At 41.9% G+C, this 72,089-nt stretch overlaps 1 long non-coding RNA gene across 1 annotated transcript; it reads right to left on the bottom strand.

Moving 5' to 3' along the window:
* Positions 1–24,912: 24,912 nt before the first annotated feature.
* LOC146816789 (uncharacterized) lies at positions 24,913–58,371 on the bottom strand. Its single transcript, XR_014962939.1, has 3 exons — positions 57,251–58,371; positions 26,614–26,757; positions 24,913–25,187 (listed from the first exon to the last, which is right to left on the bottom strand). It is a non-coding gene; the product is annotated as an uncharacterized LOC146816789 (long non-coding RNA).
* Between the last annotated feature and the right edge of the window lie 13,718 nt (positions 58,372–72,089).

The raw sequence follows: 72,089 nt of genomic DNA, 5'->3' as shown, positions 1-72,089 counted from the left end.
GCATTAGTGTAGCGACACCCCTCTTGGCCCGCTGGTGAAGAAATCAACCGCTGCCCAAGGGGAAGAGTTCTGACAGACTTTTAGTTTCAGGAAGATATTGGGTTTTATTTTTACCTTGATATGGAGAAAAAGAAAATCCTTTGTGCATTAGGGTTCATGTTGACAGTAGCCAATGTTGGGATAACCACATGGTTCGTGGAGGATGTAACTCCCGCTCGGAAGATTCTTGTCTTGACAACTCCGGTGCCTGAGGAGCACTATTTTTATACATTACCGTATCTAGAGTTGAAGCATCGACAATCTTACCTGAATAACACTTTCATCCAGATGCTGCATCATACCCACGTTGCTACGAATGCTACGAACTGTTGGATATGTGGGATGATGCCAGCTCATCAGAAGAAAGGAGGAACGCCATTTATACCACTTCCTTTCTCTCATAATGGCTCTTGTAGAGCATGGTATACTTTGCTTTTTGCCACTCGGAAACCGACAGTGGGACGATTGCTTTTTAGACTTAATAAAGAATGCCATCAAGACAAGAATGGGTATCCACAAGCGAATGGGACAATTTGGGAGTGGGAAGAGTACCGACCAGACAATGAATCCATTCCCTACATCTTTACGAACACAAGAGACACTGTGGGAAGAGATAAATTTGTGATTCAAGTAGCACAAGCTCAAGCGGACCTGTGTGTCCAGAGTGTGGGTTTCATCCCTGTTGGTGTCAGTGATTGCATTACTGTTTTGAATATTGATGGGTTGAACAATAGTACCTTTTTAGCCTCCCATAATACGTACTTTGTGTGTGGAAATAAAGGTTATTACCGTCTGCCGGCTGGGTGGTCTGGGGTATGCTATGTATCATTTCTATTACCTCCTGTATTCTTAGTACCCGCATCTTATCATAAGGATTTGAAATTATTAAATAATGTGACTGTAAATAGGTATAAACGTACTTTATCAATTGATGATATAGATCAGACTGACACCAGTCTGCAACAGTATATTGATTTTAACTTAGGACTGTTTTTCTTTGTTGGAGCTGCCCTGAACAGTAGGAAGATCCGAAGATTAACAAGAGTGGTAGAAGCTGTGACAAATCAGACTGCTGCTGCTCTTGGGAATCTTACGGAGGAATTACAGATCACTAGAATTGTTGCATTGCAGAATCATATGGTACTAGACGTTATGCTAGCTGACAGAGGAGGAGCATGTAAAATTATTGGAAGTAGCTGTTGTGTGTTTATTCCTGATCATACGCCATCAGTTTATAATGCCATCAATAAACTGCATAAAATTGCAGCTGAGATCCATACAGAAAACGGCACTTGGTCTTTTTCTGGATGGTTTTGGGCGTTAATTACCGCCTGGGGATGGAAGGTTCTAACTGGTCTCTGCATTATTGTAGCGGTTCTGTTTTCATGCTGTATTTGTATCCAATGTGGTCCCTTGCTCTGCTCATTATGTGTATCATTCTGTATCCCTGATAAGAAAGCTATTGCCGATGTTGCCCACCAAAAACGTTTAGCTAAAGAAGTTGAAGAAATGATGACAATTGACATATATGATGATTATCCTAACAAACCGGATGTCTTCAGTAAATGCTGAAAGGGTCGTCTGTTGTAAATTGAAACAACGATGTGATTAAGCATTTACTAAAGACATTAATTCCTCTGTTATAGATCGTGTTTTCTCTGTTATGTTGACCGAAGCTTGGACTCCATTTTGTATTGTCATGCTTTCACGTGTTCCCCACGAGAAGAGTCCAACCTCTGTGTTAGTTGCTCTTGTAATCTGCCCAGTAACAGTCTATAAATAGCTCCTTTGTCCATCTGGCGCATGCCCAGACTTGACCACATCTGTTATCAGTTAGCCTTGCTTGACCATGTTTTCGCGGGCTCAAGGAGTGCGTTAGCTCCGCCCACATATTGATTCAGTATCGAAAATGACCATAAATGGTAATGTTCTTCGTCTTCATGTTGTATCCACCCACTCATGAGCCCCTCTACTGTGTATAAAAGGGGACCATGTACGAAGGTTCTTTGTGCTACTCTATGCAATACTGAAGAGTGTTGTGTGGATTGTAGGACCACCCTTAAGGGTTAATAAATGCTGTCTTTGTACTTTGCAGTTTCCGTGCCAACTTCCTTATAGATTCCATTACAGGAGAGCGAACCCTTGTGTCCTGCGGGCCTAGCTGGGGCCTGTATTCATCAGTTTGAAGGGGAAAATTGATTTTCTTTTTTTTAAGTATGTGCTTATGTCAGGCAGGGGTGCAGGGAAAAATTAAATACATAGAGTAAAAATGATTTCTGGTGTCCCCTATAGACAATAAGAATAACTATAAGAGTCAAGAATCACAGGGTAACATGGGAAAGAAAATAATTAAACAGAACTGTACTGCAATCTTCCTCAAATATGTTAAACTTACATCTGGGAAAATGTAAAAAATGAACAAAAAGGTATAGGCCTGTTCTATCAATGCCTCTAGAAAATGGCTCTGTTCTAGCACTTTACAATATTAAGAAAATAATGCAGCTTAAAACAATGTGCAGATGTGTAGGCTTAAATTAAAAATAAAAATGTGTGTAAATGCAGAACATTGTATTTGGCAGTCATATTTACTTGTACTAGACCTGAATAGTTAAAAGCAATTTGCCTGACAAGATCACATGAATAAAGAAGGTTGAAGTCATGTAGAAATCTTTATTTTCTTGACCTTCCCATGGACATGTTTTTCATAATGAATAATAAATGCATATATGTTTTTCATCTAATTCTGCAAATGTTTCTACTCACACAATGTCCATTGCTACTAAATGAATACATTTGTTATTTACAAAAGATGAAGGTGAACATTCCCTCACGGGAAAATAGTTTTGAACAAGAGAACGACTCATGAAGTAGAGTATATGAAACCACTAGATGATAAGAAATAGTTGCAGCTTTCATATCTGTTATGTAGAGTTATTGTGTTCCTGTGAGAAGACAAAGAGAGATCCTCTTTCCACGAGAGCATCGAAAGATGATTGGCTGGCTGAAGAAAGATGACCCCATGGAATGCAGTTCCTAGAGTAGGTTACCACATCGTGTTTCCCCAGATTGCTTTCCATGCCATTCCCTTTACTTGAGAATCCTCTGACTTTCTTGGACCTCTCTTCATGAGAAGTCTGCATTGATAGATTACTGATTATTAGGCTGATCTCGATGCTAGAAATGTATGCTTATGTTATCACTCTCTCTCTCAAATTAGATCTCTTTATGGGTTCTCATTGACACCGTCTTGGCCCCTTTCCTAGAAATGGTATAATTATCTTTATGGACCACACTTAATGCATTTAATGATTATAAATGACTATTTTTGATTATTAACAACTTATGATCAATATAGCTGAATCTATATGCTGATTGAAATGAAGATGAAATACTAAAAGATTAAATTAATAAAACTCCTTTAACTCAAAGTAACTCTAATTTTTTGACTGAAGATAGGCTAGTGATTGTGATGATAATTTTTTGTGAAGTACAACTTCTGATTAAGCTCATCCAACGTCAAAGATATGTCGGCATAAATGACAGGGACTCCTCCCTGATGAGTTGGTATCTTCTCTCATAAATCAAAAGCTTAACTGAGTTCCCCGTTCACGCAATTTTGAAAATTCGGAAGGATTTACCATACTGGCTACGCAAAATGGCCGCAGTACATATGCTCAGAACAACAAGAAAAAAGGCATGGACAACAAGGAACACAAGGAGACCTATGGAAAACACACACTGGCTACACAAAATGGTTGCCCTGCCACATGGTCATCAAGGTCGAAATTATGAACAACAAAGAACGCATGGAGGCCCATGGCAAAAGCACACTAACTATGCCAAATGGCCTCCAGCCACACTGGTCACTGCAGCACGGAAGAGGGTATGTACAACAAAGAACGCATAGAGGCTTATGTCAAAATTACACTGGATACACAAATGGGCACCCTGAAATATGGCATGGAAAAGAAAACACACACACAAACTCTCTGACACTGGCCATTCATAAATTGGCACGCAAACATGGCCAATTGGCTAGCAAAGAAATAAGAGGATATGGTAAACAAAGAAGAAAACATTACCATCAACACTGCCAAAAACTAAAATTAAGTGAACTTAAAAAATTCCCTAACATCAAAAATGACACCACCAAAATATACTTTAAAATTTTGCAGAACTAATTTAGAAAACAAACAAAAACACATTTTGCATTTAATCCGAGGCCATACATAAATCAATGGATGATTTTAAAAAGCATATAGCACAGAAAAGGTATTTTCTAAAATACCTCCAATGTTTAGTGCAGGCAGGCTTTGGCTTATTAGCAGTCTAGGCCCACATTTCAAAATTCACAAACAGCACACAATAAAATAGAGAAAATGTACTTTAATACCAGACCCTGCCCTCCCAAAAAATTGGCAAATTAGAACAAAATATTCAAAATAATACCCCACTGCAACTCCAGGCCCACCACAATCAAATTAAAAAATGTAAGAAAAAGCTAAAAAAAAATCCTTGTGCATGCCTTTTATCAAACAACTAACAGATTCAAAAGTTCTTTAACATACTTGATTTCTACCCAAAAACTTGAAATCTGATGGTGCAGGTATATGGACATGGTAGTGGGAAGAGCTTCCATTACTTTGCTCCTACTCTGGTGAGTGAAGCTTGTATTTTCTGCTCCCACCACAGCAAGAGCTAAGTTCTATTCCCTGTCTGGAAGAGTGAGGGGAGGGTATGTACGCACTCTCCCAGGCAGGGAAGTACAGTGTCCCTGGGATGGGGTCCCCAGGACACTGCTTGGCCAAGCTCCGGAGGATGGGGTCCCTGAGGCCGTTCATAGTTTAAGGGATGGGGCTCCATGCCCTTCCCCCATCAACAAAGGAATGACCTGAGGGGAATTTCCCATTATTTTCAGTTGCAAGAGACTACTAGGCAGAGTTACCCTTTATTGTCTTCATTATTTTCTTTCTTGAACTCTTTTTTTTAGAATGCATTAGAAATAGTCATTCTGTGGAAGGTTTAATATTTAACAATGTAGAAATTAAGCTGCTAGTTAAAGTTGATGAAAGGTTGCCCTATGGGGCTGATTCACTAATGCCTTTGAGTATAGAAGGTACAATTTACAGTAGACTCCTCTATGTGCTCTTATACGCCTTTGCGAATCAGCCACAGACATCTAATACCTTATTATTAATCATACAAAGAGGGCAGAGTCATTTCTGTTTGCGCTAATTGTATTTGAATAGTCACAGAGTATTTCCTTTCTATTCTCTTTTTTAATGTTTTAGAGCAAATTCAGAAAGACATGTTGAAGTACGCAGAAGAGTACTACATGAATACTTACTCATGTACTCAAAAATACCTTTGTGAATAGGTACCAGTATGCACAACAGTAAAGCTCTGCCCATCCACTTCTTTGCAAGATAAAAATCATGTTATTCTTTCAGGTTACAAAACCAAGCTCAAATAGGGTCAAAATATTACCACATTGGGGTCTATTTTGACTTTTCTGTTATCTCAAGGGGGGGATATACCAAGGCTGGAGTTAGCAATACTGGGTGGTATCCCCCAATGACATTATGGGTATTACCAGTTATTTACTCCAGAACAGAGAATACCACACATTGTTTTCTTTTGCCCCACGGTGGGTGAAATCTTTCTAGGGATGGCAGGAGAGAAGATTTTTTTAGTTTACGGGGTGGAGCTTCTTCTGCTTCCTCATGCTGAAGGATGCAGGTGGTTGGGGCATGCACAGCAGCAGCCTACAGCCCCCTCAACCCTGCAGATAGCACCAGAACCTGTGACTACAGGACAATGATTATTGTGTCTATACTTTGAGCACCCAATTATTCCAGTCCCGGATACACACGAAAACTGAAAGAGTGGAATTCCCTCTGGGTATAGCATTCTTAACAACCTGTTTTGGACCTCTAGTAATTTATATAGGACGTTTGTTTAACTTATTTTGTTTTCAAGGAAACCTGATGAAGATAAAATATTTACAATAATTCATACAAAATTTGTAGAAAAGTTGATTATTGGTCACCACCATTTCAATCTTGGTGGGGCAGGGTTGTAGTAGGCTGATACCAGATGGACATATCAAATTGGAATATTTTAGGAAAACTCCTTATACTCAAATATAATTCAGATGCTTTAAAAAAGTTCATATTTATACTATCATCCATATTTACTAAAATAAGTACGTGAACATTAAAAATAGGTTGATAATTTGGAGAGTCTTCAAAAATTAAACTATATATCAGATTTCCTAATTAGCCAAACATTGTTTTCTGTTTTTCACATTCTACTGTCTACTATTAAAATATCTAGTAAGTCTCATCATAGATATATTTCTTTAAAAACAGCATTACAGCAAATTATTATTCTTTTAATTTCTAATATGTCTGCAGCCTTTTCTCGAACAATTCGGTCTCGTTTCACCTGGGGCTAATCTGATTTTTCAGCCTCCATAACTTATAAAGAAAACGCTTTGAGTAACCTGAATCAAAACATCTATCAAGAATTACCCAGTAAAACTATTGCCAATCGTGTCCCCTAGTGCCCCATTTTCTGGGTCCCCATTGGGGACTGGTGCGGTTGGGATATAGTCACTGTCAACATGCTCGGTTGTTAAAAGTATTGGCTGTTTACTGGCGTGGATTTCTGCTAGGTTATTTTGAAATGCACATTCCCTTTTCTCAAAAATGGGTCTAGACATTAGTCGTCGTCAAGGAAATACTGCAGAGCATGAATTAATATTGACAATCAGGGGTGCTCTGATGCCAGTCTTTGGAGCCAAGTTCAGTGAGATTTCAAAAGGTCAATCAAGGCATATAAGTCTTGTGGACCATCTTGAGACAGTCACTATAAAGAGCTCCCCTTCAGGTTCTCAGTGCCTCAAATGAAGGATTTGAAGGGTGGGAGTTTGAACAAGGCGGAGGCCACACGGAAGGTATTCCATTTCCTTCCATACACCAGACTGGCAAGAGCTAAGTGCCCATTAATACGTATGTCCTGAAGTATTGATGGTTCTCGGAACCTTGAGTTCAACAGGGAGTGCTGATATTGAATCTAAACCATTATTTGGGTGAATGCGGCTATTGTCAATATGACCTGCCTCGTTTTATGGACATGAGCAGTGGCCATAAACACCCATGTTTGAGGGGTGATGCCTTTCACTATCCTCATATTTGTCTGTTGGCATATATGTGTGAATTTGTGTCATAGCTAGTAGTGATAAGAAATAATACTGCCCATATTATTTACAGCATTGTTATTTGAATGTTAACTATTGTGTGGGAATAATCAAACACTTCAGGTTTGAACATGTTCTGGATGAGAACCAAAACAAAAAAAAAGTATTGAATATTGGTGTATGGTTGAATGAACACTGAATTAATAGTAGTTTTCACAACCAAGTGCATATAAAAATGTCATAATATTTAAACCCAAATATAACCCGTGTGAAATATCTCTGCTGCCGTGTAGTTCCTAGGAGTCCCCTACAACCTGCACATTTTGGATGACCTAAACTGAGGGCTTGGTGTCATTACTGCTTCCAGACACCCCCACAGGATATGTCAGCCATTAGACCAGCTAGCTCTACCTTGCCACTACCACCCTCCTGTATCTCACTGTGGTGTAGGTAGTCTCTGGCATCCACTGAACCTAACAACCATGATTCCTCCGGGATCATGGAAAACAGTACCGTACATTTCGCTCAGACACTCATGCTTGCGTTCTCTCAGAAAATACATAGGATGGCGATTACGATGTTTCAATAAGTATCTATTGGTCCAGCGACAGTCTTGTGTAAAACATATGTGCTACGACAATCAGGAGACAGACGCGTCTAGTGGTGATCATGATAGCACTAAGGATTGAAGAGTTTTTTTTGCCTCTGAAATACAGCAGAGAGAAAAAACACATTCCTTTTGAATTGTCCGACAATTTCCTACGTCAATCAAAAATAAATACTCTCCATTTGAAACTACCGGGGTCTTGAGTTTCTGGTATCCTGTACTTCAAACCCACGATCTGGGAACCATGGGGCATATCAACAACAACCGGTGATAATTATCGCTGAGCGCACTTAGCGCCAGGATAATTATCGCCGGCTAGCGCCGATTTTTATCGCTTCGATAGCGTGCTATTAGCAACGCTTATCTCATCAGCGATAAAAATCCTGGTGCTAACTGGCTAACGTGAGATTATCGCTGGAAACCCAGCGATAATCTCACGTTAGCTAGTTGATAAGGACTCACAAACTTAGCCATGATATCCTCCTTCCATAGGATATCATGGCTAAGTCAGTCCTGAAGCAGGTGTTAGGAAAGTAGCGATAACAGGTGTTATCGCTACTTTTCCTGACGATATGCTTCATAGCGTTAGGCTTGCTGATAGGAGAAATAGCGACATTTCTCCTGTCATGCCAGGTCAGGAACGCCCACTTTGCATCTCATTAGAGATGCAAAGCTGGGCATTAGAAATCCTGACGCTAAAGCAAGGTTTCAGACGTTAGCGTGACCTTGCTGATTAGGCGATGAAATTATCGCTGCTTTTCGGCCGAAAACGGCCGCAAAAGCGGCGATAATTTTTTATCGCCTGCTTGTTGATATGCCCCCAAGTTCTTCTTTTAGCACTTGAAACTCATGGCAGCAGACTGGTAAGTCCTACACTTATACTAAGAAGTTTGTGGGCTAAAAACTCAGTACGCCTTTGACCTTTGAAAAATTAAAAATATTTTAATACTCTGCAAACTAAATCCCACCATGGCCGGACTAAGAAAAGCAACAAGCCCTGGCAGATTGCTGCTCGACCGGTCCCGGGAGCCAGGGCGGGGGGGCAGTGCTGGTGAATAGCACCGCTCCCGCTTTAATTGTAGGGGGGCGATATTGCCACCTCCCAGTAACAAAACCGACTTCAACGGGCACAGAACTGCTCCCACCCCTCCGGCCCACCTGAAAATGCGCAGTGCTGCTAAGGCCATTCTGGCCCTGAATACTACACACAACATTTGAAATGTATACATGTTGGCAGGTGGAGAAAACTAGGAGAACACCTGATAAAAGGCCTTGCAAAGTACAGAGGCTGTAAATTAAGAAAAAAACACCAAGCTCAAATATTTTCCTAAATTTGGACTAGACCACAGAGGTCTGATGCACCTGTACATTGTGAACACAAACATGCCCTAACCCATTAAACCACATAGCTCTGAAACAAATATTTCATAGGCTATTACAATATAATCAAGCTACTGTCTTCGTTATAAGTCGTTGCCCTATAATCAGAAGTACAATACAAGCACCCCAACAATAATAACAATTTCTCTGGTATGATAACTTTCATAATGCTATAAATATCTGCACATATTCCTATGAAAGTCTAATGTCTACCTTGAAATCGGGTTGCTAGCAACCACAGAAGACCCAGACTCAAAGAATTGACTGTACTCTGGAGAGACAGCGACATCAAGCCCTGGGAGTGCTTGATTCAATGGAATACATTCTCCCTGATTCCTGGATTCCCTAGCCAGGGAGTGTAGAGCATTCCAATTTTAAAAATAGGGCCACCAGGTATGGAAGGGCTCACCACTGCTCCCCGGTGGCCTCACACATGGGCACCACAGCCAGCAACTTTCCATATCTTTTGTACAGGCCATAAGCAGATCTTTGCCCTATGGGCATTGCTGTGTGGGTTAAAGGTTTCCTGCATGTCTGTTCACTAACTATGGCCTGGACACACAACAGTGTACCTAATTGTGGCTGCAGGAGCAGATGCAGTGAGGTGCAAGCAACAGTGTTAGCTTTAGCGTGAGTTGCCTACGTCAGAGAGACGTCCTCTGTGAGAAAGTGCCTCGTTTTGCATCGCCACCCCCATGTTTTTTGTATTGGCTAGATGCCCTTGTATTTTTAACTCTGAACACTGGGACAATGCTGTCTGGAGCCTAGTGTTTGTATTGTGACTCTTAAACCATTGTAAGATCGGCTAACTATTGACTTATTTAACTACCCAGTAAGGCATTAGTATATGGTGCAGGAACTACTCTGATGGTATGGGAAAGTTGAATGTCGGCTGTGTACTTCAACCCTTCAAAGGGAGACAGACTTTGCCATCTTGGATTTGCCTTAGAAGAGTGCAATTGGAGATAGATTATAGTTAGGCAAACAGAATTTGCTGCAAAAGTGGAAATAGTTTTTTCCTCATTGGTTAAGGAGTGTCCATGGGTCACCCTTACCCACTGGTTAGTTAATCTTACGAAAGTGCACCTCACCCACAGCTCAGCAGAACACTTTTTGGACCTGTGAAAGACCAGGAGAGGACTGGACTTGATGTATGAGAGCTGTGTGGGCATTGTTCTCAGGAATAAGAAGCAGACTGCGAGGGTCATTTTGCCAATCGCCTGATTAGCAATGCAACAAGCTGCAAGAGGCCTTTTTCCTTGAGTGTCCAGCTAGCCAGTAACAACTAGAAGTGAACTGGACCCTGCCTGTGGCCTTTGCTGGAATGAGTCTTGTCCCCTCAGTTCCTGTGAGACATTTGTGACAAAGAGGAGCTGCTCCAGAAACTCTGAAAAGTTTTAATTTAGACATTGTTTTGACTTCCAAGGCCTCTGGAGAGTCAGTGGGACATTGAGGCAAAGGTGTTATTTATGCACCTTCATTGGATACAGCTTCAGGCTTGCTGTGCTGGAGATTTTGAGGACCATAAAGAAGACTAAATCCAAATGACAGGGCATAGGTGCAAAAAATTTCATACCAACGCAAGTACTTCATCAGCTGTGAAAATTTTAATTCTCCCCCCTCAGAATTTTTTCTGCCAAAATGCATGGCTTCAGTGGAACCTCACCCAGTGGCTCTCCCGCTTCAATAAGTGTGTGTTGGATACAGCCTGTAACCTTGTCTCTGTTGTGTAAACTAAGGGGCTTGTTTATGAGACCCCTGCATCACTTTTGCACCACCTAAAGTGGTACGTGGGTGACTCAGGGCTCTCAACATGAATTATTAAGCCATGCAGAAACCCCCTGCATTGCTTTTTGTGGCATCATAGATCTTGAGTAAGGCAATGCAGCGCAAATCGCTGCGCTGCCTTACTCTGCACCTGAGAGGCATTCCATGGGTGTTGCAGTGATTTTGCCATGCAACACCCATTAATTTTTTATGCTGCTCCTGATTTACAAAATCCATTTGCCTCCCAAGGTGAACTATAACGAGGGAAAATATGTTTATTTCTCCTCGTTTTTTCCTCATTTATGTGTGCTGCAGAAAGAGGAAAACACCTCCTAGGATTGTTTTTGTGCAGGAAGGTGTGCCTTGCTGCACTAAAACAATCCTGCATGCAATGGAGGCACCCATGCACCATTGTGCATTGGTGCCTACATTTGCACTAGGGTAATAAAACAGTGCCAGCGCAGGGAGAAAGACAGGAATGCACCTTAGTGAATTAATATGGTGCATTCCTGCCCTTTCACTCTGGCGTTAGGTAGCACAGCAAGGTACCTTGCTGCACTGCTCTATGCCAAAATCCCATAAATCAGGACATAAGGCTCCGTCTTAGTTCAACAAGGTTTGGCTTTGCCACCCATGAATGCCTGAACTTGGTTCAGTACACCAATGCTTGAGTGTGAACATCTAGGTTGTTGTAGCCCCAAACAACCCCACTCAACATACTTGTCTATGTGGTGTCTGTTCCTTATGAGCTACTAACAGTCCTTTAGAAAGGGGTCAGGGATGCAGTGTTTATTCAAATCCAATTTAGGGCCTCATTACGATGTAGGTCAGAAAAGCACAAACAGGCATTTGTATTTTCCCAACCCGTGCCGGAACCCTTATTTCCTACCGACTCAGAAACATTTCCAACCGACTGAATATAATAGAAGGTAACTGTTCGGTCTTTCCAACTCGGTTCTGACCGGGCTTTGGAGACTCCGAGTCGATCAGAGCAGAATTGTACATCTCTATGGATCGCATTTCCATCTGACAGATTACGATGTCGGATTCAGACAGCTTTTATGCATCGGTCTATCTGAAAAGGAAAGGCTGTCGGAAACTGACTTTAGGGGCCCATAGCAGACACCCCTTTACCTTGAGGCCTCTGGATGGGGACCGTGGAGGTACCCATGGGACCCCTCTTTACAACCATGCATAGTGTGGCAGGCATCATGGGGTGCCCACCACAGGGTGCAATGATTTCCGCAACCACCCCTTTTAAGGGCGAGCATCAGTGCGCATGCGCTGTCTTCAAGACCTGCTGTAATCACTCTATGAAGTGTAATTACAACTGCTGCTTGGATTGGCTCACAACTCCATCGCTATGATTTCCTGGATACTTATTGGCCAGTGCTCCGGATACATCACTTCTGTTTTTAAGCCAGGAGCACCGGCCAACTACACATTTTCCATGCAGTAAGTCATTTTCTATTTCTGTATGGGCAACTTATTCTGCACCATTCTGCGCTTGTGGAGCAGTTTATCCAATTATATTAAAATGTATTTGCATTTCCGTGCACATATTGGGCTGCAAAGGCTGTCGCTTGTTGTCATTTTTACATTTAATTAACATTTGAGCTCCTCCAGTCGCTGCTATTTTTTTCCACTGTTAATGCGGCTCCCGCTGCCAGATTGCCATGCTTTATCTAATTTTATTTACTTTGCTGAGGACGAGCACTTCCCAGCAGTGGTTGTGTTTTGTTTAATTTTTAACACTCGCCTGCTCCCCGATCATCTTGCTTCATTTTATTTATTGAAATGTTAAGGGTGGAGGAGGTAATCAATTTATAAAGCGTATTGGTGCTATGAACCCTCCCAGTAATTTTGACAACATATGAAATGTCAAACAAACTCATACCGGTATTTTTCATGTTAGCAGGCTTTTCTGAGGTGCAGGTAATTTAACAACAGTCTGAAAAATGCTCTGTGGTGTTACTTTGCATGCTACCTTTATTCAGCTAGTCAATTCACTGTGCTTGACAGTGCGGCTTAAAATACCCCAGCACGATGACTGAATAAATGGGACTGGCTAAGTCACACCCCGTAAGCTCCGCTGTTAAAAATTAAGGGGCAGATTTATGACGTCTGGCGCATCTCTGCTAATCAGCAGTGATGCGCCAGAAGAGTTGCGATCCATCTGCCCACCCGTGCGCCACCATTGATGCGCCGCATTTACAATGCGGCGCACCGTGGCACTCGGATGGGCAGATGCGTGACGCATCTTCCGTCGGAAAGGCGGTGCATTGCTGGAGTTGCGTCGCAAGCGCGATGCAGCTCCAGCAAGGATCGGGGGTGCCCTATCATTACAATGCTGTGTCAATCCTTACGCCTGCTTCACGCAGGCGCAGGGTTTTGACGCAGCATGGGCTCAAAAGTGACTGAGTGAAATCTTGTAGATTTCACTCAGCCACTTTTAGGAGGCGTTCCTGCGACGGAACGCCCCCCCCCTGCACAGGTACGCCTACTGCTGGCGCAGGGCTTTACAACATGACGCATCTCCCAGATGCGTCACGTTGTAAATACCCCGCAGCATGGTGCAGGATTTGCGCCGCCACTGCGTCACAAAAGTGACGCAACGGCGGCGTAAATGAGGCGCAAGGGGCTCATAAATCTGCCCCTAAGTGTGCCTTGGTTAAGAAATTAGAGTCTCAATGCCCCTTGAAAAACCATTTATCACCACCTGCATCTGTCAAGCGCGGGCTTTTCACATTCATTCTCCTCAAGTTTTCAGTAACTGAGAAACAGAGGATGTGGTCCGTCGACTAGACTGCCGACTTTGGTGTTGGAAACCAGGGTTCCATCCTCGGGGTCGCGTCCATATCCTGTGATTCTGGGCAAATCACTTAATCTCCCTGTGCCTGAATATGTAATGTAAATACGGTGCTCATGTATAGCTCTCCAATACCTTCGGGTCGAGCTATATAAAAGATGCAAAAAAAACAACTTTTGTTTTCATGTTGTCAAATACAAATGTGTACATATAACTAACTATAAGCTGTAGGAAAATGCTGGCAGTATAAATTGCTTAGTTTTTGGTGGGTCTCAACACGCATGTATTTTTTTTTATCTTGGCATCACCATTCGTTAACTAGAGGTTAGTTATTTTTTTTAATCTGCTTAAACGCTACGAACTGAAGCACTATCCTCGACATTGCAGTGTTTCCTGCTCAGGTTCTGATGTTTGCTTTGCGTGGAATGCAGGACATCATAAAAAGCAGAATGCCCTTAGAAGCCTATCTTTTTCTAATGCTAGTTGACGCTGATGTAATCCTCAGCTGTATTGTTTTTTTTCATTTCTGATGAAATATTCAACTGCATCATGGGTTTAAAAAACCCACTTATAATATGTGTTCATGTTCTATGTGGCTTTTGAAAACGTTAAACATGCTTGTAGGACCTACCTATTCTCTAGTTTTATCATTATTTACCTTTAACAGTGTACATATATGCATACACTGCTCCACGTTTTTGTGTGAGACAATGCAACAATCAAAAACAAAACTCTTTGATCACAGTTCCTGTAAAAACCTTGCTACTTTCTAATGTACTCACATTCAATTTTCTTCCATAAGTTTCGAGAGAGTGTGCCATGGCTGTGCCTTAGAAAGATGGTACCCTGGCTTATTAATGATATTTCATATTAGGGATGCGCGGGTTAGCTGCAACGCCTCGCTGGCATTTTATGTGCAGGGTCGAATGTGAGTCCTACAGCAAGTTTTTTTTCATAACAGCACATTTCTGGACCCATTTGTTTGTATAATCGATAGTAGCATCTTCTGCTGTGAACACCGTCTTCTGTGCTAACAACGTATACATCTCCTTATATATTTGCACTGTAGATACATATCTGCCATTGCTGCCAGTTTGGGAGGTTCAAGATGTGTACATTCTCGAACAAAGGGGCATATCAGCAACAGACGGCGATAAATATCGCAAAGCGCGCTTAGCGCTTTTATATTTATCGCTGCCTATCGCTGTAATTTATCGCCTGGATAACGCGTTATTAACAACGCGTTACTCCAGGGCGATAAATTTTACATCAAAAGTGGCGTTATGTGGGAATATCGCTGGTAAACCAGCGATATTCCCGCAGCGATAGAAGAAACCTTGATGATTGGGAGATGTGGATTCAGCCACTGAATCCACTTCCCATGTCATAGATATGGTAGTCATGTAAATTAGCAGACGTAAAATACCGGCGATAACAGTGGGTAACGCTGTATTTTACATCGCTAAGGGTGTCCTGGGCCGTATTGTAAATACGGAGTAGGGCAGTTAGAGATCATTTTCCCTTAGTTTTTGCAGGAACGCCTACTTTGCATCTCATTAGAGATGCAAAGTGAGGCGTGAACTAAACAGGAGCTGATTCAAGGAAACACGCGATAGCGTGTCCTTGTAAATAATGCGATAAAATTATCGCCGCTTTTCGGCCGAAAAAGGCCGCAAAAGCGGCGATAATTTTTTATCGCCTCGTTGTTAATATGCCCCAAAGTTCTGTCAAAATACTTGTTTATGGATGCTGTTGCCATAGGCTGTGCTACAAGGCGTCAGAATTTGCTTATATAAATTATGGTCATTAGAGCCTTGTGTACAGAGTGGCAGTTGTGTAATACAAAATGGTCTTGTCAACAACATACATTATTTCCATTAATCAACAAACAGGCTGTTTCCACCAACCACCGAGTAATATTAGGAACATCAGACCCTTTAAAGATGCAATATTGTATAAGGCTTCCCACTACAGTGCTATTCAGAAGTATTGGAATTTGTGTTTTTGTTATTGAACGAAAATTATTTATTAGATAAAGATAACAAATGTGCAATTCACTAATGTAAGTATTTGAAAGTTATTTGTGAATGCACAAACAATTGTGCACCATAATGATATAGTTTCAAAAGGCGCCATAGTTTGGTTAGATAACAATAAAGAGTTTTAGCATAATGTATTCGCTCCAGATAGGACGAACCCTTCCCCTCAGTAAGAAACTGAACTGGGTATTTAAGTCGTATTCTAGTCATCCCAATGAAAGGTGATTGAGAAGGTAGGGGTATCTTATCAAGAAACGGCGTTAAAATTATCGCCGCTTTAGCGGCAGAAAACTGCCGCTAAAGCGGCGATAATGGGCTTGATAATATGCCCTTGAGAATTCCCATAGAAGCCCATGTTCTGGTGTGAACCTGGGCTTCTATTGGAATTCTCTGCGGCATATTATCAAGTCCATTATCGCCGCTTTAGCGGCAGTTTTCTGCCGCTAAAGCGGCGATAATCGTAACGCAGTGCTTGATAATATGCCCCCTAGTTTTAAACCTTCTGCAAAAGATGACTATCAGAAACTGGGTTATTAATGTGGGAGGGGCTGACCCCTACCAACTTAATAAACACAGTCTGTTAAGGCCAAAACTATGTATCTCTGCTGAACCCCTGGTAGCTATGAAACAAGCAGCATGCAACACCATGAGAAGTGTGTGCTAAGTGCAATTAGTACTAACAACAATAAAAATATCAAACCACTATAGAAAAGTAGGGTAAAACAAAAATATAATGATTACATTAGAATAAGTTGAAAAGGAGATATGAATGTTTTTACTTTCTAAGCAAAAATAACACAGAAAAAAGCAAAGCACAAATGTAGAGCAATGGACAGCTGACCAGGACTAAAGCGCAATTTCAAGTTATTTTTATGGTGCAGAGGTTGAATACACCAAGTGTGTTTTTCTGTTTCTGGTCAAAGTTGTCACCTACAGACCTGATTTAGAGTTTGGTGGATGAGTTACTCTGTTAGAAACGTGACGGTTATACCATCTATCTTATTACAAGTACATGATATTCTTTACTACTTGTAATAAGGTGGAGGATAACCATAATGATTGTGATGGAGTATAGCGTCCAACAGACTTTAAATAGGCCCATTGTCTCGGAAACAGAAGTCAAAATCTTCCAGCTGGGAAAGGTCCAGTGCTGTGGCCAGCGAGGCACCCTTAAAATAATTTCAACTACTGCTGAAACCATTGGTTTTAGTGTCAAAAGATTTGAGCTGCACAAAGCTGCATACTGTGGCCACAAGGGATGCTTGATCAGTCCAATAGATGACTTATCTCAACCTGGTCCACTGTTTTATCTTGGGACTCAGTCAGTATTTCAAAGACAAAGTTGTCTAATGGGGTTGGACTGAAAGCTCTAGCCAGGCAGGGCTCCACAAGGCAGGATACCTTTACTGTGAGGTTCTACTGTACCTGTTTTCAGATAAGCAAAAAGATCTGAGTGGCATGAATTTGCTTTTCTTGCCCACCTATGGTGTGACCATCTTGAGCTGCAGCACCTTGTCCTGGTCCTTCAGAGGAGTCAAAAAATGACTAAGCCCCATTTTTCTCAAATGCTTGAAATTTCCTAGTCTTCAGTCCCACAGTCCCTAGCTCCTCATTGCAGGCTTCTAGACTAATCCTGTCGCTACAGCAATGTCCCTTGCAAGGTCCATGCAGATATGGTCATCTGAGCCCTCTTTGTTTCAGAAATCCTTTTGCTTTTTGTGACACTAATCTGGCAACCAGGGGGCCAACCGGGAGTCTTCTTTCTTCTAGCATTCTTCTTCAGGTTTAGTCTTTCCATGTCCTAGAATGTTGTGAGGAGGTGGTATCTGAGGTGCCAGATTTATCATGTGCACTGACCATTGATTGCAGAAATATTGCCACTGTGTCTGAATAATTTTCTCAATGTTCCACCACCTTATTTTGTAGCACATCCTTTTTGCCTTAAATTGTCCGGGAGCTCCTGTTGCAATATTGCCGAATCCTCTGCCACCGGGCACGAATGTCTACAACTCCTGAGCCATTTAGATGAGCTTTAATGACACCCGGCAAGGTCTATACTGGTACTCTCCACCACTGTAACTTGAGTCTGGCTGTCAAGTAGTGCTTTGGGTTCGAGGAGGCGCTATATATACCCCTAGAGAAGGTCCCGGTGGTTCTATTCTCGCAGCAGAAGGACTCGGCGTCCATGGCTGGGACCGGCTCCTGTTGAATCTTCGCCACACACTCCAGGTACTTGCGGTTAGAAAGACTGCATTCTACTCCTTGATGTGGACCTCCGTGAGGTGAACAGTCATTAAACATTCAGGCAGCCCTAGAACACATTTAAAAGTGCCGTTTAAACTGGACTCTTCTTACCTGTCTCCTGGTTTTTGGCTCCAGTGCCTGTATTGGGGAAACTTTCACAACCCCCGCTTCGCGGGCGCCTTTCACCAGACTCTGGGATTGCTGCAAGGTTACGCTGCGGGACTGCAAGGCCCAGCAGGCTCTGCTGTCCACACCTGTTGCCTCTTCCCCAGCGGACACGCCCCCTCCTGGCTTAAAAGCTCAAGCAACCACTCGCTCCATGGGTGCCGTTTAAACTGGACTCTTCTTACCTGTCTCCTGGTTTTTGGCTCCAGTGCCTGTATTGGGGAAACTTTCACGACCCCCGCTTCGCAGGCGCCGTTCACCGGACTCTGGGATTGCTGCAAGGTTACGCTGCGGGACTGCAAGGCCCAGCAGGCTCTGCTGTCCACACCTGTTGCCTCTTCCCCAGCGGACACGCCCCCTCCTGGCTTAAAAGCTCAAGCAACCACTCGCTCCACGGGTGCCGTTTAAACTGGACTCTTCTTACCTGTCTCCTGGTTTTTGGCTCCAGTGCCTGTATTGGGGAAACTTTCACGACCCCCGCTTCGCGGGCGCCGTTCACCGGACTCTGGGATTGCGGCAAGGTTACGCTGCGGGACTGCAAGGCCCAGCAGGCTCTGCTGTCCACACCTGTTGCCTCTTCCCCAGCGGACACGCCCCCTCCTGGCTGAAAAGCTCAAGCAACCACTCGCTCCACGGGTGCCGTTTAAACTGGACTCTTCTTACCTGTCTCCTGGTTTTTGGCTCCAGTGCCTGTATTGGGGAAACTTTCACGACCCCCGCTTCGCGGGCGCCGTTCACCGGACTCTGGGATTGTGGCAAGGTTACGCTGCGGGACTGCAAGGCCCAGCAGGCTCTGCTGTCCACACCTGTTGCCTCTTCCCCAGCGGACACGCCCCCTCCTGGGAGGTCCACTTAATGCAAATATTTTCCCGCAACACGGGACGCGCGCGGGCGGTCGCCGGGCTAAGCCCGGGCAAAGGGCGGGCCGTCTGAGGCCGTCCGAGGGCTGCCGAGGCTGGGCTGGGCCTACCCTCTTGGTTTTGTAAATCTAGGTATTGTAATTTGTTATTTATACTTAGACTGATATCTCTTATTGTGTACTTGCCATTATGTCCTTACGCTCAGGAAAAGAGAGACTGGTACAAGTCCAGACTTCGTCAGGGGTGGTAACAGGCCCCCTTGATGCTTTTTTAATTAAAGCGACGGGTATCTTAGAAAAAGAAATAGCCTTTGTAGAGAAACGTCTATCTTTAGATCTTATAACAGGCAAGCGCTCTTCTTTAGGTCAAATTGCTACTGCGATTTCCCCTAACAAAGTGAGCGCTTTAGTCCTAAATACAAGCCTACATCAAGATCCTGCCTCAGTGCCGGTAGGCTTATGTCATAACAAGGATGAATCCATTGCAATTTTAACAGGTGATGGCTTGTCCTCGAGTGATACTAATGTTAATGGGGAGGATGTTGCCTTACATACTGGTTGTCCTGCTCAACCCCAAATATTTAAGGGGGTTTCCCAAACTATTAAACGTCGCAAAAGGAAAAGAGTGAATAGAGTACAAAAGGGAGGTATATCTAAGATTCCTAAATCTAATACTACAGTATCGAATCCATCGGCTGATTCCAACCCTCACTCTCCCATACCTGTATTAACTGATACTAGCCCACATTGCCTGTCGGCCACAGGTAATGAGAAAGATTTATTAAATAAAATAGAAGTATTAGTTAAATCACTTATGATACCCTTACTTGAACGTACTAGATTGATGAATACTAAAATTGAATCTTTGGAGGAAATAGTTATCGCTAATAATGAGATGTTAAAAGAATTGTCGAATAAGCAAAATATGTCTCAAACGATAACTACAAACCCCAAAGATTCTGGGACGGGCGTATGTACCATACCTGAAACCCAAGCCCCTGCTGAACATTCTAGTATCCAACCATTGATAAGCATAAATACCAAGGATGTTAATATTGATAAGGAATTCAAGGGAAGTGCAAAGGAAAAATTAAAGTCTAATCAAAGTGCCCCAACGTTGAGGAGCCAAGAGAATCCTCCTGCAGAGCCCGTTAAGAGGGATTCAAAACAGTATGTTCATAGCATCAACCTTCCTCCCGAGGCCACCCCATATACAATAATTCTGACGGGAGTATCGGTTGTTAAAGGTGAAAATTCTGAAACATTTAGGGAGCTCAAAAATAAAGTAGTCTTTTGGTTGAATAAAAATAGACCTCTCCCACCGACCTCTGTTATGGAAATTCTTAATGTCAGAAGAGTAAAATGGGTGGGGCATTGCCCTAAGGACCTAGAGGGGGATTGTATTATTGTCAATTTCAGGGACTCAAGGGTGGTGGATTTTATATGTAGGGAACCTAGATTTGGTAGGATGGGTGATGTGCAATCTTTGGACCTTAATTACTTCTATCCAAAAAGAAATAGGGGTCCTCCTACTATAACTATGTTTAATAATCATGGTAAATCCAAGGGTAGGTTCCTAAATGGATTGGCACCTTACACCCCTTATTCCATCCCCCATCTGTATAATCGCTTTGAACCACTCTCTGACCTAGAGTGTATTGATTGACTTCCTCCTAACAACGCTGGGGTCAGTCTACCAGATATTAACGTTAGAGTTGGTGAGGGTTCTAATAATAATATTGACCCAGCAGCAGATGGTGCCGCCAGCTGTAGCTTATATGACTCGGTTTCAGTAGATCGTGGTAGGAATTAAGAGAAATATGACAAGATTTGTGGGATTGCTACAGTTAGACATCCCCCTGTCAGTTGTCTGCAACCAGAGGGGGGTGAGCAGGGCCCAGTAATGGGGGGAACGAATCAAGCAAAATTAATATTTCAGGACATTGGGCTGAAAATTGTTTCATGGAATATTGCTGGACTAAAGGGAAAGTTAGGATCGGAGGATTGGACAGTTTTCATTGACAGGTTTGATATTATAATTTTTCAAGAAAGCTGGGCACCTGATCCGTTATTTCGGACAGGTTACCTTAACTTTTTTAAATGGGCAATACAGGGGAAAAAAGGAAGACCCTCTGGGGGCCTAGTTATATGGGTCAGGCAAACTAATAATTATAGGATAGTGGAAGTTCCAGTTTTGAACCCGGATATCCTGGGAATAAAATTAAGCAGGGCGGACCACAAGAGCTTGTTTATTATAAACATCTATGCTCGTGGCCTACCTGGGGGGAGGTGTCCTGCAATTATTGATGAGTTGGACTCATATCCAGAAGTAATTGGGAGGGACAACCCCATTATACTAGCAGGGGATCTGAATTGTAATTTTGAACCCTTAACTTGCGAAAGTCAGGACATACGGGAGGAGGAAGATGCAGTCTGGAATGTTCCAGTCCTAGCCCTAAATCCCATCAAAAAGGCAACTGAGGCGGCTCTACACTGGCTTGGTCTGTGTCTGGAATGGGGGCTAAGAGTGGTTAATGGTCGCTCCCTTTCCGATAAAAACGGACATCCTACTTATGATAATGGGGCCAGTACTAGCAGAATTGACTATATCTTGTTAAAAATGGAGTATTGGTCTCTGCTGGATGATATGGAAGTTGTTGCTCGCCCAGAGACACTTCTAACTAATGATAGACATAGGGTCCGTTGGCCTAGGGCCTTGGAGGACCCGGAGTTGTTGCATGAGTTATCCCTAGAAGTATCCTCTTCCTGGGGTGCACTTCAGGATTTGCCCATCACTATAGATACACTACATCTGATCAGCAACACACATGACCAGCTATTTAAAAAATTAAAAGCTCTACTCTCTAAACCTGCAAACTCTGGGAAAAGTGCTGCTATGCGATCCCGTCAGAAATGGTATAATAAATCATGTAGGGAGGCGCATAGTGATTTGATCAAAGTTATTAAATCTAGAGTTAGCCTTGACATTAAAAAGGCCCGTGCGAGGTACAAAAAGGTTCTGTGGGAGGCGAAGAGAGAGTGGGATGAGTCCCACTGGCAGGACCTCTACGAGGCCTGTTTATCTTCCAATCAGATTAAATTCTGGGAGGTGGTGAATTGGGGCAGAAACCCAGACTCGCAAATTCCAGAAAATCATGTCCCCATTGATGCCTGGGTGGATTTTTATTCTTCCCAGTTCAAGGGAGTAGCGAACGTACCTGATTATGTGATGGAAAATTCGGTACAATTGCGTGCCCCATCATCCCAATCCTTAATGTTTCTGAATGAGGACACAGAATTGGCATTGGGTTTGATACATTCGGGGAAAGCACCCGGAATGGATTGCATCCCGGCAGATCTTTTTAAATTAGATCAGTGGACCTGGGTCCCTTATATTACGAAGATTGCCAATGCCATTGCTAGTGGGGCCAGGATTCCCGATTCATGGAAAGGGGCGGAAATCCTCCCAATTTTTAAAAAAGGAGATCGTTCTGTCCCGGAGAACTACCGCCCTATTAGCCTCATAGATGCCCTACAGAAAGTTGTAGCAAGGATGATCCTTGCAAAAATCCAGATTTGGATGGAGAATGAGAGTATTCTCTCACCAATGCAAGCGGGTTTTAGGTCTAGTATTGGCACTATTGACCAGGTATTCAGATTTATCCAGATATACTGGAAAGTAGTGCTACTGGGTGGAGGAACTATATACGCTGCTTTTGTGGACCTTAAGTCCGCTTTTGATCTTGTGCCCAGGGCAAAGTTATGGGCCGTGCTAGGGGATATAGGGATGCCGCAGGACATTCTTGAACTAGTGATAAGACTACACATGGGCAATTTTGCTAGGGTTAGGTGGGGGAGACAGGGCCAGGTGACGGATAGTTTTCCTGTAACCCGTGGAGTTCGCCAGGGGTGTGTTCTGGCTCCCACTTTATTTTTGTTATTTATTATTCAAGTGGTCCGTTTTTTTTCTGAAACCCCCACTGACGCCCCAACTTTGGGAGGTACTAAGTTCCCCCTGCTCATTTTTGCAGACGATACGTTAATCCTCTCTAAGACTCGTAAGGATTTACAGACAGCGATCAATAGATTTGAGGATTTCTGTAAACTAAATGATCTGCAGGTTAACGTGAGCAAAACTAAATTTATGGTACTAACCAAAACTCGATCTTTAAAAAGCTATGTTAGTATGAACGGGGTTGAGCTTGAACAGGTGGATGTCATGACCTATCTTGGGGTGACTTTAGATTCTCATCTGCGTTGGCAGCCACAGGTGGATGCTCTTTGCTTAAAATTTGCGCGACTTACGGGTACCCTAATCCAGGAGCAGCGCAAATCTCTGACTAAAAGGGTAAAGCCAGCCCTAAAAATATATAATGCAAGGATTAGTTCTGCCATATTGTATGGTGCTGATCTTTGGGGATATAAGGATTTAACTCCCTTGGATAGGATAGAAAATAAATTCCTACGCAATTTGGTTAGTTTACCCCAATCCACACCAATTAAACCCTTATTGTTGGATATGGGTTGTAAAACAGTTAAGGAACAAGCACGGTACCGGTTGGTAGCATTATGGAGACGTATTTGGACTACTCCAGAACTGGCTCTATTTGCTAAAGAAATCGAAGATGGAAGATCTATTCCGGGTTATGCAAAAATTCCCTGGTTTAGAGAAGTAAGGAACATTTTGGATAACATGGGACGTAGTTTACTGTGGTCTGATCCGGGTACAAATGCCTTTCCCTCCACCAAAGATTTTAAAATGCAATATTGGGCTACTGTTAAACAGCAATTAGTCTTGCAATCGGATTTGCTTACACTTACGGGTCAGTTCCTAGTATATAAATTGGATCCCCATCTGGAGGACTACTGGGATGTAATTACGAGGAGCCTAGATAGAAAATTATACCATCAGTTTAGAGTGGGGTCCTTACCCCTGAGATCCTTTACTAAAAAATGGCAAGGCCAGCTAAATGAATACTGTCCATGGTGCAAGGAATACAGGGAAAGTGTTGGTCATTTCTTCTTTGCCTGTCCTGCCTACTCGGTGCCAAGGTGTAAATGGTTAACGCCTATCTGCAAATGGTTGAACTCCAGGAGGTGTGCAGATGCATTATGCGAATTAAGATTTAATAGATCGGAGTTTATCGTTATTGGTGTGGCGAAATTCTTAGGGTGGGCATGGATCATTAGAGCCAGATAGGTCCAATGTACCATGATATATCTTAAATTATATGACTACGAATTTAAATCTGAAATTACGTCTTGAACTGAGGTTTAATAATCTTTTATGAAATGTTTTAAAGATTACATATTGCTGTTTTTAACTGTTTAAACAGTCTCTTATGAATTATGGTGTATGTATTTCCTTTTTATATGACTGTCTTTTATGATGAAACTATCGAAATAAAGACGTATGAACTGCTTTGGGAATGAATTGGAGAAGGCATCCATGGCATTTCCAAGAGAAACAAGGTAGAGCAATGACATCCCTTTGTTCTGCTAACAGTTTCTGTCCACTCCCAGATAACTAAGCCCTGCTAAATGGTCAGCAGCCTTTGGCAGTTTCAAGCTAAGTTAGACATATCACTTGACAAACAAGCAATTCAACACATTGAAGTTTTTAAGGATATGCTGGTTTGTCCTGTCATGGATCTCTGATAGACAATGGACAGCAGCCAGTTCCATTCATGATCTTGACATGTACTATAAGCCCTAAGGATGCTCCAGTGTTAGTGAAATTAGTTGGCTGGTTTTAACGAAGACATAACGAATAAAGAACCTGTTTAAATGGCATTGGCTGGAAACACTGCTATATATTCATTGTTGGACTTTGCACTTAAGATTTTAAGAAGTAAATTTGATGCAATTGTTGCCACTCTTATTTCATATATTTTAGCAGTTAACACTACCCTGTCCGTCCCATTCCCAGAGGCCAGCCATTGTCTCCTGAGCCAGGGTCATAACCTCTCTCAGCCAAGGTCCATTTCAGTGTTAAATGTATGCTGATGGTTGCAGGTGGGGCTCACCAGCACTCTTCCTTGGGGACCAGCGCTCATTTGTAATCATCAGACTTTGACCTAGAATTCAAGACAGAAAAGCATCAAGGAGAGAAATTAGGAAGAGAAAGACTGAAACAGGTATGAAAAGGAACATTCAAGAGAGTGATACAGCGGCAGCGAGAATGTATTGGTGGAAGAAAGAGTCATAAATGCTAAACAAACTTGGTATTATGTAAACCTGACATTCAGCAGCATCACCAATGGGCTTCCTAGAAGAATTTGGGCCCTGGTACTTGTTCAAGGTCTGAAGAAGTGATGAGTGGCAGAACTGGTTTCACTGCAGTTCTCACTGAGGCGGACTAAAGAACATTTATATAAAGTTACTTTTCCACTCAAGTAATTACAGATCTGATTTCACCCATAAACCCTATTTAAAAAAATCAGTGGGAAAGGGTTTTGAAGGGTTTTGCTGCATTTTCCGAGGAGGAGATATACTATTACATATTTTAATCACAACCCAGACCCTTCTTATGGAAAATGTAGCTGAAGTAACTTTCTGATCTTAAGTCGTTGTGAAGGGCCTCTGTTTTATGTATTAGGCACCATGTCTAATATACAATGTATACCATGGAGGTGACCTAATAATATATTTATATGTTAAAATAGGTGTTCCTGCATCACAAAGGTACTTTACCTTACGATGTATTACTGCAGTGCCTTTGAACTGCAGCTTAGTCAGAGCACAGTGGTACTACTGGCATATATTTTTGTCATATATATGTGGGTGGTATAAATACATATTGCAGTCCAAATATGCCATTTATCCGTCCATGTCATAGGTGGATTTTAGGCACCATTTAAAACAGACTTACACGGAAATTTAATAGACCCAACAATAAGTTGCAATGCGCTGCACATGTTTTTATAGAGAAAGCACACACTACTTACTACTGTTTGGCAGTAAAATACTACTGTTCTAAAGCCAGGAAAACTAGACATAACATAAATGGAGGACAACACATAAACAATGTGATTCCCTACAAGGATAAATAGCGATAACCTTTTGACGCAGATCTCAGTGCAATACAGTGATGCTCTGCTTGCCTCACCCAATAACAACTCTCCCCTTGTTCTGATTGATCTCTCAGCTACTTTGGTTGAGTTGTACTGATATAGAGCCCAGCTGCTCTAGATTAGTGCCTTTATGTCGGTCTCCATTCGTTCAACATATGTCATATTTCAAGTCCTACCCAAGTCATTGACTCATGTACTTGAAGGGCTTGGGAGTCCTCGTAGTCATCATGTACATAAGCATGCACCTCTATGTCATTACATCCCATTGTGTTCAAATGTCTTTTCTCCCGACAACAACCACAGGCTAGATCTTACCGTATATTTTCTTTGTACCATACAAATATGAATATTGAAGGTCAACATGCAAATACAGGTTCAATTATGACTTATAGATCAAAATCTTGACAGCTTCACTGCCATACTAGCTTACATCTTCAACATGCACATTTAATAGCGAACAAAAGCTGCATCACACCAGTCGATCTGCTTCACTAAGTGAAGCTCTTCCTTCTAGAACTTGACATCAGCTATTCTGTCCCATCTTGATTCATGCAATAGTGTCCTTCTGTCACTCCTGCAGAAAAGGAATACATTTAGCAGCATGCTTCCTAAAAAGCTTTTGGAAATACTGTAGAATAGCATGAAATCCCAGCTATATAAACTGTGTGGCTCTGCCCACCCTCAGCATATTCAAGACACATTGCAGTTCAAACAATTAATAAAAGAAGCTCCTTTGGTAATATTTATGCACAATTGTACTTAATCTGCAGGGTAATGTGAGCCATTTGCCATTTACGTTCAAACAATGCAGTTGCTTTAACTAATCCAGCAACAATGGTCCTATAAATCACAATCAGGGTGCGACATAACAATTTTGCACTGACAAGACAATGCTCAGGTGCAGCAAATGTGCACAATTATCAGTGGTGAAATCTTAAATAGTTGAAACAAGTGATTTAAACTAACTGTGCCTATTTATGCAACTCACAAGCCAGGGATACATCTCATTTCACACATCTGAGTTATATACTATTGGAAAAATTGGAAAACACGTTCAATGAGTTGATCCACTAAAGTAATTTCCCAGGGACCTTGTCAGGATAATGTCTAAAACATGGGTGAGAGTGAGCTTTCCCAATTTAAGTAGAAATGCAGCAGCGAGTTTATCAGACACGATAAAAATATAGCACTGAAAAGCATGCACTATAGGCAGCAACTGCAATGGAGTAGGATGGATAAAAAATCTGCTCAGTCCTATGACCAGTAGAGGAAGTTTCAGCAGCTCAGTGTGTTTGATTTGAGTGATGAGAGAAAGTTTACAAAAAGAAGTGGGGTGCAGGAGCATGAGCTGAGTTGTTCCTAAATTGGTAGAATAAAACAGATGCAGGGCACAATTTTTGAATAATGACTTATCTGGGATTAACTAGTACTATGAACAAATATTTTACTGTACAGGAGAAATAGCTGGCCAGGAATTCAGACTTTACAAGAACACTCCTTGAAAACATGAAAAACACAGTTTGGGCAGAATAATGTGAATGAAGTATGGTTTGTGAAGGAAGTTCAAACCTATTAGTCCAACTAGTTTGTATAACATAGTAATTCTGAAACGAAAGTAATTAATTTTGAAACAAAGAACATTCCTCAAATACTCCAAAGCAATTAATGATTTGCTTTGAATTTTAATTCACAAATTGCGAAGCAAAATCATTTTGTAAGACCATGCAGTATAAGACAGGGAAAACAGATTGAGGGGCTGAATGAAGAAATAACGTTTTGCTCCGGGTGAGGAATATTAATGAAATTCGAGAGGATTTGGTGACAAAATCTTTGAAAAAGTGTTTGGGGGCAGAGGCTGATATTAAGTAGAAGAGAAGGGAAAGAGTAGTACTTATTTTGTTGGCATTTCATGTATGAAATTATGTATAGTAGGAGAAATACTATGGAAAAACATGTATGTAGCACAAACAAAAAGGAATCTTCTAGGAAGGACCAAAAAGACCTATGGATTTAACTGGACCATAGTGCTAGGGCACCAGTAGTGCTGGTTTCCTTGGTTTTGGAAGTTTTATTTATGGGGTGGATGAGTGGCTTTGAAAATTGTGCAAGGAGAGCAAGCAGTAACTAATAATTGTGTGTTACAAAATGTAATTAGAATGATGGTTGCAGGTTGGGCAGTAGACGGTGTGTCTGAGGCAAAGGTGAATGAGTTTTGGTGTGTTAAATACACATTTAAAATTCAAGAGAGGAGGTAGCAGAGAGAATACAGAAAATGTCAGCAAAAGAGATAATTAGTCTTGCACATTAAGGACACCTGAAAAGGAGGTTTACTAATTGAGGCAAGTCTACCCCTTGTAAACTCTGATACCATGTTATATGGCTTAGCTTGTAGATCAGCAGCCTAGTGAGCCACAAGCCATCTGAAACAATGGCCTCAGGACAGATTAGGCCAAGATAGAGTTGGTTGGCTCTAAAGAACACTATGTTTGTTGTAAATCTGTCAGGATTTACAGATGATCCAAGATGGAATTGCAGTCAAGTTAAAGATTGCATGCAGTGTGCTGCAAATAAATAGTCAAAATCTCTCTTATCACCAGTTGAGATACCAAAGAAATAGAGTCAAAAGTTATTGAACATTATAGGCCCTTTCAGGTTGTACAACTGCTGGTAAATTTGATGCTGGTGTTTGTTGATTGCAGTTTAATTTAAGTAACAGTTAAGAGTGCGAATGTGGTTAACATTGAATCAACTATTGAGTTTCCTAATGAGAATATTCCTAGAAGAGGTATACCTCAGACCATGATTATGGATAAGAGAGTGCAGATCATTCAGATGAGATAAAAGCATTTTTGCAAAGTCTTTAGTACATCATAGAACCGCTCCTCAGTTACCTTACTCATTCTGTTCATTTGCTTTTTTTTCTCGTTTTATATGTATGGAGATGTATATGTTATAACCTGTTTTGGTGATCTGTCAATGGCAACTGGTCTTTAAAAATGCAGCTATGCCATGTGTAGGCCTGGACAATTTTAAGTGATCCTTATCTTTTGTAAATCACTAATAATTGGCTTTGTGTATTTGCATTTTTCTTCAGCTTTCCGTGTAATTTTTGCTTACTGGAGAATGGGTACAGCAGAAAATATCTCAGTGGAACTATTCAACTGGATGCTTGCTTTGAATTTAGAATGTTGACTGCGTGCTTTTAGAACGTGTAGGAAAAATACTAACTAGGCAACTCGCATGACGTTTGTACCTGTAGATATAACTCATAGACAATTTCCACATAAATGACAACTAACGCTTGCTCCGTGTGATATGTGTGGATTTGAAAATTATGAGTATTTCACATGGACAAAAAAAGTGCTATTTCACCCAGCACTAGATACAGAGGGGCATATTTATCTTTGTTTCATCGAGCGCTACACAGCAAGCCACCTTGCTGCTGTTGTGGCAAAAGTACAGATTGTTATGATTGAGACAAGACTACCGAAAAGTACAACAAAATGTAAATGTAAACCGTGCACATGTGTAGAGAATACCAAGAACAGCTAAGTTGAATCATCACTTGTTAGTTACAGAATGTTTAAGTTAATAAACATAGCGATTTTGAGACACATTTTATAACTAATTACTTATACTTCTAATAAAGATGTCATGAAAAAGAAACATGAAAACCCAGCATTTCTTGCAGAAATTATTTGATAACATATATCTGTGCACAATTCTTCTGTTCCATGTTAGAACTTTGAAAGTTTTAGAATAAATGCCTGATATATACATTCTAGATTTATGAAAATGATTTTGGTCAAATGCTTAAAAAAATTATTTTCCATGTTACTACTTTGAGAATGCGGTTGTAGGTCATAATCCCAGTTGCATATCTATGTGTATTAATTACTGACAAACATTACAGAATGCTTATATAAGATATTTTGAGTGATTTTATCATGCTTTTTAACATAAACTAGGAGTTTTACACTAAGGGAAGTATGAGTTTAAGAGATGTTTGAATTAACTTTCTTTTTAGGCTGTGTCCTTTTCCATGGCAATGAGCTCAGACATGTTTTCAAAAGTGTCTTAGTTGTTCGGATCATGCTACATTCTTTAAAGGACAAACCGGAAACTTTTTCTTAATTCTCTTTTATGTGGATTTAATGAGAATTTAACCTTTTTACCATGTCAATGGACAAGTAACAACGTTGACAAACCTGTGAGGATGCAATGCACTTTTCTTCTTATGATTCATAAGAGAAAATATCCTGGAGTATCAACTTGCACCTGCTAAATGTAAGAGTGATCCACTCCAGAGTGGACTGACAACTTCATGATGACAAATATGCACTACAACAACGATTCCATTTAGGAGGAGTTGGCTTTGATTAGTGTTTTCTCTTCATTATCATGTTTGATTTTCTAAGGGCTTTTTGATGATGTATTAGTATTTATGACCGAATTGGTGGACATTTAACTTACTTGTATTAATTTTGAATTCTAATACAGTAATTAATTATGCTCAAAGATCTGTTGTAAATCATGTATTTGAGATTTAATGTTCTTACAAGAAACTGTGCTTGGGAGTTGTCTACCAATTAATAGTTCTCTCTGGGGAAACCAGCAACGGGATATCCTAGATTCCACAGATTACTATGACAACAAAGGTATATCAGAGGACTAATGCTTCTGTGGTGAAATATAGCAAGAAGATTGTGAATTGTCAGTACTCCTATGGGCCCAGTGCTGGATGACTATTTTCTTTAAAAAGCGCCACACTGGGCTGCGTGAAAGTGCAGGAATGCATCGTATTTACCAATATACAGTGCATTCCTGTCCTTTCCTACTGATTGTGCACTTTTAGCAGCTAGCGCCAATGCAGGCATCCTTGCGTCATGGTCCAAGGGGGCTTGAGTTGTAGGCAGGATTGTTTTTGTGCAGGAAGGGATACTTTCCTTCGCAAAAACAATCCTGAGAGGCACTTTCCCCTTTACATGTGTGCTGCAGAATGCAGTACACGTAGAAGGGGAAGAAAATAAGAGAAATAAGGATATTTCTCCTTGTTCTGCATCGCCTCCGAGGCGTAGCATTTTGACTCATTCCCAGGTCAACCACTAATGGTAAATCTATGAATGCACCAAAATCCACAAAAGGATGTGTGGGAACACCCATGCTCCACCCATGGAACGTATCCCTGCTGCAGAGTAACACAAGGCAGCAATTTACACTGCCTTTTGTTATTTAGATTTATCAAGCCTTGCAGGAAAATGCAAGGTGGCCTTGTGTGGCTTGAAAAATCTCATTTAGGTTTTGCGTCCCCCTTTGCGGAGCTTTCCATAGCGAAGGGCAACGAAAAACCTTGATAAATTTGACCCAGAATGTTCAGTTGTTAGGTTCAACCTTTCACAGTGTTCTAATGTGCTGCGTCTGCTGGAAGTCTTATCCAAACACTGTTAGTGGGGTCCACATCCACCTACAACAAATGTGTTTCAATGCAGACAGATTTTTAAAAGATATTGTAGGACTGGCACCTGCTTTTGTACCTATCATTGTCAATCTCATTCTTGGTATGGAAATCCTCGACTTGAGTGACGAAGCACAGTAATTGGTCACAATGGATAGTCAGCCACTCTATACAATGTCCAGCAAGGTGATTAATTAACAGTTATTTAGGAAGTATTATAAAAATGATCATTTGTATTATCAAATGAACGGGGTAACAATTGGTCTCAGTTTTTTTAACAATTTCTTCCTGGACAATTTAGAAAAAATGCCAATTTATCTCTTCAAACCCAACAACAACACCTGGCAAAGCTACATTGATGACCGTTTCATAATTTGGAAAAGCAACAGAACAGATATCTTTTCCTTCCATGAAGGTTGCAATATTTTTATTTCAAAATAGCTTTTGGCAAAAAATCCATCAGCCTTCCTCAATCAATCTTTTATTGTTTTAAGTTAGTAAAAAACATCACAATATTACCGTACAAATAAAATTTCATAAACATATAAAATCTTAGTTGATTATATAATAGTGTTGGTTATCCTGAAAGTTACAGTTTTCACCAATATTAATAGAATACTTGTTAATATTAAGTGATTGGCAATAGGTTCTAAAACTACAGTCGACTGAAGCAGTCCAAAAGTGTGAGGCACATAAAAGTAAATTCACATTCCTTGCTTCTAGTAGTATAAAATTGACGGACTTTAAAATATTGATTCTTGAACCACTAGAGTGTATTTAAACTGCTGTAGTTCATGACTACTTGCAAATGAATATATAATCCTCATCTCAGGTAGTGCGGAAAATACTTTACAATAAAACATCAGCTCTAAAACCACTTAGAAGTATTTAAGTGCCAAGGTATCTTGATCGTCTGATTCTTTGGTCATTAAAGTGCCACAGTGCTGCTAAAATCATACAGGGTATCCCTTGATTTATACAAAAAAATCGGGAGCGACCCCACTGCCCAAGAGACAGGGTACCTCAAGTATGTGAGAAAAAGAATTCTCTTGGGTATAGTTAGCCACTTTGTCTTCAAATATATAATATCAAATAATGCATATATCAATCACTCTGATATCCAATTGGGGTTGCACACATCCTGGTATTAAACCAGCATCAAGCTAAAATGTGGATCATCAAATAACAACCGTGTATGACTAAATGATAAAGAAACTGAACCAGTTAAAAATTATTATCACAATTTATTAACAATTATATAATCACAAATCTACATCAATGATAGTTGGCAGATTCATATAGACCTCATAAAATAAAATACACCAAAAACACATAAACATACATTAAAAAATTAGAGAGCAAGAATGTGATGTGATCACAGAAATGTATAAATCCAGTATAAATCAACATATAGGGATCATTTAGTCTATTATTTTCACAATAGATCTTGATATGAAACAGTTCCTGGATTTTATAACCAATTCTCAATAGCCTGTATGTTTATATGTTTTTGGTGTATTTTATTTTATGAGGTCTATATGAATCTGCCAACTATCATTGATGTATATATGTGATTATATAATTGTTAATAAATTGTGATAATAATTTTTAACTGATTCAGTTTCTTTATCATTTAGTCATACGCGGTTGTTATTTGGTGATCCACATTTTAGCTTGATGCTGGTTTAATACCAGGATGTGTGTAACTCCAATTGGATATAAGAGTGCATTATTTGATATTATATATTTGAGGACAAAGTGGCTAACTACACCCAAGAGAATTCTTTTTCTCACATATCCCTTGATTTATGCTGTACCCAAAGAGATCAAACAGCATTTAATTAGTTTTCCATGTAGTGTCAGGAATTTTCACAGTTTACAGTTGATCTGGGGTTCGAGTGATCAAGACTCCTCATTCTGGCCACCTGACAAGTTTGGATCCCCGTTCATTAAAAATGGAATTCAGCAATAAAATAAGGGATTCTTTTAGGGCTGTGCATTTGTAGACTCATTGAATGATATCTTCCTTTATAACAGGGCATAGTCTACTACATGATTTTGAACTTTTATGTATCCATACGGGTTAGACGGCCAGAGATGGCAGGACCCCTAATCAGATGGCAAACAACTGTCTCTTTAAATAAGGTGAGTATGTAGTGCTGAGATATGCTGCTGGCTTTAAAGTGTTATAGGTTTGTTATACCATCCAGGCTTGTGACCGAGTGGTGAGTTTGTGCTTGTCATCAATGAGAGAGTACTGTTTGGCAGCTTTATAAATGGCATGGCAGAAAGTAGGATGCAGTAGATTTAGATGCCATAGGATGACTGTGTTTGTTTCTTGAAGGGAAGACCTCAAATATTTACTATAGATCGACACTCTGCGAAAGCCCAAAAATTCAGTTATAACTGTTTGCAATTTTTTCAAAATTGGAGCATCTTTTCCATGCATAACAGCACTTGCATAAGCTAACATTGGGAGTAGATTTTTAGCGATGAGAGACAGTAGTGGCTTAAAAGAAGGGCCTTCCAGCTTCTTGGCGAGAACACAAAAGGCATAGGTCATAGCCCTATTTTTCTTTACCACATACTGCTTATGCACCTGAAAATTCAATTTGTGGTTGATGTAGAGACCCAGGCATTTGAAATTGCTGACTTCTACTTCTACTCCTAGCGTAATGTCTCCTAACTTATTCTTGAGGTGGGGCCAGGTCCATTAAACATGGGATAATTTTGTCTTAGTCTTGTTTAGATCTAGTTTGTTAGCCATGACAAAATCCACTAATTCTTCAAACGATCTTTGTAATCCCACCCTTGTGTGGTCCTAGTCTCGGTGGATGTGAAATTACCTGGTCGAGCCTAGGGAATAGGTCAGCCATAAAAAAGGTTAAACAGGTGTAGGACATGACACACCCTTGTTTAAGGCCGATACTTGTGGTTAGTCTCCTAAACAGCCTTGTTCCATCCACCAGCTTGATTTGGATCCAGGTGTATATATGCAGTTGCTCAATGGCTTGCAGGGTTTTTTCTTGGAGGCCCCACCACCTTAGCTTTCCCCACAATAGTGTTCTTTCCATCCGATCAAAAGTGGCTTTAATGTCTATAAAGCATAGATGTAATTTTTTCTTTAGGCGCTTATATTCATCAGTAATTGTTGTTACTGCTAGCATGCTGATGGTGGTACTGTAGCCTTTCTGAAACCCTATCTGGTTGAAAGGTACCAGATTGTTGGCGTTGGACCACTCTATTAGATCTTCCAGGATTAAAGAGCTGTAGTATTTGGCTTCTGAGTTGATGAGCATGACTAACCTGTCATTTACTGTGTTAGGGCCCGATTCACAGAACTAATTTAAGACAAAATCCTAAACTTACTACTTTTGGTATTCACAAAAGTTAGGATTTTGACAAACTTAAGACAGACTTAAGACAAACTTAAGACAGACTTAAGACAGACTTAAGACAAACTTAAGACAAACTTAAGACAGACCTAAGACAGACTTAAGACTGACATAAGACAGACTTAAGTTAGGATTTTGTCTTAATTAATTCTGTCTTAAGTCTGTCTTAAGTCTGTCTTAAGTTTGTCATAAGTTTGTCTTAAGTCTGTCTTAAGTCTGTCTTAAGTCTGTCTTAAGTTTGTCTTAAGTCAAACTTAAGACAAAATCCTAACTTCTGTGAATACCAAAAATAGTAAGTTTAGGATTTTGTCTTAAGTTAGTTCTGTGAATCGGCCCCTGAGATCAGTCCCCAACCTTGAAGATCAGATTTATTATCGACTCGCTCCAGCTTCTGTGGATTAGACCAGTTGACTTCACCTCATTATACAACACCATTAGCGGGCTGGCGCAGTATTCCGGGTCTAGCTTATAAATAGCCTGCAGGATGTCATATGGACCTGGAGCCTCATCGCTTCGTCTTGACGTGATCACTTTTGCAGTTGTGCCATGTTGCTTCACTGGAACGGGTGACTGATGTAGCATCCTAAGTGTAAATTTAACTTGTTCTTGTTTATTGTTTGCCTCAGCATCATTGTTTAGATCTTGCTCTGAGGAATTTTTTTGTTAAGCAAAGGTCTTCATCAGACTAGCTACCCAGGTTTTTCCGTGACACTTGAGCTGCTTATTATTCTTACTTCCGTTCCAATGCCTTTAACAATTGCCCAAAAGGCTCTAGTATTGGTCCGTTTAGAGTTGAAGAGAAGCTTTGCCAAGAACTCTTCAGATTTTGTTTTCCGCTCTGCTAAGATGTGTTTTTTATATTCTTTCTTCAGGTTTTTTACTTTCTCCCATGTATGAGATGTTACGCTGGATTTCATGACCTTCCTTATCACACGTCTCACTTATTTTCTCAGGTTTAAGGTTTCTCTGTCAAACATTCTGTATGACAGGTTGTTTCCCTCATTCTGGGCATAAAAGCTGAGCCATGCATTAGCAATCTTGTTGATGTCCAGGCATATATTTGAGTGACATGTGGTGCTGTGCTAGACTCCAGTATTGTTTTCGCCTTGGTGGCCAGCTTCAGGAGAGAATGGTGTGTCCATTTTAAATGCTTCAAGTTAATAGTTTCTAAACTTTCAATTTCCACTGGTTCCAGCAATTGTCTAGCAAGGTTTAGGCTTAGCTCCAGATGTTGATAAAAGTGATCACTTTGCCCTGAGATTTTGATTTTATACTTCCTTAAATACTTTAATAGAAGTAAGGAGAGGATTGTGTAGTCAATTTTTGATCCTACTGTTACTCTGTGATATGTGAAACTTGGGGGGTTATTGTCTCTCGTTCTGCCATTGATTGTCCTTAAACCCATGTGTTCCAGGGCAGTAACTGGTTCTTTCCCAAAGTGGTTGGGTTCTTTTTGTAGATCGGTGGCCTGTGAGAGGACCTCCCAAATTGCATTTTTTGCCGCCAAACATTCGTTTTCATCTGGTGTGCATATTAAGTAGGTGTTAAAATCCCCTGTCGCCAGTATATCCCAGGTGGGATTCAACAATCTAGCTTCTGTTATCTTGTGGATTATTTATTGAATAATGCAGTATTTCTTGGTGCATAGGGATGCACATTAATGTTGAATAATATTACTGGGGTTTTCAAATTGCTGTGGCGGAAGCTGCGCTTAATTACTTGTAAGTCAAGGGTGGAGACAGGTAGTTGCTCCAATATGACACTTAATGCAGTTGATACATAAACCGTGAGACACCCTCTAGGCCTCCCAGATCAATGTAGTTTATTTGCATCAATATGATGGAGGACATAACCAGCCAATTGCCTTGGATCGGCCGACCAGGTCGTTTGCAGGACTATGATTTTATATTTTCCCCAGTAAGCCTGCAGTGCGCCGTTAGCAAGTTTATGCTTTGGTCCAGCGATGTTCCTGGAAACCATGCTTAGGTCAGTCTCCTATAAGTTATTTGTCACTTGATTTGAAAGTAGTTTCTTCCTCGGTGCATTTAAAGCAGATGCTAGCCAGCGCCATTGCTCTTGAGTCTCATCTGTTGCTTGTTTCTTCAATTGGGTGTCTATACCTGTTGGACCACAAGCATATTGTAGAACAGAGTACACAGGGGAGGGATTTTAGCAATTACTAGGGCATCGCAAATTGCGATCTACCTCATTTATTTTAATGAGGTAGGTTGATTTGCGAGCCCCAAGGAATTGCAAATGAAACTTGAAAGAGTTTCATACATTTGAAATAGTAATTTCCTAATTGCGATTCGCATGAAATCACAATTAGGAACACACCATTTCCAACTTTTATACATGTGGTCTAAAAATTAGGCCTGGGCGAAGCACTACGCTACGCTCGCGTAGTTTGCGAAGTTCGCGCTACTTCGCACTACGCGAACTGCACGTAGCACAGTGCGAACACGCGTAGCGTAGTGTTGCGTAGTGCTGCGGTCATTTTTTGCTTGCTCGCGGTCCTCAACGTCAAGTTGGCGACCGCGAGCAAGCAAAATGACATCCTGGCGAGACTTTTTCCTTGTTCGCGATCGCGAGCATGGAAAATAAACCTCCCGGCGAGATTCACAACGCGAGAAGGTCAGGTTTCTCATTGCGAGGGGTCGCGTGTGCTCGCGACCGCTCGCGATGAGAAACTACCAGTTCGCGTTGAGAAAGCTGCAGCTCGAGGAAAAATCTACTCGAGCAGCAGAAAACTACAGCTCGCACTGTGCAAGATGCCATTTTCAATGATTGCACAGTGCCGGTTGCTTGTCCGCACTGTGCAATCATTGAAAACAACATCTTGCACAGTGCGAACATGTTACTTCGCAGTTCGCGAAGTGCTACGCGTAGCTCGCGTAGTGCGAACTTCACTTTGCGTAGCTTCGCGAAGTGCTACTTCGCGAACTACGCCCACCCTTACTAAAAATCACAGCCCGCAATTTACCTACAATATACCATTTTCCTTATTATTTGTGCAAAATACAATTGTTAGTCAGCAAAATACAATTATGGCTGAGATGAAGCAGACCTCAAGATTATAGAGGGTAAAATATAATGGAAAACTAAACACGGGACATCATTATTCTTAAAACCTACATGCATCATAAATAAAAAATTGGCACCTACAGACCTTTCCATCTATACCCTTCCACTAATCATGGGGCAAAATGTTCTAAAGAACCACAACCCTGATTTTCCCTGTAATATGACAATCTCCTGATTATTTTGACAAAAATACAATTGTTTATGTGCATAATACAATTATGGCTAGGCTAAGGCAGACCTCAAATTCATTTTAAAGAATATTTATTGCAGAATACAGCTGTAACAATATTATTTGTACAACATACCATTCTTTTGTGAAAAATAGAGTCTTCACAGTATTCTTTGTACATAATATAAATATTTTTGTTAAAAAAAGCAGTTAAAGCAAAAACAGTAAAGCTCACATCTCACTTACAAGAAGCAGGAGCCGAATATGGTTATAGACAGTAAAAACAGTGAAGGTCCCTCTATTTTATGCTTCATCTTTTGAAACATGCTATAAAACTAGTAATTAATCAGGTTCACCGAAACCACAGTTCACAGATAGGTAGGTCAAACCTTCACATTTCATAAGTGTAAATCTGATGTTATGAGCTACTCAATTCTGCTAGCCGTTCGGCAACTGCTGACAAACAATTTGTCAACAGTGAAACACAGTGTCCTATTATTACATTTTAAAATCATTGACAGTAGATCACTAGTACGACAGACCTCTAGAATTCTAAAAACATGGTGAAACAGGTTTCTTCCAGGTGTTTCCAGGGTATTGACAGAAGGGACAAATACCACTGTCCACCTCAAATTGTCTAACCGACATCCATTACATAAAGCCTGGGACCTACCCTTGCCTGATTTTCAGGGCCCACTTCCTAATATAGGCACTTTTTTTATCACGCAGGTAAGGCTGGGTGTGCCCGCCATAGCCTGACTCCAATAAATGTTACAGATGATCTCTATTACATACATAATTTAAATCACCCTTCCTGGCACACTCTTTTATCAGGCATTTTAATATTTGTTTCTGCTGTGATGCAGACATTTTTTACATTTTGAACCGTCCTGGAATATCCAGAGAGGCCTTAATACTTTGTAGATTCACATCCCATTGGCCTACATACTTCTTATGCAGGTAGGATTTTATTATTTGCCTTAAGGAGCCCTTATCTGACTTTAAAATATAGGCCCAATAATTAAGTATCTTCTGTTTGTATTTAAATAATATATTAGTAAGGCCTAGCTCTAGCCTCAGTGTGCCATTCACAGAGCCTCCAAGTAAGCTGAGCCATCTTTCCAGATATTGGTTGCAATGATCTGCAGCCGTTATTTAATTTGTTGACATAACCTCACAGCCATCAGTAATAAGTTTACAATTTTGCATTATAGGTCTCTCCTAGAACTTCAACTGCCTTATGCCCCAAAACTATATTAAACCTATGTAAAGCACCAGCAATAGCAATTTCCGTTCTTTGTGAATCTCATTGCTATTTTTGTTTTATTTTTAACAGAAGTGGTTTAGATTATCTGTGTAGAATTAAGGGAAGTTTTAATTTATCCGATTATGTTGGATTACACAGTCATCTGATCTCCTTCAAAATGTGACTATGTCGAAACTCTGGATTAATATTTTGGCATAGGCAGTATGTCAGGTTACTTGACTCCCTGTAGTATTTCTTCTTTTCTGAAAAATGACTTATTTTTAAGCCTGGGCAGAGTTTGTGTCGTGGGCGTACACAGAACTCAGCAAAGTGGTAAAAAGAACTCTGTTGTGCTTTGCTGAGTTCCAAGAACAGGTGGAGTTGCTTGTCCTGCCCGTTCATGTGACGTTTCTGCCATACGGCAACACAGATTTTGTGTTCGGGCAGAGATATTGTGCGAACTGCACCACACAATCGTGTATAGGTGTGACCATCTTGTTTCTTTCTCTGTTATGATGCTGGGGCCTACTGTTAGTATTCATTTTAATCCATTCAATCCTTGTTTTCCAAACTTTTTTTTTAATCTTATTATTTATTGTCTTTCCCTCTATCTTCCTAAGTGTGTATTTTGCATTTTTTTCTCCTTTTTGTGTGTTTTAGTGAGTTTTATTTTCAGCCCCCCCTCCAAGCATCATGGCAGAGGAGCGTGCCCCAAAAAGAGAGCAAACATGAGCTGCCTTTCTTGAGGAAGGAGGCGCCCGGAAGGGGTGCAGCCCCAGGCTTGTTTTCAGAGGTGGAGGTGGCAATGTTTTATTTTATTGTGCAGTGCCAAATCCCCTCCACCCTGGTAGCAGGTGGTAGGCCTGGGTCTGGGTACAGGCGTCAGGAGCATCAGCAGTGCTGGGCAGGGTGCGTCCGGGAGTGTATCACTGCTCTGGGGTCCGTCATCCTGGATCGAGAGCAGAACCTGCTGGAACTGCTGGGGGTTGAAGTTGCAGGGCTCGGTGAATAGCTAATTATTAATATTATTATTGCTTGTGTATTCTATGCTATTGCTAATGTTATTTTCCCAAATATCAAGCATGCTGATCAGATGCAGGTAAGTTATGTTTACAATTCTTAAATTATGTGATTGATATTCTTGGCGCTACCTAATCGACTTGTTTGCGACTTTGCGCTCGCTTGGGCCTAATATGTAAGAACTTCAGTAATGTAGACTAGAGACAGACTCCTTACCTTTGTCCTGCCACTAAGATAGTCATAGATAGTATTAGTAATTTAGTGTTGCATGTCCTCTCACTTTAGTTCTTAGTCAGAACCTTTTTTGTAGCTTGTACAGTGAGTGACAAGCAACCAACCAATTTGGTGCATGTATGCATGCGTCCATCTATGAATTTAAAGACCAAATGCAGACTTAGTAAATGGGCTCATGAAAGGGGATTGAGAATGATTGTGAATGTATTCAAAAGTCTTTGAAATACGGGGGGCTAGGTAGATTTAGGAAATGTGGAATAAAGATAGGATGGTCTGCGACCGTGATACTAGTCTACTACTAGTTGATCTGATTTTGGAAAGGTCAGTGTTATTGCAATTCCCGTTTCCTGTCAAAAAATCTTTTTGGAGGGATTATTAAAATTATTTACTTACCACCAATCAGTAATTATGTCTTACATCAGCATTTAGGGATGTCTGAGGTGGGTGCAGAAGCTAGAGGTGCCTCCCAAGAATGCTCCTTATCTGATGGCTCTGCTGGCCCCATTAAGTCCACCTGTTGTTGATATTTATAATCATTTCCCTAACTTTTACCTCTCCTTATTTTGAACTATTTCTTTCTACACATTTCCTAATTTTATTTTTTCCCAAATCCTCTTCAATCTATCAGTTTCTAATTTCTTCTTAGCCCTACATTATTCTATTAAGTTATTTTGAACTTCTTGTGTCTGTATTTTACTCAAACTGTCTCTGTCTGTCCCAGTCTGTCTGTACCTTCCTTTCTTTTGGTTTTTCAGCCAACTTTCCCTCTCCTCTTTAATATTTTGTGGACTGCCTACTGTTGGTACTGTAAGACTCAGAGAACCCATTGGTCATGGCCACTTACTATTATTAGTACTAGTGCTACTACTCTGCTGTTCAGATTGCACGCCCAAGCAAGGTATTCTCTGCATATTTGTTGAGATGAGAAGGCTTTCTTTTACTTTCTCATCTCATCATTGCTCAATCAGTAAAACAAGAGAGTGGCCATGGTCACTTTGGACACCCCAAAGTTGTGTTTTCTTCTTATCTAGGCCTAGTATTATTAGCAGCAGTTGATGGTGAACTGATTACCATGCACCATGGCTGGAAGGAAGTATGAGGAGGAGGAGGACGGCCCCATTGCATTTTCCAACCACAAAGACCTTATGTCCATCCAGTTGGCCACTCTTATTTCTATTAAAAAACTCAGATTCATCAAAAGCATTAGCCACTCAGTCAAGTCCTTTACAGGTTGGTGTCTTGACCGGCTTTTCAAAAAATGCCACCAACAAAATGCCCAACTGGATATTTTTGATAGAATTGTAGTGATGTGTGTGGTGTATGTATTTTCAATTTTGCCAGAAAAAATAAATAAATAGTGTGTAGGCATTTATGGCATCTAAAAATGTGTAAAGTTTTTTCTAGTCGCACTGACCACCAGTGCCGGGGCAGCAGGGATGGCAGCACCATCAAGGAGGCAGATGTGGCAGCTGCAGGGGTTGAGCCAGTAGCAGTGGAGGGCAAGTTAGTTAAAGGACAAATGTATGTTGGTAAAAGGTTTGTTGAGAATGGGAGCCATGTTTGGATGGATATAAAACTAAAATGGTGACTGAGTAGCAAAGCCAAGGGTGAAGAATAAAAAATACTTGAAGAACAATGCAATGATGAATCCCTGGGAAGAAGAGTAGACAAGGAATGTTTTTTATAGAGGTTTTTGATTCAAAGGTTTGAGGTTTTACGTGGTATTTCAGACTACTCCCTTGACTCACAGTATTTTTCAAGTGCAACATATATTTTGTACCCACCCCTCATCATCAATCGCCTCCCTCTGTATCCCTCCCCTTGGCATTTCGCCAGTGACAGCCATGGGTGGATTATCGGCTGCATTGTTACAATAGTAGTACCTCATGTGACGTATATTATTCATATATTAGTAACTATTCATCTGCCTTGCTGTTGTCAGGGTGAAATTGAGGCATTTAACACAGCATGATCATGATAGGGAAAGAGATAATTGTCTAGTACAGTTGCCCCACCTGCAGACAGCAGAATAGTAATGCGGCACAAGTATGTCTGTCTTGGGCTCAAGTTGAGCTGATATGTCTACATTAATTAAGCTTAATTTAGAGAGAAGAAGAGTACTTGTATACTCCATAGTGCTTAATGACTGAAACTCTAATCACATCAAAATCAAATGGGCTGAGTAATCGAGGATACCAGCAAATGTTATGTATTGGTAGTGCCACTGAGCCACTATATATTTTTATGTGTTAATGTTTTTCTTAGAGTATTGGTTACAATTTGTCTTTTTATTTCTTGATTTAGCTACCCCTGCCAATCCTTCATCTTCTTCACAACAACCCAACAGGCAGGAGGTAGCAGCCAGGACCAGAAAAAGGAAGCTGGAGGCCATCAGGGCCAGATATCAGCTCCTAGTGGCCTTGGAGGAGGAGGCATATGCAGCAGCTACAGCCTCAAATGCCCCGGGCCCCAGCCAGGCTCTAGTGCCTCTGGTGGTCTGTTATCATGGCCAGGCAGCCACCTACTGCCATTTAACCACTGCTGCTCTACCCTATGGACACTATAGAGCTTTTCAGTGCCTCATGCTCCAGAGGATGGGGTGCCTGAAAGTTAGGATGGAATAGCATTGTGAATGATTGGAGAGGAAGCTCCTAGCCCACCGCTAGGCCTCTCTTGCCCCTTTTTAAATCTTATGTTTGGTGGGTGGGACTTTTTGGGGAGAGGGTGAGAATGTGAGAGTTGGGGGTTTTCTCCAATTTATTTTGGACAATTACATATTTGGACTTTCTTTCTAAGCCTAGTTTGGACATTGGTTGGGGTTAGGGAGAGGGGTGAGCCAGGTGTTTTCTAGTTTATATTTGTTAGGCAAATACATTTTCTAGTTGTACATATGATTTAAATCTTTGTTGGGGGGTTACTGTTTTACTTTGCACTGCTTCCTTTGCCACAGACCCACAGGCAGTGTTTAAAATCTACTGATAGTGTAATACCAACAAATAGCTATGCCGTAACTTTACTTGTCCTACTACTCTCTCCTCCTAGTCTCTGCAGTCTGAAACTGTATTAACCCGTAAGATCTCAGAGGTGGTGTCGGTGTGTGAATTAACATTGTTTATAGATTATTGCACCTCAACAATGAATCCCCTACAGTTCTTCTCGTACCAGTGATTAGATAAAGCAATGGCTGCATAGATTCCCAAGCTGCCATAGTGATGGTAGTAGACAGTACCAACATACTAACGCACTAGTCGAATAGTGAAAGCACCAGATCCAGAAGCAATGTCTCACTCCCTCCTAGCCGAACTCAAACTGCATGATGAGGAATATTCATCACAGGGAGCTAACTGAGATAAGGTAATTTTATATGCAAGCTTTAACCAAAAATGAGACAGTCACCAAAGGAAGAATAGACTATTAGTACAGAGGAAGAAGAGAGCCAACAGAGAAAATATGATAGGCAATGCTAAATTAAAATAATCGGAATGGTGAGCTAGTAAAAGTTACAAAATGAAGTCGACTCGAGCTATGAAGTCACCATGCTTATCCTTTGTCTCACGCAATACAGTGCCAGAAGGATCATGATGCTGGCAATTATGAATTATGCTCCCCTGAAAAATGGTGATAGGGGCTTCACCTTGTTCACAAGGTGGTGTTAAGCAACTTAACGCCACCCTGTATATAAGGCACGCTATACTTAGTGTGAAAGAGGCAGGCAATGGATGTTGTGGTGGGCGTTCCACTGCAACACCCATTGACTTTGACGCTGCCCCATATTTACAAGGTTGGTGTAAATATGGCGAGGAGCAAAAATTAAGACCAGGGAAAACCTGATCTTACCCTGGTGTAATGAGGAGAAATGTTTAATTTCTCCTCACTTTTGCTTTTTCTTTGTGTGCTACATTGTGCAGCAAACATAGAAATAGTAAAATGCCATGCATTGTTTATGTGCAGGAAGGTGTCTCTTGCTGCACATAAACAATCATTAAAATAAAATTTGATTTGCAAATTCTATGTGTGCTGCATTAAGCCGCACACAAGAAGTTTAAACGCCATTTCAGATTGTTTTTGTGCAGGAAGGGACACCTTACTGCACATAAACAATGATTTCCCTCAACACAGGTACCCTTGCGCAATGGTGCAAGTGTGCCTGCATTGGCGCTAGGCAGCTAAATTAATGCCACAGCAGGGGGAAACGCAAGGCTGCACCATATTCTTGTAAATACAATGCAGCCCGGCATTTGAGAAGTGGCGGAGTGTGGCATTAAGCCAAGGAGGCTAATGCCAAGCTCGGCCACTTCCTTTTAATTATGCCCCACAGTTCTAATGGTCAAAGAGAAAAAATTATATTTTATTGCCAAATTGGGAGTTGCATATGCATTCCTGTACATCAATCTTGGGTGCCTGGTGAATGCGGTTCAGTAAGGTGAATGTTATATTATTTTTCCAGTGTGGCACAGGGTAAAAGGCCTGTAGATTGTAAAATAAAAATTATATTGAAGAATCAAGGAGAAAAGTTAAACTGCATAAGGAGTTGTTCTGCTTGGGTTTTCGGATCAGATAGAACCCGCTCATCAGAGCCTCACTAACCCAGCCAGAACGTTACCCCCTCCCTAGAACCTATTTACAGTCCTGCAACCACATATATCTATCACCTAAGGACAGGGGATTCCTACTATGCATACCAAGACCTCACAATCGGCGGCCTCGCGATCCCATACGGATCCAGACCTTTCTGCCCATACGACAGTATCACAAATGGCGGCCTCGCGGTCCCATACGAACCCAGACCTCTCTGCCCATACGACAGTATCACAAGTGGCGGCCTCGCGGTCCCATACGAACCCAGACCTCTCTGCCCATACGACAGTATCAGCACAATCGGCGGCCTCGCGATCCCCTACGAATCCAGACCTCTCTGCCCATACGACAGTATCACAAGTGGCGGCCTCGCGGTCCCATACGAACCCAGACCTCTCTGCCCATACAACAGTATCAGCACAATCGGCGGCCTCGCGATCCCCTACGAATCCAGACCTCTCTGCCCATACGACAGTATCACAAGTGGCGGCCTCGCGGTCCCATACGAACCCAGACCTCTCTGCCCATACGACAGTATCAGCACAATCGGCGGCCTCGCGATCCCCTACGAATCCAGACCTCTCTACCTAGACGGCAGTCTCATACGACAGTTCATCCTATGATCACCATAACATACAAAAAGGGAATCAGTCTCACTATTCATCAGATCACACAAGGATTGCCAGTTCGGGCATAGCCTTTTCTCAGGTTCGAGGGGCTCCTCTTTCCTTTATTCAGTTACCACTTACCTGATCAGGGTTAACATCTGTTCATGTAGCCGCAGCTGACTAACAGAATAGGCTACCCTCTTATACAAGAACACGCATCACATGTTGGTTCACTACAAACTGGATACTTTATTACTCATTACATACACAATCACATAACATTACGATATAACACATAACCTGCAAAGAAAAGTGAAAGATTAAGTTGTACACTCTAATAAGAAAGGGTCGACGTCACCTTAGTAGTATGTAGCCTGCACTCAATGGTCATCTAGGCTCCCCTCTCGTCTGTGCCTCGGCTCGCCTGGAATCACCCTTCTCCGAGTCACTGGGACCTCTTCCTTATCGGCTACTCTCTCCTCTCTGGCTATTCTGTTAGGAAAGCATCTGTCTCTCAGTTCTTTTCCGCCTTCAAGATGGCGTCTGTCTTCCCTGGAATAAGTAGTAGCTTTACTGCTAACGGCTAGATGCCGCCTACGGACTGAACATGTAACTGCCTCAGACTTTCACTAATATAGAGGTGCATTTCCTCATGGAAAATTCCGGCCCGTAACCTGCCGCCCACCAAATTCTTGTACCTCCCCGTACCAAGGACACGTTCCCAGCCGGCCGGCCTGATGTAGTGCCTTCGGCATGAAGAAAAATACAATCCTTCGATAAGGGCCGGCCTGAACCGGTTCTCTCCAAGCGAATAACACCTCATAACTAAAACATTACTCTTGGCCTAGAAGCATCCCAAGCTGCCGAAGCAGAAAGAAAGATGGAGTCTCTCCCGTTTGAGGCCTACCAGGCCTGAATTCGGCACAGCTCCATGAAATACCCTCACTACAGGACAGGTTATCCCTAATACTAACGAATCTATCCCCTAGGCTATGTGTGCAAGCCCTGATCTATGGGGAAGAGCACAGAATCATGTCGAAGTGCCTAGTAAATAGGCTCCATTCACTACTCTAACCCTTAGGCTTGAATGGTAAGAGACTGAAGTCACATTCAATCACTTGTTAACACAAGAAGGCCGAGAAAGTCGAGCAGAACATTTCACCCTTGACTTCAGTCTATTATACATTCATTAAACAGAACTAACATCTGTGGAAGAATAATATGAAACAAAACTAACTGATCTATGTCTAGTACCAGGTGTGCAGAATGGAAGTAGTGAAGGAATACACTGAATAAAGCAACAGATGGAAATCAAAATGGCGATAGTAATCAGAATACCTCCTAATATTTGACGTAACAAATGCAAATCAGGTAACCAATTAAAGAGCCAGTCAAACCAGCCCTGGTCAATGTGTTTTCTAACTTCTTCTGTCAAGTCATGTAGCTTATTAATGTGAGCTCGAATGGATTGTGTATGATCAGACAAGTTAAAACAACAAAGACCCTCAAAATCAGAACAATCGTGTCCATGTTTAAGCAAAAGATAATCAATGGCCGCTCGATTTTGCAAGATAGCCCTTCGTTCACCCTGGGCGTCTAATAGCATGTCCGACAGGACTGTAGAAGTATGATTAATGGATTTCACCATCCAGCAGGCCATTTTCTCAATAGATTTGGCATTATAAATTGCCAAAGCAGGAACACCAATAATTGAAATAGCCAGGCTAAGGTATTCGGACCTAGAATATAAATGCAAAGATGAGTCACAATCCTCCTGTAACCTCACTGTATCTCGAATCACACGAGAGTTGGCATTCGGATGTGATGAAAACATCAATAAGCTCAATCTAGTAATGGCACAAGGGCCTCCAGAAATATTTGCGGGGACATATGGCCAGGAAGTATTACCACATGAGAAAAGCCATCCGGCAGGTAGTAACATCGTGCGATAATGACTGGGGGCAACTACCATACTCCTGCAAGTCATGTTATTCTGAACAGAAGTACATATTTTCGGTGTCCTTTGAAGGCACAAAGTTCGTTCATGAGCGGTGAATGAAGTGGCACCTTTCAATTTTAAACGCATACATTCCGAAATTGCACTAGGATTACATGTAAGGAAAAAACACAAATCACCTTGTGTGATATTATAGGTAACTATTTGGGACTGGATGGGGGGTATCGGGTCTGACAGTTCAGTACACAAGGGGCAATACTCATGGGTAGCGAAATCGCCCAGAAGAACATTGGGGCGAGCAGTTGATATATTGAAAATATGAGTCAAAGTCTCCAACGAAGCAGGGACAGCAACCAAACAAGTTGCCAAAATGTCATTCACTGATCTCATCGGTGTCAAGCAGAAATGAGGGGCGTTAGTCACCCGTTTCGCTAGTGAAGTCCAAAAGTTCGACGACGAATCCCATGCAGCGAAGGAACGCGACACTCGGGTTCTCAACTCATCCCGGGTTGATGGGATCCCTCCTCTCTCGTCGTACCAGCCCAAAAACAGTCCAACGCCGACACATCCTGCAGCAACAGTCCAAAGAATGATCTGAAAGAGAATCAAATACAGGCATTATTCATTCTCGTAAGTAACATTTGTCAGCCGGGACTGCTTCCCAGCTATCTTTCCCTGGTCTCATAACTAAAATGGTATTGTCTTGACCGGTTGCAATGACCTCTGCTTGTTCAGGGGGATTCTTAGGCGACTGCACCCAAACTCTGGCCCCAGGATTGTCTGTGGAGCCAAAACCTTTCTGGCCTCGTACAGTTAGCAACGTTGGGGCAGTGCCTTTTGCCATCTCACCACTGAAGACAGGCATTATTAGCAATTGAGCCACTCGGTCAGTTTTATGTATCAGTAAGTCAACCTCACTGCTATTCAGCAGGAGCACCTTAATCTCTCCCTGATAATCACTATCAATGATTCCTCCAAGCACCTGAATACCTTTTACAGCCAGCCCCGATCTAGGGGCAATTAATCCGAAATTTCCAGGTGGTATCTGAACACCAACACCTGTTTCAATGATGACTCGATCTTTACTTTTTATAATGGTGTCATCCATGGCATGCAAGTCTAAACCTGCCGACCCTGGGGTCGCTCTGCATGGAGCCAAAGCTCCGGGAGTAATCTCCCAGTACATCACAGTCTCTCTGATCTCATTGGGCTTAGCATCAACATTCGGAGGAAACAAACGCATAAGTGGGGATTCAGCATTTAGAAAAGGACGGTTATTCAAAATCAATAGCGCTTGAGGCAAAAAATCTCGCCAATTCTTATACTTGTCATCTGTTAATTTGCGCAGTTGGTCTTTTAGCAGGCCATTCAACCTCTCCACAAGACCCGAGGCCTGTGGATAATATGGTATATGAAACACCCATTCAATATTGTTTTCCACACAGAATTCCTGTACCAATCTTCCACGAAAATGGGATGCATTATCAGATTGAATTTGGAATGGCACACCATAATACATCATAATCAATTCCAATGTTTTAATAGTATTCAATTGGGTAGCTTGCTTACAGGGAAGGGCCACCAACAGGCCACTGTATGTATCAACAATGGTGCAAACATATTGACAATTCCTACTCATAGGAAGTGGACCAATGTAATCAATCTGTCAAATTTGAGCGGGCAATTTCCCGCGATGTAAATGACCTTTAACAATTTGGGGCATTTTGCGCTGCCTGATATGCTGACAAATGGGACAATGTAGAATAACATTTTTAATTAAATCTAGGGGAATATAAATTCCTCGATCAGCAGCCCACCTGCTAGTGGCTTTTTCTCCAAAGTGTCCTGCTTTCTGGTGGGCCCATTTCGCCAATCCCGCAATATCAGAATCTTGCGTGTCCACCACTGCCTCAGCAATTTTAGATTTCTCATCTGCAATGTTATGAAAGAATTTGTCAAGAGAGTCTATCGGGGTATGAGCATCCACATGGAAGATTGTAACAGTACTCTGTGGGAGCATTTCCCAAATCTCCTGCCATAATTATTTTCCCCACAATTCTTTGGAATGGATTTTCCAACTATGGGAATGCCAAGTCGGTAACCAAACTGCCAGTCCATTAGCAGTAGACCAAGAATCGGTAAAAATATGACATGTGCCAGGTAACTCTTGTTTCAGAACTTGATAAACAGCATAGAGTTCAGCAAATTGACTGCTCTTACCCTCACCAGTTGTACTCAGCAATTTTTGTGTGATCGGATTATAGGACACTGCCTTCCAATGCCGTTTCGTCCCTATGAACCTTGCTGAACCATCCGTAAACCAGACATGGTTTCTGTCCTCTGCGGACAAATCATCAAAAGGTTTACCCCACTTAACAGGAGACTCCTGTACTAAAGGTACGGAACATTCACTCTCAGTTTCAGTTGATGGCGCCCGTGCCACCTGCTCATGCAAAGATGCAACTCCTTTTTGTCCCACACGTGCCCTGTCTTGTATATACCATTTCCATGTAATCACACTCGCCTCTTGAGCGTGTCCAATTCGGTGAGTTTTCGGCGAACTCATAACCCACTGCATGATAGGAATTTCAGGTCGCAAAACTATATCATGTCCCAAAGTCAATTGCTCGGTATCCACCAGAGCCCAATAACATGCAAGTAACTGTTTCTCAAAAGGTGTATAACGCTCACCAGCATCAGGTAACTTTTTATTCCAGAAACCTAACGGTACTCTACTCTTGCCTTGTTTCTGCCACAAACTCCAATTCGCATAAAGGCCTTGTACAGACACATTCAAATCCACATCACCATCACATACAGGCCATAAATCCAGAGCATGCTGAATTGCTTCTTTTGCCAGACTGAATGCATCTTGCTGTGGCTTACCCCATTCAAATGCATTCTTTTTACGAGTGACCTGGTACAAAGGGGCCAATATTTGACTCAAATGAGGAATATGCTGGCGCCAAAATCCAAACAAACCAATGAAGCTTTGGGCTTCTTTCCTATTTCTCGGAACTGCAAAATCAAGAATTTTCTGTTTAACCTGAGGGATCACTTCTCGGTGCCCTTCATGCCAATTAATACCCAAAAATTTCACAGCCTGGGACGGACCTTGTAATTTATCCGGGTTGATTTCCCAACCTTTCTCACGCAAGCACTCAATGACTCTATCCAATTGGGTCTGAACTTCCTCTTGTGATTCGCCTTGGATCAAAATATCATCAATATAGTGACATATCTGAATTTGTGGCTGAACCGGTACCTCAGCCAGATGCTCTGCCACCAGCCGGTGACATATCGTAGGACTATGCACATAGCCCTGAGGAAGACTTCTAAACGTCATCTGACGCCCGTTCCACGTAAAACTGAATTGTTCCTGACACTCAGGGGCAATCGTAATCGAAAAGAAAGCATTAGCAATATCAATGGACGCATACCATGTACCTGGATGTTTCTGGATTCTTTCAATTAGGGTAATAACATCCGGTACTGCAACAGTCAAAGAGGGTGTGTGTCTATTCAATTCTCGATAATCAACAGTCATGCGCCAAGAATTATCACTCTTACGTACAGGCCAAACAGGATTATTCCAAGCAGAAGTAACTGGGGTTATAACTCCTGCATCCACCAACTCCTGAATAGTGGTACTAATCTCTTCATGACCACCTGGAATATGATACTGCTTCTGACGAACCACTTTTGTCGCCTGGGGAACTTTTATGGGGGGCATTCTTAAACGTCCAACCCGTACAGGCCTGGACGATATATAATGTTTAGTTCCAAATTGGTAACATCCATCATCTAAGTGCAAAGTCATTCCTTTCAAAATATCAATTCCAATTATGAATTCTAAGAGTGGCACCACTAATACAGAGTATTCTTTTCTAGGAATTCTACCTATTCTCATTTCAAGTAAGGTTTGAACTGCGGGAGTTTCCTTTCCACCTAATCCGGTAATTGTAAAAGGCTGACCTTTAAACTTCTTTGATTTTCCATGAATAAGAGTGGCCTCCGCTCCTGTATCTACCAATGCTCGGGCCCTTTGGATATTACGATGTCTCCAATAAATATCAATATCTACATAGGGTCTATTATCTCTGTGAGCCCATCTGTGTACTGGAGCTTGACCTATTTCCTAGTCCTTTTTATTGTGTTCTGTGTACCAGGATAAATCAGGATAAAGACTCTCACGGTTCCTAGGTATCGATACCTCCTGTTCATATCCATCTCCATTACGAAATGGATTACTGTTCCCTGCAGTGTACTGCGGGTTTCGATCGGCCAATAAGTGTCGATCCTCTCTCCTTCTCAACTCAGGGGATTGATCCCTATCATCTCTACGTCTGCTGTTAACATAATCATCTCTCCCCCTCTCTCTTTCCCCCTCTCTCTCCCTGTCTCTCTCACGACGGGGGGACAAATCACGCGCATAACGTCGATCATCACGACGATAAGAGCGCCCACGGCGGTCGTCATCATCGCTACCATCAGAAAAACCACGATCACACTCAGTTGTCCGAACACGCCGGGCACCCTCCTTTCGATCCAAGCCACGTTTGCGAAACATTTCCCACAAACGAGAAGTAGTCTCACCATCAATGTCCTCCTTCCGCACACCATCAGCCATAAGAGCAAAAAACATATCACGTCTAGTAAATTTATTGTCACCAGGAGTACGAGTGTCAGGCCGGGACTGCCGTTCAGGTTTAAACCACTCACCCAACTCACCGAGTTGGCGTACCGATTCCAGCACCACAGATAACATGTTACCAGTCTGATTAATCAATAAAGTCATCATGACCTGCTTATAAGCAACAGGGGAAGAACGAATAATACGATTCCGCACAGAAGATGTCAAGAAACCATCAAGCAACCTGTCAGCAGTATTTAGAAAAATCGCCGTTTTCATCACCTCCTCTTTGAGACGTTGCGCAGCATCGCGCAAAGTATACCACGGCTTGTCATTCAGAGGCCAGTCAGACTCAGTAGGATATTTTTGATTACAACCCTCAGTCGCCAATTGAAGCAAAGAAATTTGACCACCACCATTAAAGTTACGAAAATGATCCTGTACAGTAGAATCCGAACTCAAGGAACAAAACTTCAAACAATCGCCAGCATCCAACATAATGCCAGCAGCGCCCAGTTCATAAAGGCGCACCATCCATGTGAGCAAGGGCTCACCAACTCGCTGCCGAAATCGCTGCAAAATATCACTAATTTCTTGTTGAGTAAAATCCTCCAAAGAGTCTAAAGCAATACCATTCGGAGCACCGGGAGCCTGCTGCACCTTCCGTCGAAAAACAGGATGCGCCGAGACCGCGGGATGAGCATCACAAGGAGCTCGACCAGTACACGTAGAGGAACAATTAGTGGAAGAAGGATCGACCCCGCTCGAAGGACGAGCGCAATCACGGGGTGCACCATCAGAGGCGCAAGAAGCAGATTTACAAGCATGGCCGGAGCGAGAGGACTCGCGCTTGGCAGACTCCTCACCCGAGGAAGGAGAATCACTCGAGTTCCAGATATTACCATCCCATTCATCAGGATTCCAATCCAGTCCGGCTTTCGCCACAACCAGACGCACCTTTCGCGTCGAGACCCGACCACGCCGATTCTTGTATTTATAACGAGCAATTCGCACAGCCGCCCTCTCGGCAATAGTTTGGTACGTCTCAAGTTTATCAGCAAGCAACTTATTTTGACACCGCAACAAAGTATGAGCATTCTGAATCTCAACAAAGTTCGCTTCCAAATCCTTATGCAAGTCCTGCAACTTCAACAACCTCTCATGCAGAATCCTGTACGCAGACAGAACAATCCAACCTCTGCGCCCCAAAACGGGAAGCTCATCACCCTTAGATACCGGCGCCTTCTGTAAACAAGTAATCACATTAGCCGGCTCCGCCAGCTCCAAAAAAGAATTCCAATTCTCACTCAAACCAGTAGAATCAGCCCACTCACGGGCCAAGGCCTCATAAGGCGTTGAATCCCAGCCGGGAATATCAACGGGCAACTTAAAAGTACATTTCGACTTTCTAGAAAACATCTTTAAAAAGAAAGAAAAAGAGAAAAAGAAAAAGAAGAAAGGGAAAAGAAAATAACAAACAAGTATATAGAAATAATATACAAACGAAACCACGCACACGCCGAAAGCAAACACGATACAACCACAACGCACACAGGTTTCGTAAACGGTTCGTGACGCCAAATGTTCTGCTTGGGTTTTCGGATCAGATAGAACCCGCTCATCAGAGCCTCACTAACCCAGCCAGAACGTTACCCCCTCCCTAGAAACTATTTACAGTCCTGCAACCACATATATCTATCACCTAAGGACAGGGGATTCCTACTATGCATACCAAGACCTCACAATCGGCGGCCTCGCGATCCCATACGGATCCAGACCTTTCTGCCCATACGACAGTATCACAAATGGCGGCCACGCGGTCCCATACGAACCCAGACCTCTCTGCCCATACGACAGTATCACAAGTGGCGGCCTCGCGGTCCCATACGAACCCAGACCTCTCTGCCCATACGACAGTATCAGCACAATCGGCGGCCTCGCGATCCCCTACGAATCCAGACCTCTCTGCCCATACGACAGTATCACAAGTGGCGGCCTCGCGGTCCCATACGAACCCAGAACTCTCTGCCCATACAACAGTATCAGCACAATCGGCGGCCTCGCGATCCCATACGAATCCAGACCTCTCTGCCCATATGACAGTATCACAAGTGGCGGCCTCGCGGTCCCATACGAACCCAGACCTCTCTGCCCATACGACAGTATCAGCACAATCGGCGGCCTCGCGATCCCCTACGAATCCAGACCTCTCTGCCCATACGACAGTATCACAAGTGGCGGCCTCGCGGTCCCATACGAACCCAGACATCTCTGCCCATACAACAGTATCAGCACAATCGGCGGCCTCGCGATCCCCTACGAATCCAGACCTCTCTGCCCATACGACAGTATCACAAGTGGCGGCCTCGCGGTCCCATTTGAACCCAGACCTCTCTGCCCATACGACAGTATCAGCACAATCGGCGGCCTCGCGATCCCCTACGAATCCAGACCTCTCTACCTAGACGGCAGTCTCATACGACAGTTCATCCTATGATCACCATAACATACAAAAAGGGAATCAGTCTCACTATTCATCAGATCACACAAGGATTGCCAGTTCGGGCATAGCCTGTTCTCAGGTTCGAGGGGCTCCTCTTTCCTTTATTCAGTTACCACTTACCTGATCAGGGTTAACATCTGTTCATGTAGCCGCAGCTGACTAGAAGAATAGGCTACCCTCTTATACAAGAACACGCATCACATGTTGGTTCACTACAAACTGGATACTTTATTACTCATTACATACACAATCACATAACATTACGATATAACACATAACCTGCAAAGAAAAGTGAAAGATTAAGTTGTACAATCTAATAAGAAAGGGTCAACGTCACCTTAGTAGTATGTAGCCTGCACTCAATGGTCATCTAGGCTCCCCTCTCGTCTGTGCCTCGGCTCGCCTGGAATCACCCTTCTCCGAGTCACTGGGACCTCTTCCTTATCGGCTACTCTCTCCTCTCTGGCTATTCTGTTAGGAAAGCATCTGTCTCTCAGTTCTTTTCCGCCTTCAAGATGGCGTCTGTCTTCCCTGGAATAAGTAGTAGCTTTACTGCTAATGGCTAGATGCCGCCTACGGACTGAACATGTAACTGCCTCAGACTTTCACTAATATAGAGGTGCATTTCCTCATGGAAAATTCCGGCCCGTAACCTGCCGCCCACCAAATTCTTGTACCTCCCCGTACCAAGGACACGTTCCCAGCCGGCCGGCCTGATGTAGTGTCTTCGGCATGAAGAAAAATACAATCCTCCGATAAGGGCCGGCCTGAACCGGTTCTCTCCAAGCGAATAACACCTCATAACTAAAACATTACTCTTGGCCTAGAAGCATCCCAAGCTGCCGAAGCAGAAAGAAAGATGGAGTCTCTCCCGTTTGAGGCCTACCAGGCCTGAATTCGGCACAGCTCCATTAAATACCCTCACTACAGGACAGGTTATCCCTAATACTAACGAATCTATCCCCTAGGCTATGTGTGCAAGCCCTGATCTATGGGGAAGAGCACAGAATCATGTCGAAGTGCCTAGTAAATAGGCTCCATTCACTACTCTAACCCTTAGGCTTGAATGGTAAGAGACTGAAGTCACATTCAATCACTTGTTAACACAAGAAGGCCGAGAAAGTCGAGCAGAACAGGAGTGCAACAAGAACACTCAGAGACAGTATGGCTAAACGTCTGTTTCCAGATACCTTCAACAACAGGCCCACCACCCAAGCACCACTTAGGTTCGAATTTTAGCAGGACAGCACTGAGCACACACACACACCAAGCAACATAGCATTTTTCCAATCAAGTAAAAGTTCACCGCTGTCACTCACCACCACTACACAGAGTTGTGTAGGTATGTTGTTTACCTTTAGGCCACTTCAAAGACATAACCAAATGAAATTGGTTGGTTTCAGTGAATTTGAAAACTTCCATCTTCTTCAGGTGACAGTTCTCAAAGTAGTCACACCCACACCCTGAGTCATTCCACCATCTCTGATCCTCCTGAGCCTGACTCCGAGTATGGTGTCCAAATATGTTTGTATCAACTGTGTCTCAAGTCCCGACTCAAATACAATAGATTGGACTGTAGTACAATTTTGTTTTTGCAAAACAAGAAGGGAAAGATTGAGTCATTTTTTATGTAGACTAGATTTGTGTTTGCGTTATCTAAGGGACTGGTCGGATCTGAATCTTTGAGGAGTATAAAGCAGAAAATAATAGAACAAAGCATTCTGGACTATGCAGTAGACCCGGTGAAGGCATCTTGCTATCTTTCAAATGCGACTGAAGAAAAATAACCTTTAGGGGAAAATTGTTGATCAGCATTCATTGTAAATCATCACTAATATATTTTAAGCATAATAGTTACAGATAAATAAACACCCAGTGTCACACTGCCTGACACCACATAAATCATCTCTTCTCAACACACATGATGACACCTCATAACAAACAACAATCACTCAGCATGCAATGCATGCCATTTACCTGTTCCTCTGGTGTGCTCACTGTGATTGATTCAAGGTACATTGCAGAATGCAGAACCGTTTGTTCACAAAGCAGAGAATGGCCAGTGTAAATCGAATTGTATACATAGTCAAGGCCCAAGGTTGGAGGCAGGCACACATTTGTTTGGTTGTATTCTCCATCAAATCAATCAATCAATCAATCAGGGGAATGTAAGTGTGCTACTCACCCATGAGGGTCTCAAGGCGCTGGAGGTGGGTAGACAGTTCCGGTCAATCGAAAAGCCAGGTTTTGAGTGCCTTCCCGAAGGTGTTCAGGGAGGAGGCGCCTCTGATGTCTATCAGGAGCTCATTCCAGGTCTTGGCCGCGATGTAGGAGAAGGCTCTTCCACCTGTTCTAGCCCTGCTGATGCACGACGTTTCGGCAAGGGCGAGGTCAACAGATAGGAGGATTCTCTTGGAAATGTTGAAGGAAATTCTCTCATTGAGGTACTGGGGTCTGGTGTTGTGGAGGCATTTGTAGGCATGGGTGAGAATCTTGAAGATAACTCTCTTCTTAACGGGGAGCCAGTGGAGGTCCCGGGGTGGTTGGGTGGCGTGTTTGTGTCGCGGGATGCCGAGGACGAGTCAGGCTACGCTGTTCAGTATGTTCTGGAGTTTGCGGAGCAAACATTCCAGGGTAGAGGGCGTTACCGTAATCCAGTCTGCTGGTTATGAGTGCATGGGTGACTGTCTTCCTTGATTCGGGGCGGATCCATTTGAAGGTCTTTCGGAGGATGCAGAGGGTGTTGAAGCAGCTGGAGGCGACTGTGTTGCCCTGTTGGGACATTGAGAGTGAGGAGACGATGCTGAGGCTTCTGGTGTGGTCCCATGCAGAGGGGGAGGGTCCGAGGACGAGGACCTCTGTCTTCTCCACTTTGAGCTTCAGGCAGCTGCTGCTCATCCAGGATGCAACATCTTCCATTCCTTCCTGGAAGTTGAGTCTGGTGGTGATAGGGTCCTTGGTGAGGGAGAGGATGAGCTGGTTGTTGTCTGCATAGGATACTATGCTGAGACAGTGCTGTATCACGATGGCGGCGAGGGGGACCATGTAGATGTTGAAGAGCCTTGGGCTGAGTGACGATCCTTAGGGTACTCCGTAGTTAATTTATGTGGGTTTGGAGAGGAAGGGTGGCAGTCTGATTCTTTTCTGTTCTGCCAGTGAGGAAGAAGCAGATCCAGTCAAGGGCTGTTCCATGTATGTAAGCGCTGCGAAGTCTGGCGGTGAGTGCACAGTGGGAGAAGGTGTTGAACACTGCAGAGAGGTTGAGTAGTATCAGGGCCATCGTATGTCCTTGGTCAATGAGGGTGCGGATCTTGCGGCGAGTAGAGCAGTCTCCGTCCACTGCCCGGCTTGGGGGAAATGCGAGTGGGGGAAGTAGTGACTTCTTCACTGCACACTGTTGCAACTCCAATTGGGCAATACCATGTGTCCGGTACCATGGTTTGTACTAAGCTTACCCTGACTAACACTTGCTCTGCAAATGAAGCATATGGCAATGTTCGCCTTCTTCTGGCTAACCAAAAAAAAGTCCCAAACTGGGTAGCTCAACTTTCTGATGCTGGTGACACTGCCAATGTCAGATGTACTGGCGGCAGATGGGAATTTTGATGTTTGACTCTCAGCAGTACCTACTTCTACTGAGGTGGTTGTGGATGTACGTTGCTGCTGGGACTTCGCAAATAGGCAGCTGGCGGTAGTTGGATCTGTGGTGCCTCGGCCGCATCCTCCCTGGGAAGTTAGGATGGGGTAACGTCATTCTCCACTGGAGCTGGGCTAACATCCATGATGACTGGCTCGTCATCATCCTCCTCTTCTACATCTACCTCCATACCTCTAAAGCTTTCTGGAACCTTCCTTTTCCCTTGCCTCATCTGAGCTGTCTTGTGGCATGTCTCACTCTCAGACAGAGACAGCATCCAAGCAGTGTCTAGATCATCAGAAGAGGGACTTGAAGAAAAAGATGATGCACCACTAACCATCCTTTTTCTTGCTTGAGATCCAGAAGACAATGGATCTCCTGAAGCAGATTTCTCTACTTCCTCAGCATGAAGCTCAATCTCTTGAACTTCTCCTACTTCAGGAGGAACTACTATTGGCGGTTGTGGCTTTTGTTCTTGCTGCTGTCCAGTTCTCTTAGTTTCCTGCAACAATTGGGTACTACTTTGCTATCGAGATAAGTCAATTTCAACATCACTGCTCATCTGCGTTGGCGTTATTAGACTGGTTGCCTCTGGAACAGACATGGACTTGGGCTTAGATTGGTGTGGGTTTACTGATTTGGGGGTACTGCTCCCAGTTTTATCCCAAGAGGCCAGTGCGGCAGGTACAGTTTTTGGTTTTCCAAAAAAATATCTGGGGCAACATACCAGTGGTAGTGGTCAGCTCCTTTTTCTCTCTGGCCACTTTCTTGGTAGAGGTTTTTGCACCTTTCTTTGGGCCCATCTTCAAGCTGTCAGTTAGCAGTGGTACTTAGCTTCACAAGTTGAAGAGATGTCTGTGATGTATAGGTCACTCATGCATCATGCCGTGCACAGGATTTGTTTCTGGCAGTACTGTGGGTGATGTTGATTCTTGTCTTGTGCACTTAAAAGAAAAGAAGCAAGAAGGACATCAATACAACTTGGCATTGTTGCTATTTAATTACTAGTACAAACAAACACAATATCATTTAGTGTGGTCACTGGTTACTCCCTACTTTATGTGAGTCATGTGGCGTCACTCACATGTGATGTGGCACTCAGGGATATGCAGCTGACGAATGACAATGGAAGGAATAATCCCTAGACAATAAATGCTGTTGGTCACCTATGGCAGACATTGAGGTTGACGGATGTCAGATGTAGTGAAAAATGGTATGAACAAAAAAAAGTATAATTTTTTTTCACAGATATGAATACAAAATATGATATAACAATAAAAAAATAATAATAATTAATTAGAAAGATATAATAATATATTATTAATCTGCCATCGCATTGCTCAACCATTCATGCAGCCTATGGCAATGGGCTGAATTTGGTTGGATGCACAAAATGGCTGCCAGCCAGTGCCACATTGTCATCAACAACAACACTGAGCAGGAAGGCATTGGGAACAAAGAGAAGACATGCAGGGCTATAAGGAAAGCACACTGCCTGCATAGCCCATACCAACAATGGCCAGGCACCGACCCTATGATCACAAGAGGACACAAGTAGGCCTATGGGGAAAGTGCACTGGTTGACTAGTGGTAAACAAAAAATGTACGCCAGCCACATGGTCACAACAGGAAGCAGGAGGCCTACAAAAGGGAAGGCATTCAGGCCTAACCTCAAAACACACTGGCTAGATACACAAAATGGCCGCCAGCCACACTCACAACAGAAAGCAAGAGGCCTAGAAAACAAAGAACGCTTGCACGCCTATGGCAAAAGCACACTGGCTCGATACACAAAATGGCTGCCAGCCAGATAGTCACAGACTCACAACAAGAAGCAGCAGGAATAGAAAACAAAGAATGCATCCAGGCATATGGCAAACGCACACTGGCTTCTTACACAAAACAGCCATCAGCCACATGTTCAAAACAAGAAGCAGGAGGCCTAGAACAAAGAACGCAACCAGCAAGAAGGCATGGCCACAACAAGGAAGACATGCATGATTATGGCAAAAGCACACTAGCTGGATACACAAAATGGCCACCATCCCATGGTCACAAACTCACAACATGAAGCAGGAGGCTTGGAAAACAAAGAACGCAAGCAGGCCTACAGAAAAAGCACACTGGCTGGATATCACAACGATATAATTTGATGGAAATCGTGCTCAGCTCGGTTTGCCAGGGACAAAAGAACAGTTATCCTTCTACCAGCATACACATCACCTATTGTGCTTCCTCTTAGACCCCCAGTCTATTTTTGTAGTTGCATTAGTTTAGAATCGGGGATTTGGACTTGGGTAGGTCTTTAAATTATTTTTCCCTTAGACCCTTCTCTCACCTGTTGTTTTGATGGATACACAAAGTGGCCATCAGCCACATGCTCACAACAACAACCAGCAAAAAGGCGTGGCCACAACAAAGAAGACATGCAGGTCTATGGCAAAAGCACACTGGCTGGATGCACAAATTGGCCACCAGCCGCATGGTCACAGACTCACAATAAGAATCAGGAGGCCTAGAAAACAAAGATCGTATGCAGGCCTATGTTAAAAGCAAACTGGCTGCCTACACAAAATAGCCACAAGCCACATGGTCACAATAACCAGCAAGAAGGCAGGGCCACAACAAAGAATACATGCAGGCCTTTGCAAAAGCACACTGGCTGGATACACCAAATGGCCGCTGGCCACATGGTCACTCACAACAAGAGGCAGGAGGCCTGTAAAACAAAGAGCACATGCAAGCCTAGGGACAGTCCACTGACTATAGAAAATGACCCCTGGCCAGTGGCCACATAGCATCTGGAACAATGGCAAATGGTGGCCTATGCAAACCCCCACACACACTGGCCAGACAAATGAGGCATGGTTAAATGGAGAACACAGCATTAATTCACCAATGCCAATAATGAATATTAACAGGGCTAAACAAATGTTTACAACAACACACATCCTTCAAAGGCATTACCCCACCTAGTCCTTTACACTGTTTGCAGGAACAAATACATGAAATACCACAAAACTTCACATGTTCTATTCCATCCAAATTTATCCATGGCCTTAATGCTGTTCCAAATTGAACGGATACCACAGAAACAGTTGTTTCATGCACCCATGACTAGCACTGGGCCTACCGACTGGAAGGCCATTTGGCAGACTAGGCCACATAGTGAATCAAATCAGTATTGCAAATATGTTGAAAAAACGTACGAAAATGTAGTAAACAGTGAAACATTTTTCCTTTACAGTAGAAAGAAAAATGGAATGCTTAAGTCCTTAAATTCAATGGGATACGTAGCAGAAACAAAGAGTAATTCTTTCAGCTCTAAATCCATATGAAAAGTGACTAGGAGATTGACAAAGCACTGGGAGGAGCCTGCTGGACAGGAACAGACAGTTGGAGACTCTGGGTCACTTACTTCCAGCTTGAAAAAAATTTTGGAAAAAAAACTTCTCGCACAAAAAAAAAAACAAATGTCAATTGATGAGCTTTTTAACACCAAATCGTCAGTTTGGTAAGATTTTGAAGCTTCTCGAGGAGAGAATCTCACCCAAATTGCAGCCGTGGTAGATCCTGATCATGTACGGCAAAAAACATCCACCAGATGGCGCACCCGAATGACATGTTGGCACCTGCAAAATCTCATGTGAGCAAGCTGCTGGCTAGCAAATCTCATGGCGCTGTAAACAGCCCTAAAAATGTTGTGGGTGATCGCAAGTGCCCGGCAAGTTGCTCCGGCACACGCAAAATGAAATTTTGAGGGCGAGGACCAAAAATAATCTCAGCTCCATTGCGGAGTGTAGAGTTTAATGGTAACTTCATGATCTCCTTGGAACGCAGAGTTGCTGACTTTCGCAAACTCCACGAACGAAGCAGAGTTTTATGCCCAGGCTTACTTATTTTCCGATTGCCAATCTTTTTGCCCACAATTTGTGAAAAGTATCATTTTTATTCACAGTCCCTTATTTTCATCCCTGTATTCCATTGTGCCTGCCAAGCTTACATGTCTTTGTTCTCTCCATGTTTAGAAGGTTTTCCTATAGGTTTCACATTTACTTTGATTATATCGTGTAAATACAAAATGCTCATCGTTCCTGACTGAACTACTGATACGGATGACGCCCTGCACTATTTGCACTCTGATTAATGTATGCGTGGTTTAACGTTTAGCATGTTTAAATCATACTTTCTGACTTTTGTCTCTTTTCACTGGCAGTCTGTCATGTTTTATCAGTGGGTTATAGGAACGCTTGATGTCTTCTGAATTGTGCCCTTTCATTGTTTGATTGTTTTTAGTAAGAACCATTTTGCTATTCATTGACTGAGAGTTCTAACTAATCCCTCGTACTCCACACTAATAAAAGCTGTTTGTCATTCAAATAAAAAAGCCTCATGTTTTCATCTTCTCAGGTCACTACTTTTGGCAATTGCACAGATTGTGCAAGCACAACTAGATGTAGTCATATACAATTTATGTTACTTTATTTTTACTACATCCACTCGGACTTACAAGTGGCGGTAAAAATTACCATTTTTTAGACTGTTAAATGATGCAGTTCAACTCTGCTCACTGACTGATGAGAGACAAACTTCCCTAATTTTTAAAATGTTATATGTTTGCTTTTTCATTGTTGTATTAACCCTATCATGATGGAGGCCGCATTCAATCATATTAAGAGGGGTTGAAGTGTCTCAAAACATTTAGGACCCTATCTTAAGACCATTTAAACTAGAAACATATTGTATTTGACTATTTCTAAAACAAGGTTTTATAAAGCCGAATTTTCTGTACATTTTTGACGTGTGAACCCCTTCAAGTCTTGTCCTATTCATACTGTGAATCACATGAACACTATGCCATCACGTTTGAGCACTTAGTAGAAAGTACATTAAATATATTTTCTGTAAAATAACTTTTTGGGTAAAAAAACTGTGGCCTGCTTGCTAATGCTTTGTTCTCAATTTAAAAAAAAAATGACAGGATTACTGATAGAGGTGGTGGGATTGTAGCCAACAACCGCCTCATTTAGGAAGAATTTTCCATAGATTTACCAATTCAAATCAATTCAATTAAAAAAAGATTGTTTATTTAGACCGTTGGTCTTTAAACAAGAGCAAACATACAAACATAACTATCTTCAATTTAAAAACCAGCTTGAGTTAAAAACTTTATCATACCTGTAAAATACTTCAAATATATTAAAAATTCTTCTAAAAAAAACAATTTATCTAACAATTGTTTAGATTCCCAATATCATTAATAAAAACTGGTGTGTTTTTTATTAAATCCATACTGGTGCTAAAATATCCACTCTACACATTTTTTTTTTCAATTCAAGATTTTTTATTGAGACATTTTCCAGAAAATAAACTAAAGTGAAACAAAGGTAAGATCGAAAAGAAGACATCGCCAGTTAAATGGGCAATAAGCAAGAAAGCAACATGCATACAATAGACATAATATGTGGGTTCCATGTGGGTGTAAGATATGCATAAGCCTGAGTTCAGCCTCATAACACAAAATAGGGGAAAAAAGATAGAGAGAAAAATATAGGGGTAGAGAAACCCTTTTGTCAAACATATACTCTACACAATTTTAAGACATTTTTTAACCGCAAGCATAAACTTCCCTATTGCACATGCGTGCATTTAGAATAACAGATCTACTGCTTGTTCACGATTCCTAACCTCGTATTTTAAAAAGATTGGATGTAGCCACAATTGTCATGCATCAAGAACATTTAGACCGTCCAATAAGATGTGCAAAATATTGCATTTTGTCCCTATATGACAGGTGCAATTCCCTTCTGGGTCAATCATAGCACTCTTAATCCTATCATTCTCATAACATGGAATAATCCCAATCCTTATTTTTCATAATTCTCTCCTTAACCAGCGATTGGGACTAATATCCATGCATGCGAATTGTTGGCCTTTTTGCCAAGGTTTCATCATAAAGCATACAGAACTTTTCCCTTCCAAGTATTGCCTATCCATGTCCCTTGATATTTCTTTCCCTGCTGTCCTGAGTTTTATCTTACTTATAGTAGGATGACAGTTCTGCTGGCATACATCAGCCCTCAGTACCCTACACACCGTAGTCACTGTTATTCTCACTCCCTTTGCCCACTTCATTTCACTCTGTAGGATCTCACATTTACACGAAAAGGAGACTTTTTGCACCTCTTTACAACCCAGGCGTTGCCAGAATCTTATTAGTGCCATGATTGTCATTTTCTCCCATGAGACCATTCCAGTTTCTAGTCTTACAGCCTGTATCATGGAGGATCTAGGTAGGGACCGTATTTTTTTTTTTTAGATTTTCCAATAATTACATAAAACTGGTTGCTCAGAAAAGATATAGAACTTTTAGAAACCTTTACAGATTGGACCGCAAGAATCAGCGGTTTATTCAAAGTTATGAAAGCGTAATCAAGGAAAAGTTGGCGTACAATTTGTGATCCTTGAAAGGGAACAAAGCAAGAAAGGCTCTGCTGGTCTTATAAACTACATATACTTGAGCGTTTTTATGGCAGTGCACAGTTTATTCGCTCCTCACGGCAAAAAGAAGGCTGGAAAATAATAAACGAACTCCATAAGACACTGGTCACCGAATGTAATTTTCCAATGTCATGAGATCTATTTTTTGCAATTAGAATTAATAGATTATTAATTGGTTACAATAACCCTGTAAGCATTAATGATAGTGCATCCTACATACAGTGTCAGTAAAACAGATTGATAATGTTTTTTTAAATAGCTAAAAAGCACTGCTAACTGTTCAACCTTTTCCAGAAAACATAAATTTAGCTCATCACAGCTTTATCGTCAATAGTAATCAGTTTTCTATAAATTAATAAAATACACATAGTAACATTATAAAGCAACAAAGTTAATATAAACGAAAGCACTTCCTCTTAATGTTTACATTCCAAAAAATATACAATTACCATTTTACTCCACCAAAATTTAAAAGAATTGCAGTGTTTATCCACTCGCTCCATCCTCCGCCACAATTATGTCCTTCTGAATGCCATAATATGACCTTGTTCTGCGCTCATGAAAACGATTGCAGAGCAGAGATCCACCAGACTAGCTGGCGTTTGATCCAAGGAAAAAATATAAAATGAATACACCCAGTACTAGAATTGAGCACACTTGGGGTAGGATCTGCACAAGACTTTAATTTAGTAACTGCTGCAGCACAGATGGGCACGAGGAGCAATATATGGTAATTAATTAGTGTGTTTCAATTGTTATCACCTTCATAAAAAAGCGAACTCAAATCAAATGCTGCCCCAAAAACTGCACTATTTTTTCAGACTATCGGGGATCAATTTGGGAGGTCAAAAATAGATCCTCGTTAGTCTGAAAAAATAGGTGAATTTGTTTGGGAGGCATTTGATCTGATTTCGCTTTTTTGATACCTGTAAAGTTCACAAAATGAGTGGGCCTTTCAGCAGAGTGAAATGAGACCGAAAGCCCCTCTGATGCAGGGGAAATATAAAGGAAGAACAGCAGTCAAGAAAAAAAGTGTTTTTATGTGTGTTCATCACAAATATGACAGCTGAAGTTTATTGATTTGCCCGGAGTGAAAATGCCAATGAAAGAGGGAGGCTTTATTGCCGCCATGGAAAATGGTGGGCATTTGGCCACTGGCAAAATATTATACAGCTGTTTGCATAATTGTACTGTATCTGCTTGCCGTCAACGAAGGGCAGGGCATGATTTAATGGTGATCCTCCCTAAAGGATTTTACCTTAGGAATATTCGAATATATATGTATTTATGAAGATAATACTGCTGCGCCTCATCACCTAGCCCATCTTGCTGCTCGATAAAAAAGAGAATTATTGTGTCCTGAAGGATACTTTGAATATCACTCTTCTGAAATGTTCACGAAGGATGATAAAGCGCGCGAGCTCATAGTGTGGCAGGATCTCTCCTATTTTTGTAAACATATCACATAAACGTGGAAGATTACCGCACTATTACTTATTAAATGCGTCTATTTTAAATATTTCTAATGCACGTCCAGAGCTTAAGAGTCAACGCCCAGTAACATGGACATCAGCAAGAAAACCAAAAGCTCATTTCTGAAAAATAAGTAAAATAGACTTAATGAAAAAATACAATTGTATAGGAAGAGCCTCATGGAAGTCCTAATAAGCGATGGTTAATAAAATGCTGAATTATTTGTCAATATATGTCAGTGCAGAAAGGGTCTCATTCTGAGTGTCTTAGTAATTGGCACTGCATGTAGAGTGAAAGAACTGCACTTTTTCATGACACAGATTTTGAAACAAACTTGCTGGAATTTCTGCAGGTTTCTAAATTTTGAAGCTCAGAACAGTGCAAATGGGGACCTTTACTGGGGCACTCCTAATGAGCCCCTTGATGTTCTCTTCCTCATTACACCTCCTAGGGTTCCTTATGAGTGACATAGATTCTCCCCTCATATACTCGAAACCCCTAAGTATCGGTAAGTGAAAACACTGTATGATATCGAGGTGTACCTTGAGGCAACCATCAGAAACCAGGAATTACCAGGGGAGTCGGTCATTCAGGACCCAGGTTCTCTATTGTATAACTCCTCATTGTATCATGGAGGTTCACACAAAGATTTGCCTCCTTAGAGCTGATGAAATCATCATGTAAAACACACCATATCTGCAGAATTCTGTGCATTTCATAATTCCTACGAGGCAGCTCTTTCCCGCCTTGCTTGAGATGATCTGAGACAAACAATTCCATTTTCCACTCCAAATTGTTTTCACTTTGTGACTGCCCCTAAGAGGGCCTATGTTTCAGTAGCCCTAGAAGGGCATACGAGATAAGGCTCTCTTCCTGCGCTCTTGCCAAAGCCCTCACTCCTGCTTTGTGGTATAGACTCTCAATAGCAACTTTGAAGGCAGTATATACATAACTATTGTAGGTTGGGAGACCGAGTTGTGGTTTCTAGTAGGCCTGGGCTAAAATTTCGTTCCGTTCACGGAAATTGCGATAACTTGACATTTTCGCGTTCCACGGAAAGCGCGAAAATGTCAAAATTTCCGCATTCCGCAGCTTTGCGATAATTTAGTTCTTGCTCGTGCTGTAAAATAATACATTCTCGCGCGCGCGCGATCGCCTTACCTGAATCCCTGCGTTCGCCGACAAGTTTTCTTGATCCGGTCGCATTCTCCTTGAGATGTTGTATTGTTTTTAGCCATTTGCGCTGTCTCGTGACAGTTCGCGCCCGCAGTGACGTCATGCGTCGCGCGATCACGTCTTTCTTCTCGCGATCATGCACCGCAAGACAACTGAAAACAAGATGGCCGCGCCCGCGAGCAACCGCATGGGTAAGTTGGTGAGCCGCGACCATGCAGAAAATCTCGCGAACATGCGGGAAAAAAACTTCCGCATCTTCGCGATATTTCCGCGTGTTTGCGATAATTTTTAACATTTTCGCGATAATTTGCGAAAGTGGATTTCGCAAATTCCGCCCACCCCTAGTTTCTAGGGGGCATATGTATCAAAAACCGTATTTGCGATTCTCAAATAGCGATTTTTTGAGAATCGCTATTTGAGAATTACAAAACGGGATGTATTTAAAAATTCACACATATTTTGCGAATTCTTAATGTTCCTTAATTGCGATTAGCAAATTGCGAAATCGCAATTAAGGAATACCTTCCCATTCATTCCTATGGGCCAGGAGGCCCATAGGAATGAATGGGAAGTCATTCTCCAATTGCGTTCTGCAATTTGCTAATCGCAAATTGAGAATAATTTCAAAGGTGCAAGGGTGTCATGATGACACCCTGATGCACCCCTGAAATGAGCAGGTGTGCGCATATGGCGCACATACATGCCATAAGGGCATGTATGTGCGCCACATGGCACTTTGAAAAATGCCAAAAAGTGAATTTTTCAAAGAAATCGCAAATTACCACCAACTTGAAGTTGGTGGTAATTTGCGATTTCTTAAGGAGAAATCGCACAACTTGGGTGCTTGTTACATAGCATTTAAGGAATCGCAATTTGCGATTCCTTAAATGCTTATGCAAAATTAAGGAATCGCAAAATTAGCGATTCCTTAATAATGCGATGCGAAAATGGCTCATACATCGCGTTTTGTGATTTTATATTCGCAAACGCTGTTTTTTAGCGAATCGCAGCGTTTGCGAATACAAAATCGTTTGATACATATGCCCCTAGGACTTTATGCTACAATTGCCCTTCGGAATCCCAGTGTAAACCTCTATGTGAAAATTACATTTTTGCATGGTGTAAATCCTGGTTTTCGTTTTCTACTCATAATTTCAGAAACTATTTGTAAGTATGAGTTGGGAGTTAACACCAGTGTTTAGCAATGCTCTGTTGCTCTATTTGAGTTTTTTAATACCCGATTATGTGGAATGGAAATAAAGATGTATTCTTCTATTGAATATGTCTGAACTAATACTGACTGCACATCTGCTGTTACAGTCACACACCAGAGATACAAGCTGTTAGACCTGTTACCCTTAGGGTGGCCTTCCCCAAATTATTTTGACTACTACCTCAAATGTTTGCTGAAATACGTTTTGTATTGGCGTTACGACTCTGTGCACTTTACTACTGTTAGGCAGCGCTAAAGTGCTTGGACCACTCCCCTAAACATAGATTGAGTGGGATATACCTAATTGGCATAATTAATTTACTTTAAAGTTCCATATAGAGTGATATACCATATACGTAGGGCCTTAATGCAAGCTGTGGCCTGCAGCACGTATTGTGCCACCCACTTAAGTAGCACTTTAAATATGTCTGAGGCCTGCAACTGCAGCCTGAATACCATTTTAAACTGCCATTTTGTCTTGGCATTAAAACCCCCTTGCCAAGCTTTAACTTCACCTTTTATCAAATATAAGTCACCCCTAAGGTAGGCCCTAGGTAGCCCAAAGGGCAGGGTGGTGTGTTATAAAAAGGTTAGACATGTACTTTAAGGTTTTAAACGTCTTGGTTGTAAAAAACTCCTAAGCTCAATTTTCACAAATGTGAGGCCTACCACTCCCATTCAATAACATTGGGAATTCCTTATTACAATTAATCAGCTGTAATTTCCAATTGGGATCTAGTAGCTATTTCATGTTTGGTATCTATGAAATTGTAATGATAAACTCTCTTTACTGGTAAAGTTGGTTTTTCATTACTATTTTGAAAATGCCACATTTAGATAGTTGCAAAAAGAACAATAGATGTACAGAATGTTGAACAATGTCAAACATTCACCCCAGTACTGAGATCTGGGCCTTAATCCATAATTATTTTGCTCCCGATGCCATTCCAGTTTAAACCCAGGCATATGCAAATCAGTCTTGACCCTGTTCCCCATAGGAACAGTCCAGCCCAAACTGTCAGGCCAGGTCCTCCCTGGACTGGAAACAAGTATCCTGAGACCAATGTCAGGGTTTCACCCCTCAACAGCCAGGAAAGCATGACTCTAGTGGCATGGAGACCACAGGACCTGTGCTTGCCTTCACACAAAGGGACTAATAACCCCACATTTTCACTGCAGCCATCCTGAAGGCACTGCAGGGGAGTCAGGAACATCCATACACATAAAATAACCTTTATAGAAGCTTATCCCACCTTCCAGAAGAATGGCACCAGGGTATAAAAATAGGACCTTCATATCCACTCTTCAGTTCCTACTGGACCTACTGAAAGACTCTCAGTGGACTGCCTTCTGCTGTGACCTGCTGCGCACTCTGCCAGACAGCTGCTCTACTTGGAAGGACTGCTTTGCTACCTGGACCCTGCCATGAACTCTCAGAGGCCAGACCTGCTGTTTAGCCCTACATCTTCGCCGGCACTCAGAGCTACCAGAGGGACTCCAATGGCTAGTTTGCTGGCCTGCCGATTAGATCCACAGGACATAAAACACATCCACTATTTTGAGCCTCCCACCGGTCCTGGATCCTTCATTGTGTTGCTCAAGTACCCATATGGCTAAATCACAAAACTGAGGACTAAAAGAATATTGGCTCAAAACTGCTCTGAGAACCAGCAGGAGACTGGGATCAACCTTCTTGTCTATCCGCCCGAGGTGCATCTTGGGCCGGATTAACTTTGCAGCTTCTCCTTTCCAGCGGTTCTTCACTAAAGGGGTATCTGAACACGTGGAACTGCCTTTGGCTACAGCCCTCTGCCTCATCCCACTGGAGATTTTCAACTTCCATTTTGGCAAGAAGTATGAACTGATAAATCTTCACTACAGCTTTGACTGAAGACCATACAACAATGACACTCCCATCTTAGACACCTCCTGCACCCCTGCACTGTTGAGCTTTACCTTCTCTGATACAATTTTTCTCAGAATTTTTTCCAAGTCTGAAGATAAATACTTTGACCAGGTCTTGCGCGATTAGCTACCCGTGGTTAACGCTTTGATTTTTTAGGCACTAGTTCTTACTAAAAACTTTAAAATTGTATAACTCTGGTTCTTTTGTATGGATTTTTACCATTTTGATGACAAATAATTTAGTAACATTTACTTTCTTTCCCTAAATTGGTGGAATTTTTCTTGTTTTGTGGTTTCCCTTTATTATTGTTTGGGTGCTGCATATATACTTTATACATTGCTTCTAAGTTAATCTTAATTGCTTTTTGTGCCAACCTACCCACGGTTTATCACAGGTTGATTTAGTGACTTTTTGTGGTTCATCCTACAAGGGATTGTGGCTGTTGCTTTGCCAGGGCTCAAACCCCAGTAAACCGACAACCCAATTTCTCATACAAGCATAACTCATTGCAGCTACTGAAACTGTCTCCTTGGTGTAGCCTTCCATCAGACATTTTACACATCCTATTTTACTGAATTCGTTTTTTGGCATTAGGACTTTGTGCACTTCACCACTGCTAACAAGTGCTAAAGTGCTTGTGCTCTCTTCAAATATGGTCAAATTGGCTTACATCTAATTGGCACTTTCAAGTTAGTTGTAAGTCCCTAGTGAGTGGTACCTACATGGACCAATTTCCTGTAAATTAAATGAGACTAGTGGGCCCACAGAACTCATTGTGCCACCCACTGAAGTAGCCTTTTAAAACATATCTCAGGTCTCCCACTCTAGCCTGTAGTGCAGTTTTATACTGTTATTTTAACCTTGCAAAATAAACCTTTTGTCATGCCTAAACCTTTCTTTTTTATACATGTATGTCACCCCCAAATTAGGCCCTAAAGCCTCACAAGGCCAGAAGCATTATATTTAAAACATAGGACATGTCGGTTTTTAGCAGTGAGAACCTCCTAAAGACATTTATCACTGTAATAAGGCCTATCTCTCCCATTGAATAACACTGAGTTACCTTACTACATTTAATAACTGATAATACACTCACATGAATTGCAATTTAAAATCCT

This window comes from Triturus cristatus, chromosome 6, assembly GCF_964204655.1.
Source record: "Triturus cristatus chromosome 6, aTriCri1.1, whole genome shotgun sequence".
In the NCBI taxonomy this organism is placed as follows: domain Eukaryota; kingdom Metazoa; phylum Chordata; class Amphibia; order Caudata; family Salamandridae; genus Triturus; species Triturus cristatus.
This window is presented reverse-complemented; position numbering and strand designations above follow the sequence as displayed.